Source organism: Papio anubis, chromosome 11 (genome assembly GCF_008728515.1).
Source record: "Papio anubis isolate 15944 chromosome 11, Panubis1.0, whole genome shotgun sequence".
Classification (NCBI taxonomy): domain Eukaryota; kingdom Metazoa; phylum Chordata; class Mammalia; order Primates; family Cercopithecidae; genus Papio; species Papio anubis.
Genome location: NC_044986.1, coordinates 12,230,937 through 12,291,884, shown reverse-complemented (window position 1 = coordinate 12,291,884; position 60,948 = coordinate 12,230,937). Strand labels below are relative to the sequence as shown.

General features: G+C 43.3%; 2 long non-coding RNA genes across 3 annotated transcripts; both read right to left on the bottom strand.

The window, feature by feature from the left end:
• Positions 1-19,025: 19,025 nt before the first annotated feature.
• Positions 19,026-26,508, bottom strand: LOC108580483. 2 transcript variants are annotated; one of them, XR_002524485.1, is made up of 3 exons: positions 26,379-26,508; positions 25,094-25,239; positions 19,026-19,910 (listed from the first exon to the last, which is right to left on the bottom strand). It is a non-coding gene; the product is annotated as an uncharacterized LOC108580483 (long non-coding RNA). The 2 variants fall into 2 exon arrangements; XR_001891596.2 differs by having other exon boundaries at positions 25,094-26,508.
• A 1,532-nt stretch (positions 26,509-28,040) lies between these two features.
• LOC116269407 lies at positions 28,041-30,679 on the bottom strand. Its single transcript, XR_004176870.1, has 2 exons — positions 29,872-30,679; positions 28,041-28,676 (listed from the first exon to the last, which is right to left on the bottom strand). It is a non-coding gene; the product is annotated as an uncharacterized LOC116269407 (long non-coding RNA).
• Between the last annotated feature and the right edge of the window lie 30,269 nt (positions 30,680-60,948).

The following is a 60,948-nucleotide window of genomic DNA, read 5'->3' as shown; positions in this document are numbered from 1 at the left end:
TGCTCCTAGGAGAGCGTTTACAAAATGCTGATGACTGGGCCACACCATAGACACAGTAAATCTGAACCACTGGGGTTGCGGCCCGGTGACTGAACGATTTTTAAAGCTCTCCTGGTGATTTTAATGTGATGTCAGGGTGAAGAATCATCGGCTGAGGCCAAAGGCTCCAGGCTGGAGGAGAGCAGACAGGCCCTTTGTTTCTGCTGCTGGGTGGGTCTTGCCCTCTACCAGGCAGGCATACAGGCCTCAGTGGGTGCAGGAGGGGTGCTTTCTAACATTTAACTCCTTGGGAATTTTACCAAACTATGGATAGGGACAGCGAGTGTGACAAATCTGTCTGCAGGGCTGTGGAGTCAATTCTGCAGCAGCAGCCCCTGTCTCTGCTAGCCTCTGAACACTTGCTACGGACACTTACAATCTCCACTAAGATGTGCTTTTCATTTTTCAGAGAACGTGTACACCAATGATCTTATTTTATCTTGTGTATTAGTTTTCTATTGCTGATGTAACAAGTTACTGCAAAAGTCATGGCTTGAGACAACAGACTTATTGCCTTATAGTTCCGGGGCACTAAAATCAAGGTGTCGGCAGGTTGCATTCCTCCTGGAGCCTCTTGGGGAGAATCGGGTTCCTTCGCTTCTCTGTGTTCTAGAGGCTGTTGTGTTCCTCTGCTGGTGATCGCCTTCCTCAAATCACTCTGACCTCTACTCTGTCTCACATCTCCTTCTCTGACCCTCCTGTCTCTGTCTTCCAAGGACCCTTGTGTTTACATCAGGCCCACCAGGATAATCTTCTCATCTGAGGATCCTTCCCTTAGTCATATCTGCAGAGTCCTTTTGGCCATGGAAGGTCACATTCACATGTTCTGGGGATTAGGATATAAACATCTTTGGGGGAGCCATGACTCCATCTCCATGCCCTGACAACAGCCATGTGAGTCAGCTGTGCGTTATTATACCCATTTGGCAGATGAGAAAACTGACATGTAGCCAGAGACCTAGGTTTTAGAGAGCAAAGGTGAAACTAAATTCTTGTTATCCTCCACCTAGTTGTTGCCCTGCCCTCCTGTGGAGGTGGTTATTCCCACATACTTTTGTTGGACAGGTTCATGGGCACTCAGTTACTGATACAAAATTACTGCCATCAGGTTGGGTGTGCATCGCCACGGGCCCAGGAAGCCAGTTTCTCTTTCTGGGTTGGTGCCCATGGTTCTGGACATCTCTGATCTCCTTGACTAGCTCTCTGCACCTTTACACACAAATGATTACCACACACTTCTCCTCCGTGGCATTTGTCAGGATGCTACCATTGTTTATGTACCTCTGTCATTAATCTCAGCCTTTCTCTTTCAATGGTAAACTCCATGAGGACAGAACACATACTTGCTTTTGCACTCTGGCACCTTGCAGAGTGTATGTGAATGTTTAATAAAAATGTGTTAAACGAATGAATGTTTGCCAGCAGTCAAAGCCTTACAGATAACAAGCAACTGCTCCTTTGCCTTGTAGAAGCTGTGGCTGATTACTTTGGTGTTCCCATCTACTCACTTCCCTGTAGGAAGATTACGCGTCCCTTTCATTGACCTGTGACTGCAGGGGCTGCTTCCTGCTCCACTGCCAGGCTTGACCACGTGACTTGCTTTGGCCAATGGAATGTGAATGTGAATGTAACAGAAGCCATGTCTGCGCAGCTCTTAGAGCAGTTCCATGGCTTTGCTCTGCCTCTTGTTCTTTTCCCTTTCCCAAGAGAATACAATATCCAAACTATAAGATACTTTTTTGGCATGTGTCCCAGAATGAGAAGACATTAAGGAGTGGAGCCATCATGTTCACTTTGCAGCTCTCAATATGCATGGGGTTGAAACTGTTGTTGCTGTAAGCCAATAAGATTTGGAAGTTTTCATTATTGCAGCATAACTTAGCACATTCTGACAAATACAGAAGTCATCACTGGACAGCTCAGGGCATATCCAGGTTTCCTTCCTCCCCAGTGGTGACCCAGGTTACAGCCCTGGCTCTACCACTTGCAACCTGTGTGATTTTGAGAAAGTCACATCACATCTTTGGCTTCAGATTTTTATACCAATAGATAAAAGCTTCTTCTGGCTTCAGAATCAGCATATCTGGAGATGTAGCCTATTATTCGACACTTGACCTCTGTCCTTAATGAATTATCTGCAGATGGTATATGATGCCAGGGAAGTTGCCCCAAATTTTCAGTATGACAGTTATGTATTCTTGGGCAAACTTCTTTATCTCTCTTTTTGTTTCTAAAAGTCTTCTTATTTGTAAAAGGGACATTTATCACACATGTTGAGGTATGTCACCTAGCTCACAGTATGTATTAAATAAATTTAGGTGTCCGCCCCTTTCCCTGAGCTACTTGATCAGATTACATCTTTTCAAGTGTACTTTTTTAGCATCCTGTATGCCCTAAACTTGGGTGCTTTGAGGGAGTGGGTGAAAATCCCTGGAAAAAAATGCACAGAAATGTACACAGATGTTCACAGCAGCATTACTTCTAACAGCCCCAAAGTAAAAACAACAGCAAGGAATATTATTTAGCCATAAAAAGGAATAAAGTACTGATTTATGCCACAACACAGATGAACCTTGAAAAGATTATGCTAGAGGAAAGAAGACAGTCACAAGTGGCCAAACACTATATGATTCTATTTACATTAAATGCCCAGAATAGGTAAGCCCAGGGGGATAGAAAGTAGATCTGTGGTCATCTAATTTACTGGGAGGCTGCAGAGTATGGAGGGGTTAAGTGGGAGTGGGAGGGTTGGTAGCTAATGGGTATGAAGTTTCTTTCGGAGGTGATGAAACTCTTTTGTGGTTAAATAGTAGTGATGATTGCATAGCTTTGTAAATATACTAAAAACCACTGAATTGTACACTTTGCTTTAAATCATGTACTTTAAAAGTATGGAATGTGTGGTGTGTGAATCATATCTTAATATTGAAAAAAACCCAGCAACCTCAGAGGGACGCAGAGTGATGAGTCCCAGGGGCTGCTGGCTCAGCTGGAGGAGCATTGAAATGCCAGCCCTTCTTCTCAGCCTCGTCAGTATTATCTTGCCTTGTTCTCCTCCTAAATCTCTCTTCTACTCTGTTGATGCCGCATGCTCCAGCAAAAGGAAGGGTCTCTTGTTGCTTTGCTCAAAGGAAATGGTTAGGAGTTTTCAAAGATCATTTTATTAAAATTTTTAAAAGAGGCCGGGTATGATGGCTCATGCCTATAATCCTAGCACTTTGGGAAGCCAAGGCAGGTGGATCACCTGAGGTCAGGGTTTCGAGACCAGCCTGGTCAACATGGCAAAACCCCATCTCTACTAAAAATACAAAAATTAGCCGGGGCTGGTGGTGCATGCCTATAATCCCAGCTACTTGGGAGGCTGAGACAGGAGAATCACTTGAACCCAGGAGGTGGAGGTTGCAGTGAGCCAAGATCACACCACTGCATTCCTGGTGTGTCCAGCCTGGACAACAGAGCAAGATCCTATCTCAAAAAAAAATTGAAGATGTAGGGAATAAAAATATAAACACATAAAAAGATGGAAGTGTTCTGGAGATCATCTTCTGTACACTGAAGTAGCCACAAGCACAGGGCAACTCTGGGTCTTGTGTCCTTTCCACCCCCTCAGCCCTGTCTAGGGGAACCGGCCCTAGAGTCCCATGTGGAAGCTCTGGAAAATTTCCTCCATTTTCCCTTCCCTTACATGCTGGGCCTGAGCCCTCGCTGGTCATGGTCTAGTGGGAATGGATGGCAATGGGTTGGTGGTCCTCTCTGTATAGAACACCACTTTCTTCCCCTGCAGACCCAGGGACCAAGGCACTGGTGAGTGGGAGAGGGGGGCATTTATGAAGACTCTTAGTCCTTCCTTCCATTCCCCATTCTTCCCCCCACAAGCATTTCCTTACAACATTTGTCGATGGACCCATTGCAAAGCACCCAGAAAATCATAACTTCTTCTTCCTTCACAGAAGACTCTCAGCCCCTCACTCCCATCTTTAATCTATAGTTTCAAAGATCACCAACTCAGTTGTTAGAGTATCCTAGTGAAATAGAGAGAAATAATTACTCTTCTCTGTTTTTCACTTGGATGATTTTAGATTTTAAGATCAAACAATCTTTGCATGTGTTTTGTATTGGTTGGAGTCCTATTGGCCACTATTACATGACCAACTTGAGCTGATAGGATGAAATCCCCCACATACAAGAGAGTGGATGGGTAGCACCTTGGGACCCCTCCAGGGACCATCATCACCAGTGGGGTTGGGGAGTGTTTGCTTTTCCTCACCAGTCCCCACTTACCTCTGAGGGTTTGGCTGGCGTTATCCAGAGAGACCTTGGGATATGGGAACATGATTTGTCTACTTCTTCAGAGCCTTAGAAGCTTATTTACAAAGCCCTCCAGGTCCAGGGTTGAAAGGGCTCACAGAAAGACATAAGATGTTCTCAAAACAATCCAAGACCCAGTCAATATTTATAACCCAGGGCTTTAACTCAGGTGGCTTCATGAGACTATTTGAGCTCCACTTAACTACTGTACATTGATCATCTATGGGAGCCCTTTTGCCTGCTGGCTCCTTTATCTTTATTATACTGTGCATTTGGGAATACACTTGACTCTCAAAGGCTCAACTTGTACCTTTCAAAGGAAAAATTTCCACCTTATTTTTAAGCCCTATCTTGTTCCCCTGCAGTCTGAATAAACATTACTCAATAGCTGGAGTTACTTAAGCATCAATCATTTCCATTTCAAGGAGAAGGTAAAGGGAACAAAGATGTAACAGCACAAAAAGATTGAAATTTAACCTCCACCGCTGGGTGCTTTCTAAGCTTGTTCAGATTAGTTCATCAAAAAGAAGCCCCAGAGAACTGATGTTACCTCAAGTTCACTGAAATTTTCTTTCTCTCAGGGATTACACTTGACTATGAAGCAAGTCATCCTGGAAACCCCAGGCAGGCGATGAACTCGGCTAGTAAGCAATTTGCTTTCTCTAAGTGACTTCCACAAACCTTTTACCTTCCTCTTATCTTCAATGCACCTTCCCTCAAATGGGTCTCTCGCCTGGCCTCCCCCATACCTCTGTCCAATACAACTCACAGTTCATGGCCTTCCATTCTCTCTCTGTCTGTCTCTCTCTCTGTCTCTCTCTGTCTCTCTCTCTCTCTCTGTCTCTCTCTCTCCCTCTCTCGATTCTTCCTTTCCCTCCATCCTCCTCTGAAAAATAAAATCACCCTGTATAGAAAAATTGGCCTCCAAAATCTCTACTTTCTCCAAGCTCATTGACTTCCCAGATGCCATTTTTGGCTCTGAGATGCAGAAGTCCTCTGCAGAGTGGCGACAGTGTGTGTGCCTGGGTGTGGTCTCAGACCACCTGTTCTCAACTCCCCCGGGGAGCTTGGTAAGCAGCTAAATTCCCCGAACCCTATCCATCTCTACTGAATTAGACTCTGGAAGTAAGCCAGGAAATCTGCATATTAAGCAAGCTCCCCAGGTGATTATTGGCCCAAGGAAGTTGGGGATCTGTTGTACTGAGGGAGGATATTGGCTTTGGAGTCAGAGCCTTGCTGGGTTTTGTGCTTTGCTCTTCGCTAGTGGCATGATTTTTAAAAACAGCTTTATTAAGATAGAATACACACACCATGAAATTCACTCATGCACAAATCAGTGGTTTCTAGTACATTCACAGAGGTGTGCAACCATCACTACAACCATGGTAGAAAAATTTTATCACCCCCAAAAGAAATCCTGCGTCTATTAGCAGTCACTCCCCATGTACCCTTAGGCTCCCAGCCCTAAGCAACCATTAATCTTATTTCTGTCTCTATGGATTTGCCTATCCTAGACATTTCAATATGAATGGAATCCTACAAAATGTGGTTATTTGTATCTGGCTTCTTCCACTTAGCATAATGTTTTCAAAGTTCATCCGTGTTGTACCATGAATCAGTACTTAGTCCTTTTTATGGCTGAGTAATATTCTACTGCATGGATATGCCAACTTTTATGTATCCATTTATCTCCTGATGGGCATTTGAGCTGTTTCCAGTTTGGGGCTATTGGAAATAAGGTTGCTGTGAACATTAGTGTACAAGATTTTGGCATGGAGTCATGCTTTCATTTCTCTTGTGTGAGCTAGGCATGGAATTGCTAGGTCATTTGGTAACTTTTTTTTTTTTTTTTGAGGCGGAGTCTTGCTCTGTCGCCCAGGCTGGAGTGCAGTGGCTGGATCTCAGCTCACTGCAAGCTCCACCTCCCGGGTTTACGCCATTCTCCTGCCTCAGCCTCCCGAGTAGCTGGGACTACAGGCGCCGCCACCACGCCTGGCTAGTTTTTTGTATTTTTTTAGTAGAGACGGGGTTTCACCGGGTTAGCCAGGACATTTGGTAACTTTATAGATAACATTTTGAGGAACTGCCAGGTTGTTTTCCAAAGTGACTGCACAATTTTACGTTGTTACCAGCAGTCTATAAAGTCTGCAATATCTCCATATCATTGTCAACACATTTGTGTTCTACCTTTTTTAAAAAAAATTATAGCCACCCTGGTGAGTGCACAGAGGCATTTCACTGTGACTTTGATTTGCATTTCCCAAATAAATAATCATGTTGAGCATCTCCTATAATGATTGGCCTTTTGTATATCTTCTTTGGAGTACCTAATTTAGGAAGGCATTTAACTCCTCTGAGCTTCAGTTTCCTTGCCTATAAATTGGAGTAATTGGCAAGGTGATTAAACTAAATGAGGCAATGAAGTTGGAGTACTTGACACATAGTAGGCACTTAATGAAGGTTAACCTTCCACACTACTGATTTTTGAAACATGTCATCCTAGACAGGCTGGAGCCATGATAACTAGAATACCCTTTCCTGAAAGGCTCTGGGTTAGGATTGGCCAGAGGAGACATCAGTGGGAACTCTGGAAGACACAGGTGGCTCAGTAGCCACTTCATGCTCTGAAGGTTGGCACGGTGCGCCATGGCAGCTCATGCATGCTGCTGCTGCTCTGCTGTCTCACTTTGTTGCCACGAGGCAGCAGGTGCTCCTGCAGCTCTGTCAGCTCCCACTGGATCTCCTCCTTCAACTTCTGTAAGTCCTGGGCCAGGTGTCTGTGCATTTCTGTGTCAAAGGGCACAGTTTCTTCAGCAGATCATCTGTGTTATTAAAGGTGCATGGGAGACAAACTTGGGTTCCAGTTAGTCCTCACGGATTCCAGCTTATCCATGCTCCCTTCTATTCACATTAGACATTTTTTCCCTCTCTGCTGGGTCTAGCTGATCTATATCAACTTCAGGCTTAACACCAGAGGCAACCACCTTGCATAGATTTTCCCACCAGCTTTTCGTACTTTATATAGCCCAATTCCTATGAGAAATGCCTAATTCTCTATCACTCAGAGTGATTCTGACTCTCTGATTGAGACTGTGAGATGCAAACACCAAGGGCAGCTGTGGCATCTCCCCAGCTAGAGAAACCAGGGGCTGGGATGAAAGTTGGTCTCCCCAGCAAAAGTCAACATGTGGTGACCTGGAGTTCTTCCCATACCAGTAACCTCAGGTCTCCCCAGGCAGAGGTGAACCTCCACTAACCCCTCCTGTGTAAGTTTCTTATGACCTGCTATAACAAATGACCACTAACTTAGGGGCTTAAAACAACACAAATTTATTACCTGTCAGTTCTACAGGTCGTTAATCCAAAATAGGTCTCATGGGCTGAAATCAAGGTGTTGTCAAGGCCACATTCCTTCTGGAGGCTCTAGGGAAGAATTCATTCCCTTGTCTTTTCCAGCATCTAGAGGCTTCCTGCATTCTTTGGTTTGTGGCCTCTTCCTCCATCATCATAACCAGTAGGTAAGCATCTTCAAATCTCTCACTCTCTTAGAATGACCCTCAGGCCCCCTCTATAAGGAGCCTTGTGATTATTCTGGTCTCACTTGGATAATACAGGATAATTTCCCCATCTGCAAAGTCCGTATCTGCAAAGTGCCCTTTTATATAATGTGGCACATTCACAGATTTTGAAGATGAGGACTTGCACATCTTTGGGGCTATTATTGAGCTGATCGCATCTCTAGATCCACTCTGTTTACTTCCTCCCTGCTTTTTGGTGCCCTAAGAGACTGACCTGTATGAACTGCATTTACCAGCTCTCTTGCCCTCTTGCTTCGGGTAGGATTTAGCCAACTTGGGGGCACCAGCGAAGATCAGAGAACAGAGGAGTCCCTGGTTCCCTGCCTGCAGATTGGATGCATCCCTCTATCAAAGGACACACTCCTGGTGGCCAACCCTTTCCACACAACTCCAGCTCCACTTGTTCCATTTTCATCTCTTGCCCCTCAGGACTAGGGATGGCAACAGCTTCCCTGCCTGGCTAGCTCCAGGGTAATGCAGCATTCCTTGTTGGCTTCCTTTAACCCTGTACACATCTCTGTAAAAGTTGTTGTTTGGCATAAATGTAACAGCTGAAACTATAAAACCCTTAGAATACAACATAATGATAAGTATTCATGACCTTGGGTTTAACAACGGATTCTTAGATATGACACAAAAAAACCACACTCAACAAAAGAAAAAATAGATACACTGAATTCCATCAAAATTAAAAACTGTTTCGTAAAAGAACACTAGTAAGAAAGTGAAAAAGATAGCCCACAGAATGACAGATCCTACAAGGTTCTAGTATCTAGAATATAAAAAGAACTCTTACCAATCAACAGAAAAAGACACACAATCCAATTAACAAATGAGCAAAGATGTTGGATAGGCATTTCTCCAAAGAAGACAGACACATGGCCAACAAGCACATGAAAAGATATTCCCCTCATTAGTCTTTAGGGAGATGCAAATCCAAACACAATGAGATACCACGTCACACATTCTAGGATGGCTATAATCAAAACAAAACAACAAGTGGGTTGGTGAGGATGTGGAGAGAGTGGAACCTTCATACACTGAGGATGGGAAGGTTGAATGGTGTGGCTGCTGTGGAAAACAGTTTGGCAGTTCCTCAGTAAAATTAAATGTAGAATTACCATGTGATCCAGCAATTCTGCTCCTAGGTATGTACCCCAAATAATTGAAAACAGGTGTTCAAATAAAAACTTGTACATGAATGTTCCATTCCATCACCCATGGATCCTCCCAGCCAGCTCAACTTATGAGCAGAAAACACTTGCTTTTAGACACTCTCACAGCAGACAATGGGTGTCATTGCAAAAAGCCAATGCATGGAGCCTATGGAGGGGAGGGCTGCCCATTGTCCAGGAGTGCTTTTCACAACGTGACACAAAGTTCAGGGTTTCTGCCAGCTGGGTTATTTCTCAGTATGCTGCAGGGGGCCAGGGGGGTGCCCTTCACATGCCTAGAGAGGCCCCTGATTTATGGGGCTTTAAGAAGAAAACAAGGTGAGAGGAAAATTGGCTGACCCACTGTGAGCCCAAGTAATTTCAACTAAAACAGACAAAGAAGATGGAGATGATAAAAAAGGAAATTTTAGATTTAGTGTCTGATGCTCCACCTCCTAAAAATAGGCAACCTCCCGGGCTCTGACCTTGGCTTTCTCTTCGCCTTGTCTCTTTCGGAACTCACTGTTAGACGTTTCTGTGCTAAATATTTATACCTGCCAGCTACAAACCCTCTGCTGGGAGTCACAGCACACTTCCAAGGCAGCATATTCCAAACTGAACTCCTCTTTCCTTCCTTCATTCACTGTGCTCCTCTTGTCACCATCATCTCCAAACTACTGTGCACCCTAGCCTCCCTATCTGTGATGCCGGCCCTGCCACTTCCCCTCACCCTGGCTCTGAACCTCCTAGTCTCTGGCATCCACATCCCTTCCGTTTCCTGGGACCACAGCCTCACAGCTGCACTGTGCTCAGGATTTAACAGGGACTGTCATAGGCAGCCTTCACATTTCCCAGCAAATGGGAAGGGAGGCATCTGACACCATATACCCAACCCATATTGCCCGCCAACACCAATGAACCTCTGCTTCCTGGCTACCATTGGACCCAATGTCCAAGTTCTCTGAAGCCTGGTTCCAAGCTACTTGTCCCCTGCTACAAGCCTTCAATTCATTGTTATAGAAATGTTGAAAACTCCATTTCCCTCATTCTGCATCAGAAGTTTCTTGCATATCTATTTTGTGCTGGGCATGGTGTTAGGGATTGGTATTATAAGAGTGAGCAAGACTCTCAGGGGGTTTACGATCCAATCGGTAAGGTAAGTATGACCTTGTACAATAGGATGAAAAGGGCTGCAATAGAGAGTGAGGAAGTGATTATACTCTGGTACCACAAATAAGGTACCAACCCCAGACTCAGTAGGTCAGGGAAGGCTCCCAGTACCCTCAAGATCAAGTCTAGATTCCTCAGCAAGTGTGCAAGCATACCCACGCCTGGCCTGGATTCCATTATCTGGCCTCTAGACTCCGCACATGTCCATGAAGCACCCACAAAGAGGTCCTCCTGCCTCTTTCCAAAGGAGCCACCACCCTCCTACTTCTAAACATTTTTATTCATTCTTCTTTCTCTGGGTTATCCTTGCTCCTCACCTTTACATGTCAAACTCCTACTGAGCCTTCAAGAGCCACAGAAATACCAACTCTTCCCTGAAGTCTTCCCTGGTCTCTAGACTCACACATAATTTCTCTGTGCATTGCCCTTATCATTTTCTACATGGTATATTGCACATGTCTTCCTTGTCCTACTGAGCTCAGTTGGGGCAGGCACATGTTGTTCATCTTTGAGGGCTCCCAAAGGACCCACCTACCACAATGCTCTGCACTGAGGTGAAGGGGAAGGTGACTTAAAACGCCCAACAGGGCCAGGCGCGGTGGTTCACGCCTGTAATCCCAGCACTTTGGGAGGCCGAGGTGGGCAGATCACGAGGTCAAGAGATCGAGACCATCCTGGCCAACATGGTGAAACCCTGCCTCTATTAAAAATACAAAAATTAGCTGGGCATGGTGGCGCATGCCTGTAGTCCCAGCTACTCGAGAGGCTGAGGCAGGAGAATGGTGTGAACCCGGGAAGTGGAGCTTGCAGTGAGCAGAGATTGCACCACTGCACTCCAGCCTGGGTGACAGAGAAAGACTCCATCTAAAAAAAAAAAAAGCCCAACAGGATTTGGTTGTTTACATTGAAACACGAATGGAGGCCAGGCACGGTGGCTCAAGCCTGTAATCCCAGCACTTTGGGAGGCCGAGACAGGTGGATCACGAGGTCAGGAGATCGAGACCATCCTGGCTAACACGGTGAAACCCCGTCTCTACTAAAAAAAAATACAAAAACCTAGCCGGGAGAGGTGGCGGGCGCCTATAGTCCCAGCTACTTGGGAGGCTGAGGCAGGAGAATGGCGTGAACCCGGGAGGCAGAGCTTGCAGTGAGCTGATATCCGGCCACTGCACTCCAGCCTGGGCGACAGAGCGAGACTCTGACTCAAAAAAAAAAAAAAAAAAAGGAAACACAAATGGGCCACGCATGGTAGATTTGAACCATTCTGTGTGCACTACATACTTGTACTAAAATCTTCTGTCAACTTATCTGCTTTCTCATTGGTCTGGGAAAAAGTTAAGGTAAGTCGCATTAGTTTATGCATCCTGGGGCCTTGAGCTACACCTTGTGGTCTGCAGTAAACATTTCCTGACCCCAAAACAAGAGCAGAAATGTCAAAGTCTTTCACATTACCCTTGTTGAGACTAAATTAAGACTTTTGCAAATATAATCGCATCTTTGTCTTTCACACATTTGGTGAGGGAGAACTGGCTTTTACTCTGGGATCATTGCTCTCTGCCATCCTTCCCAATCCATGGCTCTCCATTTGTCCACCCACTGCTAAATCTTCACCTCCTAAACCAGTTCTGTTTGGACTGGCCATCAGCCTAATCCATACAGCCTTCCTTCCCTTCCCTCCTCTAGCACTTGGGCCTCACACCTTGGCTTTACTTTGGAGAAAGTTTAAAAGGCTGGTCTCCTCCATCCCCTTTAATCATATTCTATTATCTTGATCAGCATTTGTATTCTACATTGTAAGACATTCTGGCCTGAATTCAGACTTCACGGGGGAGGGGAGGGAGTTGGAAAGAGGATTGTTGATGACGGTGATACTTTATTACGTGTGATGGTCATGGGTTAGACGTTCAGCTCCTCTAGCTGGAGGCTGGGGGTGGGGAAGGGGAGAGGACACCAAATATCATGAAGTCACAGTGCAAAATATTTTTCAAGGAGACATCAAAGCCTTTTTCCATGGTGTCTTGCCTTGACCCCATTTCACACTGGCAAAACACAAACTCAAATTAAAATAAAAATATCAGGCCAGCTCCATTTAGCCAGTTGGGCTGCTGGGCTAAGTGACTGACTTTATTAAAATCGCCAAATGCAAACATTCCAAGATTTATTTTCCTTGCTTATAATTTTTCTGCCTTTCCACTGGTGGGCTGTTTATTTCTAATAATTTGGTAGGAAAAAACATTGGCTCATACCAGTGGAGGTCTCATATGCCAAGCTGCAAACCAGAGCACATTTTACTGAGGAATAAAACCCCTGGAAAACAGGCTCCAGGGGGGCCCGCTGACGGCAAATTTACAAGCATAGTACAATTGACGCCATTATAATTAGTTCCCCCCAAAAGTCTTATTTTTCAGGGCAGAGATCCGACTTTCTCTTTACACATGAATATCTCCGGACTAGAGCAAGAACATTACGGAGGGTGAGTCATAGACCGGCTTTGGGCTTTAAAGACTAACGCAGATCCTATAAATCTAACCCACATTCTTTTACTGGGAATGACTGACTTTTATGAAAACCAAGGATTGTAAATCAGAAACCTAAATAGCTTACTTTGCAGCAGATAAACACAGATTTATGTAGTGACGGAGCCCTAAGTTAACCCTTTCATGGGGCCAGAGCAGACCTGAGGGTATGTGTGCGGTGGGGGTGGGTTCCATCCAGCACTGGTGTTCCTTTCTAAACACTGCAGGGTGGAGGGGAGACATGCCACATGTTTATCTACAGCCGACTGAGGTGGGAGGCAAGAGGAGTGTCTTCTTGAGCCAAGTGAGCTTCCTATTGATCCATCTCAGCTGGGTGCACGTTAAGCAGCCAAGATTTGGCCCCTGATTATTTCAAAGGACAATCTCCAACTTGAAGTCACACACACACACACACACACACCCACCCCAGGTTTAACCTAGAAGGGGCTTCTGCACGTGTGCTTGTATGCGAGCCTATTACAGCCTGGGCTTCTAATAATCAGTTGTGTAATCTCTGACAAAACACCAAAACTCTGCGGACCTCAACCTTCTCATCTGCAAAATGGTGCATCTGGCATGTCATAAAGATTAAATAGGACAATTTTGTAAGGTGCTTAAGACAGTGCTGGACTCACGCTGGGCACTCAATACATATTAGCCAGTATTATTCCCATTGTTACTAGAGCCACTGGTTATATAGGCCGGGCTTCTCAAGCTACTGGGCACACAAGTCGCCTAGGGACCGAATTAATGTGCAGCTCTGATGCAGCCGCCTGAGACCCGCCTTTCCAGCAGCCTGCCAGGAGGTGCTGATGCTGCCGGCGCCTGGACCGCGCGTTAAGCAGTGCAGGTGAGCAGCTCGCCGAATGCACAAGCCACGCCCACACCCTTTCTCGTTCACTTCTGATTGCAACTCCTTCCGCCGCGGGGACGGGTTCAGCACTCTCGGAGTGGATGTCATTATTCGCCATCGACGCGAACCTCGGCAAAGAGACGGTTCCTACCGGTCTCCAAATCCTCTCGGGCCCTAAGCGAGCGGCCCCGCAACCCGGGTGCAGCCGGCGCGGTCCCACGTGTCCCTACCGCGGGCCGCTCCCGGCGACCCTGCAGCCGCCGCGCGCTTATCTCTGCCTGCCCGCCCCGCCCGGCCGTTCCTGCGCAGCCCGGGGTCGGCCTCGCGCTTCTGTGTTTAAACAAGGCTGGCCCTTGTGTTGCCCACTTCAACTTTAAAGGGAAACAGGACCCGCTGATCCCGGGAGGGAGGGAAGGACATCCATCATTTTTATGTGGCATTTCAAAGGAGGAGGCCTAGGCAGTCCAGAGACAAAGGCCTGCTGCGGGGTTAATGGAGAACCCCCATTTAATCATTAACGCTTAATACTAAACCCGCCCAGAGAAGGCCCGCCTGACGGGAGTGCAGAGGGTCCCAGGGAGGCCCTGGCTCAGCCCTTGGGGGCTGAGGGGCCCTATGGGGGTCGGACGGGTTCAGGGCTGTCGTGGGTGGCTATGACATTGGTGTTCCAGGGCCATCATTGCAGAAGGGGGTTTCTGCTGAAGCTCAGGGTGGGAGCCTGAGAAAGGAGGGAGTGGTCACCGAGGAGGCACCGAACTGGGGAGCTGAGTCCCTTCCACCGGTTCCCCTTGCCCTGGGAAGGTGAAAGCATCAGTTTACTTTCTAGGCCAGACCTGAGATCGGAGTGAGTAAACCACGCAAATCCACGCGCACCTGGCCTGTGGTCCCCTGCGAATGTGGGGCCTCCGCAGTGCTTCCTCCTTCTGCCAGGGCTGTGACAGGGGCATCCCCGGGCTCTTTGGAGCGCCCCTCCCCAACCCGCTCAACCTCAGGACTGAGGCATCCCCAGACTCTGACATCTGCTGACGCCCCCCACCCTCAGCCGTCCACCTCCCACCCTTCACTCTGTCCGCCCCAGCTCCCCACCCTTATCGCATTTTAATCATTTACCTGGAGCTGGGAATAAGTTGCCTCCTCATTGTTTTCCCAAGTGCTTGAACAAAGCCTGGCATTGCACAGTGAGAAAGTCATTTCCTTTCCAATGCCCCTCGAAACCTGAGGAGGAGGAGGAGGAGCAGAAAACGTGGCCAGCACAGGCTTTGACCCCTGCTGGGCACTTGTTCAACCTTTTCTTAAAAGAGGGGAGCAGACCTCAGGCCCTAAACTGACCCTGGTTTGTGGCTAGAATTTAATACGCACACTAGTGTGTTAGCTGCCTCCGACTTACTTTTAACATCGGTGATGTTAACTGGATGTAAAACAGAGTGAATCATCACAAACTGAACAACCTGTGAAACCAGCACCCAGATAGAGAAACAGAATTTGCTAATTTTGAATTCACAAAACGTAATTTTTCTGGGCTCCCGGAAGCCCCTCCCCCTGTCCCTTTCCTCTCTCTATCCCTCCTTCCAGAAGGGCAGCCACTCTCCTGACTCCCAACAGAAGATAATTTTGCCTGCGTTTAGTTTTCCATCGGTCATTTAAATGGAATCACCTGGGCTCGGCTTCGCTGCCTCAACCTGTTGTTCGTGATTTTCGTTTGTGTTCAGTGGTATGTAGTTGTAGATTTTTCATTCCCATTGCTGAAGAGTATTCATGGTGTTTATTTTTATGGTGACTTTATATGTGTAATACACAGATGCTGGTTTTCTATTTACTTCCATCTCTACTTGTTCAAATTATAAAACAATAAAACAAATCGAGTTCATTTAAAAAATCAAACCCAGCCCTGATGGAACACAGTTACCGCAGAAGTAGTGAGGACGGTGCATGAGTCGTGAAGATAATGGCGTTTCAACCTAGTAATTTAGAGAGATGGGGCTTCTGATCCCGTGCACATGCCTGGGTTGGGCCACTTTTAAAACTTGTCAAATGGGAGCTTAATAGAGTCTTCTGGGGCTCCCTTGCAGGCCCAGCACTGCGGTGGCATCCCCCACTTGCAACTCCTTGGTATGTCTTAAAAGGACCCAGTGGGCACACAGGTGTGGCCTCCAGTACCTCTCCCAAAGCACTCCTGTGGTAGAAAAGTGGGTGGCCTGCCTTAGGGCTCTCAGGACACACTGCTGACCTTTCCTGCCTCCCTGTGGGAAAATTCCCCAGAAGGAAATAAGATCAGTAGAGTTAGGGCCTTGCAGGGGGCCTCCTGCCCCAGGAGCAGGATAGAAGGAAACAGTTCAGATCTGGCTTAAGCCAAGTGCCTACCCCTATCCACCAACCCCCGCCCCCAGGGCTCTGTCTCCAACTGGAGCTTCTGCAAATCCTGCTCTCCTTTCCCTGCTGAGGGAGAGACCCTCCTGGAAATAGCACCCAGCCAGGATCACCTGGGGGCTGTAAGCGAAGGAAGCCTGAGAGAAACGTGAGCCCCTGCTTTGGGTGCAATTCCATAGGGCTCAATTCGCTCAATTTGGTGTAGATTTCAGTGTCTCCCTCAAGAGAGGAAAAGTAACTCACAGACCCTAAGGAGAGATGATACTGACTTGTTTACCTTCAGATAGTGCTTTGAAAGTCCTGTTGACTCATTCATCTTGGAGATCCGATCACCCTGCCATTGATCTCCCACACTTACTAGGCTGAGAAGAAAGACTTCTCTCCTTACAAACCCAAATTTGAATCCCAGCTCCTTGTCCCTTCATAGCTCCATGACCTTTTGCAAGTCCCCTAACCTCTCCCAACCTTAATTTCCTGGTGTGTGATGTGAAGGTAATAGTACACTCCTTGCAGGGCACTGGTGAGAACTAAATGGACTGGTGCTGTCCCAACATTTGGCAAGAAGCAGCTCACTAAAGCCGTGTTGGGCTCCATATGTGCAAAAAGAGGAACAGGAAAAAAGTCTCACTTTGAACCCAAAAAGTCTAGTTTTTAACCCCAGTTTTGGGTGCTTCTTCATTCAAGTTCAGTTTTTTATTTGAACAGAAGAGAGAAATGAGAGAAAGAGGCAGAGTGCTGCTTGTCATACCCAGGTGATTCTGACTGGCTTAGGGTCTCAGGTTCCACCTGCAGTGTGATCCTCCCGGGGCTTATTTATTTCCAATGCAGCCTTCGAGATGCTTCCAAAGGGCTATCTCAAGACCCTCAGCAAAGGCCCCAAAGCAGGATTCTAGCGAATACCTGCTGCAGGATAGTGCCTCTGCTACTTGGGAAATCTTACTCCCTTCTCCCTAAGGACCACCACATGTTCTATTCTGGCACTCACAAACATTATTAGACATTTCTGATGCTTAAAAGAAAAATCCAAGTTAAATTCCAAAAAATTTATGTGCAACAATTGGGTTTTCCTGTTTTGAACCAAGATTAACCAACTTGACTTCATTTGCCTGGGATTTTCCTGGTTTTAGCACTGAAATTCCCCGTCCCAAAACACCTCCAGTCTTAGATAAACCAGGATAATGCACCACCCTACCCAAATGGCTTCATCACATTCTCCTCTGGTTATCTTCTGCCTCACCCTAATTAATAGCTACGTTTATTAAGCAGAGACTGTGCTAAGCACATTTCCTACATAATTTCACCTGACTTTCCTAATAATCCTATGAGGTAAATATTACTATTATTATTATTATTATTATTGAAACTAGCATGCTTCCCTGTTTCTGTGCTAAACAATACTGGGACTAGGAAAAATAATTTAGCTGCTTGCTTTAGGAAATACTTTCTGCTGGAAAACAAAGCTGCTGCCCTGTTTTCTTATCAAGACCAAAAGCTTGCTAATCAGTACTCACTCTAAGACCCTAGCCTCACTGTGCACACTGATCAAAAGGTCCAGTCTTTCAAGAGCTGCCTTAAAATCACACAGCTCAGAAGAGAAAGCCTGGTCAATACCCTTCTTTCTACTCCTTCCTTCCGAGACTGTGCAGGTAGTGGGCACCCTGCCTTCTAGTATACGTTCCTGAGGTTCTCTTTGAGAAGTCAGCTGTCAGCATTATTTCCCTAGTTTTAGTGATGAGGCATCTGAAGTTCAAAGAGATGAAGCATCTTTTTTGATGAACAATGAGTACTTACTAGTTTTACTGGTTGAGTCCCTCTCAGGGTTAGCCAGTTCCCCCAAACAGCAAACCACTTTCCCACAAGAACTCACACAAGCGAACCAACCGATGCCAACCCCACATCCCCAACCCCCTCCCCTATGGGGCTCTCACACTCTGGGCCACCGTTCTCCTGCCCTAGCTACCTCAGGGCCAGGAACCAGATAACTAGGGACAGCCCTACACCCCCAGAGCCCACTGGAATGATGCACACCAGCCAGCCCTATGCCTGCTGGGCCTGACTTACCCATTTGCTCCCTTGGAAATCACAATAAACGTTCCTGCCCATTTCCCCCTACCCTTCCCCCTCCTGCCAGGCCCTGGTGCTTTCCCCAGTGCCCACCCCCACTCCCCCTACCCCCTGCCCCGTGGTGTGTCCTGCCCCATCTCCTGGGATCTGTGAGTGTAGCACAATTTCTTTTCAGCAGCAGCTATCTCCTGGTCTGTTGGCCTCACCATACCTGATTAATAATAAAACTTTCCTTTTAAAATACTGTGTCTGAGGGACAGAGGGCAGCTCTGGTCACATGGGTCACAGCTAATGAAATCCAACCCTGCTCTGCTGCTCTGTGGCCATGGTGGCACCCTGTATGACATCACCAGACTGGGCCATGCTGGGCTGAGGCTGAGGGCTGCTGACAAGTGTCCTTTGTACAAAACCACCCATTCTTGTGGGCTGCAAGCTCCTTTTCTGCCCAAGTCCATAAGAGTTCAAGCCAATCATCCTGTTCAGCTCTGCACCTGCTGATGACCTCTGATCACCACTGTGTGCCCAGCAGGACTGACACAGCCCCTGCCTCATGGGACCACCAATTGGAGGGTATCCCAGGCAGCAACTCCCCAGCCCCCAGTTTCTATGTTTCTGTATTAGTCTGTTCTCACACTGCTAATAAAGACATACCTGAGACTGGGTAATTTATAAAGGAAAAAGGTTTCATTGACTCAGTTCCACATGGCTTCGGAGGCCTCACAATCATGGTGGAAGGTGAATGAGGAGCAAAGTCATATCTTACATGGTGGCAGGCAAGAAGGCATGTGTGGGGGAACACCCCTTTATAAAACCATCAAATCTCGTGAGACTTACTATCAGGAGAACAGCATGAGAAAAACCCGCCCCCCATGATCTAATCACCTCTCTCGGCCCCTCCTCTAATTCAACATGAGATTTGGGCAGGGATGGACACAAATCCAAACTATACCAAGCTGTCATAAGAAAGTACCACAGGTTAAACAATGGAGATTTATTTTCTCACAGTTATAGAGGCTAGAAGTCCAAAATCAAGGCATCGGCAGGGCTAGTTTCTCTCAAGACTTCTCCCCCTGGCTTGCAGATGGTCACCTTTTCGCAGTGTCTTCACACGGTGTCCCTCTGTCTGTGCATGCTTCTGTTGTCTTTCCATGGGTACAAATTTCCTCTTCTTATAAGCACACCAGTCACATTGGATTAAGGCCCACCCTGAAGACTTGATTTTAGCTTAATTACTCTCAGAAGATTTGTTTTTTCAAACACATTAGGTTCTAAGGTGCTGAGAGTGAGGACTTCAACATCTAAATTTGGAGCAGGGACATACTTCAGCCCATGACAGGTGGTGTATGCACATCTCAGCTCAAGCACACAAGATGGAACACAAGTGAGCAAGTGAGGAAGGTAAAGAAAATTCCTCAAGTCCATAAGGCTCAGGATGGGATCCATCACCTTGGGGCAAAATGTCCAGCTCTAGTCCCAGTCTGCCATGTCCTGGCCATAGAACCTCACGTGGTACACCTCTTCTCAAAGCCATGTTTTCATTGTTTCAGGAGGCAGAATGATCATGGTCTTGGAGGCTGACGGTGAGGAGTTAACAGTATAATTTGTGTGTAGCAGTTCCACCAGCTGACATTTGTGAGAATGACAACTTTGAATGACAACTTCCTTTTTTAATTTTTTTTCTAATTTATTTTTGCTTCCCTTTATTGAGCTGTAGGGAAACTTTTGGCATTTTCCCTGCCTCCTGGGGTTTGTTTTAAAGTCCAAGTGCTTAGTAAATGTCAGCAGTTGGATTTAAAGACTCTTGGTAAAACCAGCTCCCAGAGACGCAAATGTGCTCATAGATTTGTACATGATTAGAAAACTGTCAAGTGCAGTAGAAAGTAGCCATTAGGATTATTTTCCAAAGGTCTTAGATGTTTCCACTCTGCCTCTTTCCATGAGCTACTTAAGGTAACCCTTTGTTATCCACTGAATGAATGTTTGTTCCCCTCAAATTCATGTTGAGATCTTAACCCCTGATGTGATGGTGTTAAGAGGTGAAGTCTTTTTTTTTTTTTTTTTTTTTTTGAGATGGAGTTTCGCTCTTATTGCCTAGGCTGGAGTACGGTGGCATGACCTCGGCTCACTGCAAACTCTGCCTCCTGGTTTCAAGCGACTCTCCTGCCTCAGCTTCCCGAGTAGCATGGCCTGGCTAATTTTTGTATTTTTAGTAGAGACAGGGTTTTGCCACATTGGCCAGGTTGGTCTTGAACTCCTGATATCACAATCCACCCACTTCGGCCCCCCAAATTGCTGGGATTACAGGCATGAGCCACTGCGCCTGGCTGAGGTGAAGTCTTTAGGAGGTGAATTAGGTTGTGAAGGTGAAGCCCTCATGAATGGGATTAGTGCTCTTAGAAGAGATACAAGAAGCTAGGCACAGTGGCTCATGCCTGTATTCCCAGCACTTTGGGAGGCTGAGGCAGGTGGATCACTTGAGGTCAGGAGTTCGAGACCATCCTGGGCAACATGGCAACATGGTGAAACCCCATCTCTAGTAAAAATACAAAAATTAGTTGGATGCAGTGGTGCATGCTTGTAGTCACCGTTACTTGGGAGGCTGAGGCATGAGAATCACTTGAACCCAGGAGGCAGAGGTTGCACGGAGCTGAGATCGCACCACTGCACTCCAGCCTGGGTGACTGAGACTCTGTCTCAAAAAAAAAAAAAAAAAAAAAAAAAGATACAAGAGCTTCCTGTCTCTGCTCTCTCTGATGTGAGAACGCTGCAAGAAGACAGCCATCTACAAACCAGGAAGAGGGCCCTCACCAGAACCTGACCATGCTGGCACCTTGATCACAGACTTCTAGCCTTCAGTATATGATAAATACATTTCTGTTGTTTAAACCACCCAGTCTATCACAATTTGTTACAGCAGCTGGAACAGCCTAAGGCACCCTCTCCACTGGCATTTCTCAAGGAAATATGTAGAAAAGCAAGACCCATCCCTGTCCTGAGGAGTTAGCATGGACTAGGGGAGGCCAGATGGTAAAGCAATCAGCAAACAAAATAGAATGAGGTTTTCTCACCCCAGAAAATGCCACTTGACGCTGTGAGCTATCTTATAGAGGGTAATTTTAGATCTTATTACCCAGCAGGGCTGACTTGAGAGCAGTGATACCCCTTGAGCATCTCTAGACTAGGGAGGATGAAAGGCAATCCAGACAACATGGGAAACACTGGAGAGGTGGTGAAGGAAAGGGAGGACACAGAGAACTGGTGTGAAGACATGTTTACCAATCTTGGCACATGGCAAGAAGGAGAGAGGCGGAGAAGAAGACCAAGAAGGAAGCTGTGGCTTGAATGCCAAGTTGGGGCATCTGGACATACCTTCTTAAGTAATAGAAACTAAAACCAGTATTCAGTAGAAATTGTCCTCACCTAAATTGGGGTTTTGTTTTTTTTTTTTTTTTTGAGACTGAGTCTGGCTCTGTCGCCCAGGCTGGAGTGCAGTGGCCGGATCTCAGCTCACTGCAAGCTCCGCCTCCCGGGTTTACGCCATTCTCCTGCCTCAGCCTCCGGAGTAGCTGGGACCACAGGCGCCCGCCACCTCGCCCGGCTAGTTTTTTGTATTTTTTAGTAGAGACGGGGTTTCACCGTGTTAGCCAGGATGGTCTCGATCTCCTGACCTTGTGATCCGCCCATCTCAGCCTCCCAAAGTGCTGGGATTACAGGCTTGAGCCACCGCGCCCGGCCTAAGTTGGGTTTTTGGAAGATAACTCAAGCGCCTAGCAGAGTGGACTAAAGGGGAACAGTGCTAAGCAGGTGGCCCGGCTGGAGGTGTGCCAGTGGTTCAGAGAAGAGGAAGGGAGGAGCAGTGGGGTCTAGGTAGAAGCAGTGGGGACAGAGACACTGGGGAGGCGGAGCTGGTGGCCAGGGCAGGGTGCGGGTGGAGAGAAGAGTTTCCTGTTGCTGCTGTTACGAATCACTACAAAAATGGTGACTTAAAAACAACACAGGCCAGTCACAGTGGCTCATGCCTGTAATCTCAGCACTTTGGGAGGCCAAGGTAGGCAGATCATTTGGGAGGCCAAGGTGGGCAAATCATTTGAAGTCAGGAGTTCAAGACCAGCCTGGCCAACATGGTGAAACCAGGTATCTATTAAAATTAGCTGGGTATCCAAACAATTAGCTGGGCATCTAAAAAATTAGCTGGGCATGGTGGCACATGCCTGTAATCCCAGCTACTCAGGAGGCTGAGGCAGGAGAATTGCTTGAACCCAGGAAGCAGAGGTTGCAGTGAGCCAAGATCGCACCACTGCACTCCAGCCTGGGTGTCAGAGCGAGACTGTCTCAAAAACAAAACAAAAACAAACAAACAAAAAAACAACCCCACCAACTCCTTGCAGTGCTGTAGGCCAGAGTTTTAACCAGGTCTGACTGGGCTAAAGTCAAAGTGTCACAGGCTGCACCCCTTTCTGAAGGCTCTAGGGAAAAATCCATTTCCTCATGATTTTTTTTTTTCAGCTTCTAGAGGCTGCCCACACTCCATTCCCTGCGGCCCCTTCCTCCGTCTTCAATGCCAGCATCTCTCTGACTTTTTTGTGTGTGTGATCACGTCTCCCTCTGACCAGTTGGGAAAGGTTCTCTGATTTGAACAAATCATGGGATTAGATTGGGCCTATCTGGACACTTTAGGATAATCTCCCTACCTCAGGGTCCTTCATTGAACCACATATGCCAAGTCCCCTTTGCCACATAAGGTTACGTGGTCACAGGTTTGAGGAATTAGCATGCGGCTATCTTTGGGGGCCTTATTTTGTCTACCACATTCATTTAGCCACAAGCTGTAAATCCAGGCAGCAACACCTCTCCCAGGGAGCCCGCTGCCTTCATGCTGGTCCACTGTCCTCTCTAAGTATTTGACTCTGAATTACATGAACAGTCCTCTTTCTTGAAGCGTTCAGCCCAAGGTGTCAGCTCCAAACCTATCTTTTCAGCTCCTCTGTCTTCTAAATAATATGATTATTTTTTGCCTCAGTCCCCTGGGCTCCTGCTGTCATCCTGACCTCCCTGTCTCTGCCCATATTTCCTTCTTCCCAGATCAGCGCTGCTCACAAGGCCCCCACTCTTAGTGACGAACCCCCAGATGTCTGGAATGTAGAAAGAACTTCCTTCAGCAAGCTCTTGGGACAGCCAACATCTCTGCACCCCCTGATGCCAAGGGGAGAGCCTTCTGCAGACATTTCCAGGCCAGCATCTCCTGCCATTGCCTATGTGGAGTCATCACTGTCTCTGCACTCAGGGACCTGCACATACAGAAGGACGGCTCTCTCTCCATCCCCACATGGTTGCTGCTGAGAGCAGCAGAAGGCAGCCAAATGCCTAGGCAGACAGGGGCAGGTCACTGGTGAAACCCCACCTTCAAGCCGAAGACAGTTTAAAGCCTAAAGCTACAAGTCAAATCCTCGGACCAGATTGCAAACTTGTCTTCCCATTTGTTGCACTTTCCTCTGATTGATCCCCACCCTTCACCTATTTTACATAGACCTACGCTTTCCTAATTGGTTTTCTACACTGCCATGCCCACCTTTGAGTGGTGTCTTCACTTTAACCTTTTTTGCCTACTCACAAACCGATCAGCATGCACTCCCCATTCTGAGTCCATAAAAGGCCCCAGACCCAGTCACACAGGGAGCCTTTCCCACCTTTGAGTAGGGGGACCACCCCTGGGTCCACTCTTTGCTGAGAGCTTTCCTTTTGCTTAATCAATTCACTCCACTCACTCTCCAGTATCTGTGCACCTAATTCTTCCTGGTTGTGAGACAAGAACTCGGGCCTAGCTGAGCTGAGGAGCAGAAAGACTGCAACATTTTGGTGGCTCATATGGGGATACCTGGAGGGTGAGTAAATGTGGACCCAAACCCTCTTTCACCTTTGTTTCTGAGCCTTCTCATCCTCAGACTTTTTTCTGAAGGCAGATGAAGCACCAAACCTCTGGTGAGCCAAATAAGAATGAGTGATGCAGTTACAGAGGACAGGATGCAACCCTGCCACCTCTCTGTCTCTTTCATGTCAAAGAGATGTTGGTTTGTTTCCCTTCATGGAGGTCTAGCCATCACATGGGACCAGAATAAGGTCCTGAGGCAACTGAAGGCATCTGGCCAAGGACTTAATTGCCAGAAGGCCCCTAGACTTGGCTCCATCCCTGACTGCCCATTATGGCATCAGCCAAGACCTCCAGACTTTTCTATGGTGTTTTTCTTTTCTTCTTTCACGGTTTGAAATGGCTCCTATCTCTTCTTTTACAATGTTAAGTGTGTTGTTGCAAACTGCAGAAATATTATTAGGTAGAATGAGCATTTGGCCTAGCCATCAGATATGCAATTCAGAACAATGTGATTTTCATCTGTTCTTAGAGGCACATTCCCTACCCCCATCCCAACAGCCACAAGCACACACGGTGGACAAATGGGTGCACAGCAGCTACCCACTCCCTCCTCCCTTCCTAGCTGGGGCATGTGGCTGTGTCCACCGCATGCCTGTGCTGTGTCCAATAGCCACACAGAGCACAAGTGAGCCATGTCTGCTGCCTGGGACCCAGGGAAGTCTCAGGTGCTAGGGACCCTGCACAGCCAGTTGGTCAGCATTTTCTGCCCACCACCCCCTCCCACCACATACCCATTGAGTCTTTCCTCCCATGACTGAGGGGTCCAGCTCAGTCTGAACCAGAAGGAGGGTCCAGCAATTAAGAATCTCTCCCCATTGGAGGAACCCATTTGCATAGAGCAAGAGGTTTTTTTCCCCCCAGGCACCTTCCCTGCCCTCCATTTAAGCTGTTTTTTTTTTTTTTGTTTTTTTTTTTTTTGTTTTTTTTTTTCTGTTCTCCAATATGTCAGTAGTTAACACAGCCCTGTGAATACAGGAAACTTTTCTATGCAAGGTGTTTTTTTTCCTTTTGAAAGGCATTTTACTAGGTCAGGACCCAAAATCACAGAACTCCCTTTTCTCTCCCTTGTTTGAGGATGACTCAGCTCTACAGCTTTACCTTAGCATTTGACTTACGATAAGGGAGCAGCAGAGGAGCGATCCTGTTGGCTGTTGGCTGCTGGCTGCAGTCTGGCAAGGACCACCTGGGACTTAATGAGTCCATGAACCCTCCTGAGGCAGCTTTTTGTCTCAAACTCAATTCCAAGCTTCAGATTGAAGCCCTAGTAAGGAAAACGGGATCTGAGGGATCCAGAGGCAGACAACAATGGAAGTCAAGGGGCACAGCGCAGATGAGCATGACTAATTCCTGTTGATTAGGTCCCCCTTATTTCAAGGATAGAGGTCATGCTAGTATCTATGCCATAAATGAGGTCGGGAGAACCCAAAGGTTACCGACAGCATGGGGGACTGGCAGCATGTGGGTGAATGCAGATAATTCCTATGCCCTAGGCCCCCCCATTAACATAGGTGAAAGCCTCATTGGTACCCATGGGTGGCACCCTGCCAAGGTCATTGGGACTCAGGGATGTAAGGTCCCAAAAAAGAAATGGAGATGCTTCTTCTTTCTCTCCCTCACACACCCTGAGCATTCACTGGGAAGAGAAAGGAACTAGGGACACTTTGTTTCCCTCTTTCAAGATGGGTAACCAATCATCTTCAGTCTGTACTTCTCTCAAATGCCTCCTGAATCACTGTGATGCTTTTGAAAAAAAAAATGCCTTCTTTCTGCTTTTTCCTCCTCTGTCCTCTCTTTGTGGATGGGTAATTGTGTCCCTGTACCTACCATAGGACATTCCCCTTGGATGTGTACCCCAAACTGGGAAGAGTTAATTTCCCCAACCCTTAAACTGCTTGGCTTAAAATTGATCTTGGGTGAAGGGAACTCAGAAGCCTGAAATGTCTGCAAAAGGGTAAAGATTTCTTACCAGTCAGACTTCTGGTCTCCCTCTCCCTGTGCAAACCAGTTGAATGAACGAGAAAATCACTGTTTACATCCTCTGTAAGGTTTTGATGAATGGAAAAAAGGATATGTGAGGCTAATCTTAAGCTGCAGCCAATCTGGTATACTTTGTGTGTCTTTCTGTATGGTTCTGTCATAAGGAGGAATACTGAGGATAGAGCATGGCCTAGTACCCCGTAAGCCTACTGTTCAAGCCAGCCCCGCAAACGTCAGTAACAAACTTTGCTGCAGGTCTCCATCTTGTCTTATGTCCTTGGAAGCTTGACCTTGTAACAACGTGGCAGTTCTTTCTTTTGGTCTCCACCATTTTACAATGGTGGCCAGGGTTCAATCCTGGCTTAGGGAATGAGGACTTTCTGCTTAATATCTGTAACTTTTACCATTTACTGATTCTCTTACCTTACATGAACAACTTCTAGCTTCCTTTCTCAAATCTTCCTTTCTCAGCCAGGAATGGTGACTCATGCCTGTAATCCCAGCACTTTGGGAGGCTGAGGCGGGAAGATCACGAGGTCAGGAGTTCGAGACCAGCCTGACTAAAATACAAAAAATAGCCAGGCATGGTCGTGCATGCCTGTAGTCCCAGCTACTCAGTAGGCTGAGGCAGGAGAATTGCTTGAACCCAGGAGGCAGAGGTTTCTCTGAGCTACTTTAAAGATTCTAGATTTTGTAAAAACTATTTACCACTTTTTAAAAAATACCTTGTACACTCATGGTTAAGTCATAACCTTAGTTGAGGCTTCTTGGTTTCACCTGTGAAGTTACTTTTGGTAAAATTCAAAGGCTGGAAATATTGGCCACTTGGTGTGGCTAAAGTCTGGTAACAAAGAATTTAAAAGGATTTTCTTAAAGAGCACTATGGTTAAAAGTCAGCTTAATTAAAAGTGGTTATCCAAGCCATAGGTATATTTAAAAACCCTTTATGTTTTTCTCTTCGTGCATCTTGTTTTTCTGGAAAAAGATTCTTTTCTCAGTCGACTGAATTATTTTTCTCCATTTCATCTTGCCACTCTCAGTACACACATGAGAGGCCCTAAGATAACTTCTGAGAGCATGGGACTCCTTTGCAAAAACCGAGAAGGTGCCACAGACCCCATTTTGGGGGAAAAAAACCCTCTGTTTTCCTTCTGGAACCCCAGGAATTAAAAGCAGGTAGATCCCTCTTAAAACCTGTTTTGCCTTTCATCTATGCTTGTTATTAGGCCCTAGAAACTGCATGTTTTCCTAGCCCTGTTTCTTGAAGGGCTCCACCCTGAGGCCAGTAATTCAATTAGGAGATTGGCAAATGAAAAATTTTACAACTACTGGATCTTCTTCTGTCTATCTGTGTAACCATGTATGTGTTATGTGTGATTTGGTTGTATTAAAAATAGCTCTCGTAAATTGGCTTAAATAAAATTAAGTGCTTAGATCAAATATTTTTTGAAGGAAAAATAAAAGTTGCAATGCCTTTTAGTTCATGTGACTTTAATCTTTGAGAAATAAAAACAGTTTTAAAGATAATTGGTAAAATACAAATGTCTTCAAAATGTAAATATGTGGCATAAATTATGAGGATCAGATACTAGATTTGCTAAGTATTTTAAGGTTATAACCTGCTTCTTTGGCTTTTGAGAACTGTTTGACTTGCCTGTTTTACAATTTGGTAAGGCCTGGGGACATATGAAATTAACCATGCCCTTAACTATGCTGGAAAGAGTCAGATTTTATGTGCACTGAGTACATAATTAAAATAACTCACCAGGTTTTAAATTAAAATTAAAAATTGCTAAGAGTTGCCATTATAACATGCAATTGAAACTACTGAAAAGAGATTTACATGCAAAATGTGCAAGGAAAGTAAAATGTGTTTTGAGTAAAATATTATAAGAAGACATGGGAGTGTAAAGTTTTGCCTAGTTTAGAGGGTTAAAGGATTGTTTTGAATTAGATAAGATAAGGTTTAAGCAAATGGTGGAAGGTTTGTAAAAATCAGTCTTGCAAAAAGAAACTCTGTGTGTGAAAATACTGACTAACCTCAAAAAGGTATTATATGGATTTTCCATAAATCAAGCATTGAAATAAAAGCACAACAAGGTTTTATTAAGGAACTGACTTGCTGTTTAAGAAAAATAGTAAACAATAATGAAAGGTTTTGTCTTTTAAAAAATTATTGAGTCATCATTTTGACTAAACTGACTTATGGTAATCTGGAATTCTACTTCACAATATCAAGTGCTTTGAACCTCTAACATATTTAACAGTCTTCCCAAAATCAAACTTCAGTTTCAAGGTTGTCTTTCCTGATCCCTAACTTTTGGATGCTACAGAGGGCCTCTGGAGCATCTGAAGGAAAGGTAAACAGGATTATTTGATGTGTTTAGTCACGTGAGATTGCCAGAATAAAAATAATGTTTAACCTTCTTCAGGTTATATTTTAGTGAATAATGTTAATATATGTTCCAAAATTGTAGGGGATTTCTAAAAGTCTAATGTCTGAGTATATGCTATTGATCATAATTAAGGTTATTATGTTAAGCTATTGTAAACCACAGAAATAACCAAATTTCTTTGTCAATCATGTTTTTGACTGTAACTATGCTAGATATTTTGTCATTCACAGACAATTGTTGTCATGCTTTGATCCTTTTCAAAAGCTGTAGGACTTTGACAGGTGCTCTCAAATGCAGATTTCTGATAGCTTTGGAGATCGTGACACTGGAATAGAGGGAAACATACAGGACTCATGAAGAACTGAAATGCTTATGAATATCAAGGAGAATAAGAGTAAACTGAAGAGACTGAAGTATCAGAAAACTGAAGTAATTTTTTAAACTTTTTGCTTAAAACATTGCTGACCTTTATTTTTTCTGAGCCAAGGAAACTTTTTTGAGCTATCTACAGCTTCTAACATGAGTAAGGTATACTCTTGTAAACAAAATTTGGAGCATATTTTTTTCTCTCTGCTTGGTTTCTCTAGATTTGGAAACTGTTTGTGAGTATTCTTAAGTTATGGGAATACAGTTATTTGGATCAATGCAATAAGAATCCATTTTCTTTTGCAACAGGATGCAATTGGAGAAACAGGTTGTTTTGCCAAGGCTTTGACTGAAGTGTGTGCTTCCCTTTAAGGAAAAGAGCTTGACTTGCACAGCCAATAAAATCCCCTTGGGAAAACTGACTTCATACCCTGTCAAAACAGTTCCTGTACAGGGTTCCTAAGCTGTGGTGAGTAAACAATGTCATTTTCTAACAGGCCTAGGAGCCCCATGTTGTCTTGGGACCTGAGGAAGAGAGAAATTTATCCAACTCATAAGTATTTGAGGGTACAAACCCATGGCTAGGCTTGGCTTTAAAAGGTCTTATCTGAGATTCCTTGTGGAATGGAGTTCCATCAAAGCCAATTTAAAAAGCCTGCATGAAGGATAATTATTCTTATTGCACTTTATGCAAATGATCAAGCCAAGGATAAGACTAAAGTTTATTTTGAAAACAACTCAGTCCTACCATGATTTGTTTTGACAAAAATATGGACTGGAGAGACAAAAATTATGTCTCAAAACTTATCATACACTTGTCATTGAATTCTAATCTCAGTTGTTTTAAGTTTTTGCTTACATTTTAGACTAACACTGCTTCTTCCAGTGGTCTCTGGCTGCAGCTTAGAAGAAACAGAAGGGATGGGTAATGTAAAAATCTGGATCAATATTCTAGTTCTGAGCAATTATCCTGCAAATCCTGCCAGGTGATAGGAGTAAATAGGGTGCCCATTACCTGGAGGTTTCTTTGGGAAAATAAGACCAATAGAGCTAACCAAAGCTAAGCCCCATGCATGCAACTCTTAGCAAGCATAACTATAGCCACCAGTTCTCTGGGCATTCCAGCAGCCTCAGGATTTCTAAGCTGTCCTTACCTCTTGTTGCATTTTGATACATGTCTTCTAATAACCTGGTTTGTCTCTTCTTGACTTCAGGCCATCAAACTCCAAAAGGTCATGCAATTGGAGCCTTGGATAATGGCTCCCATTCACTGAGTTCCTTTAGATAAGCCTCTGAGGGAGATCTGACTGCTGTTTTCCCAAAACAGCGCCCCCAGTCAGCAGGAAGCAGTTAAGATTGGTCTTCGTCCCTATTCTAATGGCAGTGAGATGTACCGCTTCAGAGAGGGGACATGAGAATGGCAGGAGGCAGCCAAATGCCTAGGCTGACAGGTGCAGGTCCCCCGTGAATCCTCACCTCTAAGCCAAAGACAGTTTAAAGCCTGAAAGCCAAGCTACAAGTCAACCCCTCAGACCAGATTAGGAACTCGTCTTCCTGTTTTGCATGCTTTCCTTTGATTGATCCACACCCTTCACCTATTTTACATATACCTGCTCTTTCCTAACTGGTTTTCTATGTTGCCATACCCACCTTTGAGTGGTGTCTTCACTTTAACCTTTTTTGCATACTCACAAACCAATCAGCTTGCAGTCTCCATTCTCAGTCCATAAAAGGCCCCAGACCCAGCCACACAGTGGGGACTTTCCCACTTTCAGGTAGGGGAACCACCCGCCCCCAGTCCCTTCTTTGCTCAAAGCTTTCATTTTGCTTAATAAATTCTACTCCACTTACTCTCCGGTGTCCGCACACCTAATTCTTCCTGGTTTTAAGACAAGACCTCGGAACTAGCTGAGCTAAGAAGCTAAGAACCACAACACTGCCAGCTCCCAGGCTTGGAAGATAGCACCAACTCCAGAACTCACCAGCATTGTAAGAGTCCATAACTCTTCTCTAAGCACACTGTGCTGCTTCAAGATAAGACCAGAGCTCCCGTCTTTTCCCCAAGTGAGCCCGCCCAGAGTGTGCTTTGTTTTTCAAAGCCTCAGGAGCAAGAAATGCAGAATTAAAGCCAACAGCTCAGCTCTAACACAAACATGCCCTACCTTTGCATACCCAGTGTCTGCCTGGGCTGTGTTCTGAGCCCTTGCAGTCAGCTCAGTCCGAGGTGGCAAAACAAACACACAGGGCAATTCTGCAGAGAGCTGCCTGGGGGCATTTGGGCCCAGATTTTATTTGAAGAAATGTGGGAGAAGCCACTGCACTCTCCCCAGAGTTCCTGCAAACACAGCATTCATGGCTGTGAGGACTGGGATGGGGACAAGCCACCTCTCCAGAGCCACCTGCCATTTTGCTCCTGTAGGGACCCTCAGCTCCAAGCAAACCTGTTTAAAAGCAAACCTCCAAGCAGACGGGCACCTGTCATCACCCACAGGGCTGGCCTTCTGCCTTGCGTTTGGTGCTGCTGACCCCTTCCTCTCTGTGCTGTTCCACAACCCCTGCCGGCCCCCTGACACTGTGGTCTTCCTGGGGCAGTGCTGGGTAATGCGGACCCTGAGATAGGGAAGATGCAGTGCCAGCATCCCCAGACCTCACATTCCAAGGGAGAAGTCAGAGACTTATACAGACTAATATGATTCAAGGCACTAAGGGCCAAGACAATGGGGCACAGCCTGAAAAATTGCCTGAAGAGTAGGGAGGCAATCAGGGAAGGTTTCCTGAAGGAGGAGAGACCTGAGCAGAGTGGGGAGTTGACCAAGCAGAGGGACTTGAGGGCATTGTCAGCAGAGGGAATGGATGCAGCACCACCTTGAGGAGATCCTTCTTCCCTGCACCTTCTCACCTCCAAACTCAACACAAATTTCTCTGTACCCCCCACTGGTGTGGCCCCTGGTGTATGCTGCTCTGTGTAGCAGTGTGTTCATCTGTCTCCTTGGCATGACCAGACTGTGTGTGTGTGTGTGTGTGTGTGTGTGTGTGTGTAAAGAGACAGGGAGAGATTTATACTCTCCTTCTACCCTCTGTGCTGTCCCCAGAGCACCCTCCATTAAAGTTTGTTGAGCAAATACCAATGACAATGTCTCCAGCACAGCCATTGAAGCCTCACGCTTCATCCAGAGCTTGGGGTCCAGCGCAGGCTCTGCCCCTTCCCAGCTGTGCTTCTTCAACCATGAGATGTAGATAACCATGGCATCAGCCTCCAGGGTGCTCGTGGTGACTGTCAAGTGATGCATACGTGCAGAGTATTCAGCAAGTGCCTGGCACACAGAAAGTATTAAATAAATGGTAGCTATTACTATTCTTGGTGGTATTCTAAAGCTCCCACAGCCACTGTGCCAATGCCCTGGCTGGCATTCTGGAGGCCCCAGGGCACACTGAATAAAAGCTCCCATTTAAAGGCCAGGTCTTGGGGGTGAGTCCTGCCCTGGCTATGCAACCTCAGGTTGGTGCCTAGGAGGACCCAGGTCTCCTGTGAAGTGACTGACTAAGGCTCTTGGAACTTTCCCAGAACAATGATCTAACTCCTCACTGCCCTCCTCTCCCAATGAGTAACCACAGCTCCCAGATCTCCCATCAGCTCCCTGCTTTGGAGTCATGGACACTGGCCCAGGGGAGCTGGCCTCTGGGCCCCAAGAGCCTCCTTGGACCCCTCCACATACCAACTCCCAGCTTGGCAGCAGGCAGCTGTGGGATTTACAGCTGTCTTTCCAGCCTTGGCCTCTGCCCTTGCAGGTGGGGGATGAGCCTGGCCCTGCTGCTGGCCAGCGCTGCTCCATGGGGAGTTCCCGCTGCCTCCCACTTTGATGCTGAGCCACTTCCTAAAACACACAGAGGCTGCCAAGTCCTCCAGGAAAGGCTGCGGCAGGTGGTACCTGGGCTGGCAGGGTGACATGGTGGCTGTACACACGTGCTTTAGAGTCTTGGATCCAAATCTCAGCATTGCCCTTCCAAGTCCTAGAACTTTGGACAAGTCACTCAGCCTCTCAGAGCTGCTGTTTCCTAGCTATAAAAGTGGGAAAATACTAGCGCTGTCCCTTGGGGCTGATGCTTGTGGAATACATGATATTTGCCCTCAGCCCAGTGCCTATGTCAAGGCACAATAAATGTCTTCTTAAAAAAGACTGTGCTATCAAAGCCTAAAGCTGCCACTCAAGTTCCAGAAGCAAAGAATGCACAAAATGGGCCATCTCCTGAATCACAAGTGGCCATCTTTACAGCTTGACTTGGGGACCCAGGAAGGTGAGAGACATTAAACAGACCAGAGGAGATGCTACCTGGGCCTGCAGGAGGAGCAAGGGGTGCAAATGTGGGGTGCAGGTCCTAAAGGACCCAGGGAGGGGAGAAGGGGAAATACCCACTCCTGGGAAGGCCCCGCAGAGGGGGTCTGTGCACTCAGCACAGAGAAAGGGCCTGGTAGTGGGTTTCCCTTGGATGGGGGGATCCCTGATGCTCAGTCCTGCAGCGATGCAGAGCAGAGGGGCACTGGGGGTGGCCAGATGGCGCCTTCTTATCTGAGCGATGTGGCTGGGGGCCCAGCTGGTCTGTGGAGTCCCCAGGAACAACTTGCCAGAAGCCAGATTGGTACTGAATGCACTGTGGCTGGAGCTGCCATTCGGTTGGACTCCAGCGGGTAGAGGGAGGAAACATGACTGAAATGGCGAGGGGAACCCAGGGGCTGTCTTGCTGGGCATGAAGTGTTTTCTGGAGCACTGGAGTGATTAGAACTGCTTCCCTTCATGAGGTAGCTCCTCTGTTTGGGCTTTCACACTGGGAGAGATGCTCTTTTCCTCTTTCCTGTGATTTTTTTTTATGAGTAGACACTAGCCTTCTCAACTGGAACCTGAAGGTGAAGAAAGAACAAGGGTAGATTCCACATCAGGGAGAAGAAAGGAAGCCTCGGTTCTTAGGGACCACACAAGGGTCTTAGCATGAAGCCCCTGGGAGGGACTCCCCTGCACAGCTCCCTCTGGGTCCCATGATTATGGAGCGGGAGAACAGCTGGTTAAGGCCGCAGGGGGTTCACATCCCAGGTCTTGGCCAATTTGCTTCCACCACAGACGTGATTCTGAGTGACAGAAAGTGTGCTGCTGGCACAGGAGACCAACAGGAGGTCTGGGAGTTGTGAGGCTTCAAGGATGAGAGGGCTATGGCCTCCTTACCCTTTGAGTCACTACTGAATGCCGCCTCCTCATAGAAGCCTCCCTGCCCCAGGTTTCCCTACGACCAGCGCTATCTGTTTCTTCCATGGTGCTAATTACTATTTGTAATTACGTACCAATTTGCTTCTTTGTTCTCTAGAATAGAAGCTTCTGGAAGGAAGGGGCCTGGTGTACCTATTCTCTATGGTATACTTGACATGCCACTAGAGGGTAAAGAGGGCCAAAGAGCTTCAGAGAAAGGCCTAGACATGCGTTGCTGAAAGCATTTGACATTTGGGCTGGGGTGGTGGGGGAGAAGGAAACAGCAATTTCTTGGCACGGGCAGAGTTATGTCCTGCAAAGTGTAACCTGGCAGCAGAGCAGGGGAGAGACTGGAGACCAGGAGACAAGTTTGGAGGCCTCTGCTATGGGTTAGCTGAAACAGGGAGGGGCCTTGAAGAGTGGGGCATGGCCCACCAAAGAGGAGATGGGAGACTCTTCCAGACCCTAAAGCCAACACAGAAGAGCCAGTTCATGAGGACAGGGGATACAGCTGGAAGTCACAGCATGTGTCCATTCATTAGCTGGGTAGTGCCATTATACAGGAGGGAGTGGGGCTGAAGGGACAGAGACATGGAGCGGTCATGATAAGGAACGTGTACTTGAAGCTATTGCAATTCTAAAACAAGTCAGAGAAACAGATTTTCACCAGAGTTTCACTCTGCCACCCTGGAGTTCCAACTTGGCCCAGATTCTGATCACCCAAAGCAGAAGCATAAAGGAGAAGGACGCTGGCCAAATGCCCTTGGTGCCTTTGGGGGCCCAGTTAATCTCCCCTCCAGTGACTTTGTGTTCACTGCCAGCAGAGCACACACCTCCCTGCCACCGGAGGCCACAGCAAGTCCCTGCAAGACCCACAGAAAGCTGAACCTTGTTAGCTTTCGGTTCCCGCCAGCACCTCTAGGAAGCCCAGTGGAATGGGGGAGAGCTCCTGTACTCCCCCTGCACTGCCTTCTGCTGCTGTTGGTATCAAATATAATGATCAAGGCAGGGAAAGGGAATGAAAGGGGAGTGAGTTCAGAGATGGGGACAACCAGGAGCGTTGCCCATAGAGCCACTGAATCCACTTAGAGAAGAGCCCACAGCCTTCAGGCTGGCCCCCTTCTGGAATCCGTAATGTGCCCCCACTCTGTGAGCAGCAGCCCCTCCTCTGAGTGTGGAATTACGTGGACTCACATATCACTGCTTAACCCACTAGGGTCCTTCCCATCCACACAACCCTTTTTATAGCTTGCAATGACTGAAGGTTTAGCTTGTTTCAAGAGAAATGCCAAGGAGCTGGTCTTAAACAAGTTCCCCTTGTCCTTCACTGGCAACTTCCACTTCCACTTCTGACTCCCTGCTTGAAGATTTCTGGGCTGGCCTCCTGGCCATCAGCTCTACATCATTCGCCTCCCAAGCTCCCTACTTCCTGTCTCTTCTTCCCATTCCATGGAAAATGCAAACCTTCTGTGTTGAGCAAAGGCCTATCAATCAAAGTGCAATTCACAGACAAAAGAATCACCGCAGTGGGTGGCTTCAGAAGTGTGTGGCTGCCAGAGCTGCCTGAGTCAGTGGAGACTGTGAACTTCCACTCTAGAGAAGAGCAGCCTGCCTCCTGGGCTCCTGTTCTGGGACAATGGGTAGGGAAAAGGGAAGGAGTGTGTATTCTGTGCCTTGTCATTCTGGGCTTTAAACACATCATCTATGTCATTGATCCCTCACCACCATCCTGAAAGGCAGACTCTGTTATTCACACTTTACAGGTGAACAAGCAGATGCTCCAAGAAGTCACATGACTTTCCCAATGCCATCCTCCTTATCAGTGACAGAGGCAGGACTTGAGTGAAATTTTGACCCTAATACCGCGTCTCTTTTCCAAACATTTGACAAGAAGCTCTCTGCAATGCTAGCAGCTATTAATGTCATGAGGACATGCAATCTAGTAAGGGGACAAAATATTTGAAACCAGGACTGACCTGGAGAATTTCAGTGTCAGGAGGCCACCTGCAGGGATTGGTGGAGGTCCTGAACCTCCCTGTGACTCTTGGAGAAGCCAGCGTGTGGAGCTATCTACAGTGTGGGCAGATTTCCCCCTCAGGCTCAGGTGGCATCTCCTAGCTTTTGCCCAGCCAGGACATTGCTAGCTGACATCTCCTTCATTCCCATCTCACCCCCACTCATTCCCGCCAACATCATTCACATATATCCTCCCTCCCCTCTGTTTTCCTCGCAAATTACACACGTTTCCAGATATTCTCTCAATTCTGGTTCTCTTCAAGCCAAATTTAGGTCTCTGGCACCAATCGTTGTTGCCAGGGGGCTTCTCAGAGACCGAAAGCACCAAGTTTGATGTCTTTGCCTCGGGAACATGTCTGCAATCACATCTGCTGAGCTCTACACCCAGAGGTTCTGATTCTTGGGAACTATATTGGGGCCCAGGAATTTGCATCTTAACAGGCTCCCCGGGGAATTCTGATGCTGGTGGTCTGGGCATTGCACTTGGAGAAGCTCTGAATGAAACCAATGCAGAACGAATGCAAACTTTTTAAGTGAAAAAGGAAGTGGAAAATATACTTAGAGATGTGGTGGAGGTGGGCAGGGATGTGGGGGGTGGAAGGGTGCTGGGAATGAACATACATGGAGCTCCAGCTAGGAGCTGGTTACTTTGGATATCTCATCACCTTTGGGCCCTACAATAGCCTTGCAACAGACACCTTATTTGCTCTTTTCACAAAAGAGGGAAGCAAAAGTTCAAAGAGATTAAGAGACATACCCAAGTTTTCATGCACTGTCAGTAAAGACCTGAAATTTGAAGCTACATCTGCCTGATTCCAGAAGTTTTCACAACCTACCTTGCCCCACTGATGACTCAGAAGGTACCAGGTACCAGATGCTTTTATACAGGGCTGGGCACAGAGTCAGTTTTCAAAACATACCTGCCAGATGAATGAAGAACGAGTGAATGAATGAGAAAATGAAATAACAAAACTGCTTTGAGATCACGGAAAGTAGTAGCCCAAGAGGTTCCCTCTGTGACCTCATGCTCAAACTTCCTCTCCCACTGTTTCTTTAATCTGAAAAGTGACTCCACTAAATTTGCCCAGTTGATAAGGCCATGCAGCTCACCTGCACCTGTTAGCAGCAACCTGAATCCAAACAGGAAGCCAAGGCTGAGATAAGATCGAGGAAGGCAATGCCTGGAGTCATTACAAGGCTGAAATTAGTTTGTTGCCATAAGTAATCTGTTGAGCACCTCCTAAGTGCCAAGCTCTGTGCCAGGCCCCGAGGATAAGGCAGGAAACCAGACAGTCCCTGCCCTTGAATGTCTTACAATCTACTGGGGAAGGAAAGTGGGTATTAAAGAAATAATTACAAATGGGATGAGTGATACGGAAAGGAAGAAGCATGAGGCCAAGCAGTCACAGCAAACCTTCCTGAGGACACACCTTGTAGGCTGGGACCTGAGCAATGAGGAGCTAGCCAGGAGTTCTTGAAGCTAGGGGAGCCGCCTTCCTCTCTTCACATCACAACTATTCCAGAGCAAAAAGGTGCTTGTTTTTGTGTTTCTTGCCCCTGCTCAAAATGGCTTTCCACAGGCCATTATCCATGGTCAAGCTTTGCTTTCTCTCTGCTTCTACTCTCCTGAATTACCAGGGTTTTTCCTCCAGCAATAATGGCCAAGCCCTGCACTTTCCACTCAGGCCTCCTGCTGCCTCTCCCAGTTGCCTTTAGCCAGTGTCTGCTGAAGCCTCCTTGTAGTAGCCTCGGCAGTTGATTGCTAAACATTTTTTTCTTTTTTGTGAAAATTATTTTTATCGAGTTTGAAAGTAAAAGTGCAGTTTTGTTACATGGAGATAGTGTGTAGTGAATGAAGTCTGGGCTATTAGTGTAACCATCACCCAAATAGTGTACATTGTAGCTATTAGGTAGTTTCTCATTCCCCACTACCTCCCACCTTTCTGAGTTTCCAACGTCTATTATTCCACTTTCTATGTCCATGTGTACACAGTTTAGCTCCCACTTATAGGTGAGAATATGCAGTATTTTATTTTCTGTTTCTTAGTTATTTCACTTAAGATAATGGACTCCAGTTCCATCCACATTGCTGCAAAAGACATGATTTCATTCTTTTTATAGCTGCATAGTATTTTGTGGTGTGTGTGTGTGTATGATGTTGGCTATGGGTTTGTTGTATATGGCTTTCATTATTTTAAGTTATGTTTCTTTGATGCCTACTTTGTTGAGTTTTTATGATGAAGGGATGCATAATTTCATCAGATGCTTTTTCTGTATCTTTTGAGATGATCATATGGTTTTTCCTCATATTTCGTTTATGTGATGAATCACATTTATTGATTTGTGTATGTTGAACCATCCTTGCATCCCTGAAATAAAACCCACTTGATTGTGGCTTATTATCTCTTTGATGTGCTGTTGGATTCACTTTGTTAGTTTTTTTTGGGTTTTTTTTTTTTTTTTGAGGATTTTTGAGAATCTGTGTTAATCAAGGATATTGGTCTGTAGTTTGCTTTTTCTTGTAGTGTCCTTGCCTCATTTAGGTATCATGGTGATACTGGCTTCACAGAATGAGTTAAAGATAATTCCCTCCTCCTTGATTTTTTTGGGACAGTTTCAGTAGGATTGGTACCAGTTCTTTGTATACATGATAGAATTCAGCTGTGAATCCATCTGACCCTGGGCATTTTTTTTTTTTTGCTTGAGGGATTTTTAAAAATTATTGTTATTACTGATTCAATCTCACTACATGCTATCAGCCTGTTATTTGCTTTCTATTTCTTCCTGATTCATTCTTGTGAGGTTATATGTTTGTAGATATTTATCCATTTCCCCTAGTTTTCCAGTTTGTGAAGATAGAGATGTTCATGACAGTCCCTGATGCTCTTTTGTATTTCTGTGGTATCAGTTGTAATGTATCCTTTTTCATCTCTGATGGTGCTTATTTGAATCTTCTCTCTTCCTGATTAGTCTAGCTAGTGGTCTATCAATTTTGTTTATTTTTTCAAATAACCAACTTTTTGCTTCATTGATCCTTTGTATTTTTTGTCTCAATTTCATTTATTCCTTCTCTTTGTAATTCCTTTCCTTCTGCTAGCACTGTGTTTGGTTTGTTCTGTTTTTTTTTTTTTTTTTGTTGTTCCTTGTGGTGTGACATTAGGTTGTTAATTTGTGATCTTATTTTTGTTCTGTAGACATTTACTGCTATAAACTTTCCCCTAAGCACTGCCTTTGTTGTTTCCCAGAGGTTTTGATATGTCGTGTCTCCATTTCCATTTGTTTCAAAAATTTTTAAATTTTCATCTTAATTTCGTTGTTAACACAAAGATCATTCAGGAGCAGGTTGTTTAATTTCTGTGTATCTGTATTGTTTTCATAGTTTCTCTGGGAATTGATTTCTAGTTTTATTCCACTGTGGTCTGAGAAGATACTTGATATGATTTCAATTTTTTAAAATTTATTGAGACTTGTTTTGTGGCCTGACATATGCTCTATCTATACAGTTCTATGCACTGTATATTCTGCAGTCATTGGATAGAACGTTCTGTAAATGTCTGCTAGGTCTATTTGGTCTAGATGCCTAATTAAGTCTAGTGTTTCTTTGTTGAATTTCTATCTCAATGATCTGTCTAGTGTTGTCAGTGGGGTGTTGAAGTGCCCCACTATTATTGTATTTCCATCTATCTCTTTTCTTGGGTTTAATATTTAATAGTATTTGTTTTATGAATCTGGCTGCATTGGTGTTGGGTGCACATATATCTATGATTGTTATAACTTCCTGGTGAATACAATCTTTTATTATTATATAATGACCATCTTTTTTTTCTCTTACTGTTGTTGATTTAAGGTTTATTTTATCTGATGTAAGTATAGCTACTGATTGATTTTGGTTTCTGTTTGCATGGAATATCTTTTTCTACCCCTTTACTTTGTGTCTATATGCCTTTACCAGTTAGGTGGGTTTCTTGTAAGCAGCATATGTTTAGATCTATTTTTTAATTCCAACAATCTATATATTTTAAGTGCATTTAATCCATTCACAATCAAAGTTAATATCAATGTACGAGGTTTTGCTCTTGTCATAATGTTGTCACTTAACTGCTTTGTAGTCTCATTTGTGTAATTGTTTTATAAGACCTGTGATTTTTATACTTTTGTGTGTTTTTATAATGTTAAGTATCAACCTTTTGTTTACATGTTTAGAACTTCCTCGAGCATTTCTTGAAGGACTGGTCTAATGATAACAAATTCTCTTAGTGTCTCCTTGTCTGGGAGATACTTTATTTCTTCTTCATTTATGAAGCTTAATTTAACAGAATACAAAATTCATGGTTGAGAGTTTTTTCTTTAAGTCTGAAAATTGAACCCCAATTTCTTCTGGTTTGTAAGGTTTCTGCTGAGAAATCTGCTGTTAGTCTCATGGAGTTTCCTTTATAGGTGATTAGAAATTTTTCTTTTGGTGACTTTAGAATTTTTCCCTTACTTTGACTTCAGATAGTGTGATGACTATATGTCTTCATGAAGTATATCTTGCAATGTATTTTCTTGGAGTTTTCTGAGCCTCTTGTATCAGGATACTAAATCTCTAACAAGACTAGGGAAATGTTCCTCAGTTATTTCCTCAAATAGGTTTTTCCAGCGTTTTTTTCTTCTGACTCAGGTATACCTATGACTTGTAGGTTTGGACGTTTTACATAATCCCATACTTCTTGAAGGCTTTGTTCATTTTTTAAAACTTTTGCTTTATTTTTGTCTGACTGGGTTAATTCAAAAGACTTGTTTTCAAGCTTGGAGATTGTTTTTTCTGGTTTGTCTAGTCTATTATTAAAGCTTTCAACTGTATTTTGTAGTTCCTTCAATGAATTTTTCATTTCCATAAGTTCTATTTGTTTTTGTCTTTTAAAATATCTATGACTTTGTTTAATTTTTCATTTATATTCTGAATTGTTTTTCTGATTTCTTTATATTATTTTCAACTTTCTCTTGGATCTCACTGAGCTTCTTTAAAATCAATATTTTAAATTATTTACTTGGTATTTCAAATATTTCATTTTGGTTAGGATCCATTGTTAAAGACATAGTGTGTTCCTTTGTGGGTGTTGTAACAGTTTTTTCATACTTTCACAATTGTTTCTCTGCCCTTCTCATCTGAATAAACTATCTCTTTTTTATTATTTTTTAATTTACTTTCATTTGGATAGGATTCTTCCCCCCTTGATGTTGTGCAGGGTCATTTGGCTTTGGTTCTGAGTGCTTTCAGTGGCCATGACTCTGTACGAGTTCCCTGGTTATAGATAGCCATTGTGTGGTGGCTTTCTCATATTCTGGTTGTAGTAGTAATGTACTGGACATGTGAGCAGGCTCACAGCCTCCTGCAGAGCCAGGGTGGCAGAGGTCTCAGGAAGTATATCTGTTCTCCAGTGCACATGGGTCAGCAGCTTCTGTATGTGGTAAGATTTTGTGGGTAAGAGCTGGCTTCAAGAGAAGCAGGTGTTATATGCTTGATTTTGTTTACTGGGAAAGTCTCTCTGTTGCCTCAGGCAATGGGCTGATCTGTGGAATGTAGAGTGGCCTGAATTCCCTGCTCAGCCCCAGATGCAGGGAGAGGGGAATAAAGCTGAGTGGAGCTGGACTGCGAAGTCTACTACTTGGATACTCCAATGGTGAGCACAAGCACTAGCCCTGATGGGGGTGGTGGGGGAGCTCCTGGTGAAATGCACCAAGGTCTCCATGGTGGGGGTAAGGAGGCTACCCCAGATCCACAGCCTGAGCAAGCAGGAACATGGTCCACTTTCTTGTCACTGATTGCTAAGCTTTCAAGGATTTTGTGAGCTGGCTAAACAAAGCTATATTAAAAATTAAGTTAGACATGCAATTAAATAAATCATACTATATTATATTAAAGTCAAAGGTCATAAATACTCAAAACTCATTACGTCCTAAGTATTTTACTCCTATTATTTATGTTCTGGAGGGAATTTACATCTGTCATATCTGTATAGTATGTAACAATGGTATGTGTACAGTGGTATATGTAACAGTGGTACTGTGCATCTCTTCCCAATTCTGCATTCAGTGACATGAACTTAATAGCTTCAAATGGCCATGATGGGAGTATTTATACCACAGGAATTGGTGTAAGTTGTTTTGTTTATTGTCTCAATTTAACAAAGTGATTGAGAAAAATCTAATAATATAAATTATATAATTAAACTTAAAAGGGTGTCCTATATAGCAGTTTTCTAGCATTAGACAACTATTATCGGATTCAGCAAAGAAGTTGCTCACATAATTGAGTGAAGTTTCAACATATATCTTCACTATTTCATTTTTGTCTCATGAAAATACCAACCAACCAACATTCATTAGTTGTATATTCATTGGAATTTTTCAATGATATGACTGATTTTGCTCATTAAAATAGTCATAAGGCATTTATTCATTGTCTGATTTTGTCACAGTATGGAGTTGCAAATTATAAAAACCATAAATTTTCCATGAAATAGGAAGTCACACTGAAGTTATGACTTTATATAGGTATATAGAATTTTCAATTAAGATTATTGGATATTTTTATTGTTTATAAATTCTGTGCTGCAATTCTTTTTTTTGAGACAGAGTCTGACTCTTTCACCCAGGCTGGAGTCCAGTGGCATGACCTTGGCTCACTGCAACCTCCACTTCCCAGGTTCAAGTGATTCTCCTGCCTCAGCCTCCCAAGTAGCTGAGACTACAGGCGCATGCCACCACGCTCGGCTAATTTTTGTGTTTTTAGTAGAGATGGGGTTTGGCCATGATGGTAAGGTTGGTCTCAAACTACTGGCCTCAAGTGATCCACCCACCTTGGCCTCCCAAAGTGCTGGGATTACAGGTGTGAGCCACGGCACCTGGCCTACAATTCTTTATGTGACTTCAATTTACGATAAACTTATGTTCATATGTAGGTATACTTTCTTTTTTCAAAAACTGGGTTGTCCTTAGCCCTTCTGCCCTGTTTTCTCTGCTGTAGCCTGAGGTGTTTGGAGAATTCTACCCAATTATGTTGCTTGAGGAGCTACTTCTCTGCCCAGGCAGATCTCTATCCATTTCTAACATTTTCCTTCATGGGTTCACAAACCAGTTTTCATTTTAAAGATAAGCCTTCCCTTCCTCCACTCACAACATTTAAATAAAATAAAATATAGGTAAATACTGGAGAAGCCCCATGGCCAACAGCAAATCTGAAGCATCCTGGCTGCAGGCCCTTCATGGCCAGCCTTTGTCCCTGACTCTGAAGTACACTGGCTGGGAATTCTGGAATACTGGCACTGTGGCCCAGACACCATTCCTGGGCCTCTGTGTCTGCCATCTTCTTTCAGACTTTCCACCGGGAAAGCCTGAGGGGCTGTCCCTCTCCTGTATTGTTTGCTTCAAGGTCCAACTCACTTCTTTCAGAAGTTTCAAGACCTTTCTAGAAAAGACTGAGAAGGTTCAAGGTGTACAGGACTAATAATACTATCACGGAGCTGAATCTGAGGTGAGATGTCTGCCACCTACCATTTTTATTATCCTGGGTACCACAGGATTTTCCCATTGTAATGTTTGATTATATAATTGGGTCTCCCTAGACATTGCCAGAAATACCTGAAGTCTTATGTGGGTCAGGAGTCCAGAGTAGACAGAAAGAAGTAAGACATTTGGCTTTTAGTTCAGTGACTCAGGGGAACATGGAACAGATATGAGTTATAGCTACTGGGCACCTGACACTTTGCTCAGACATTTAATGGGTCCCCACTTAATCCTTACTGAAACCCCATGAAGTAGATCCTATGACTATGCTTGTAAAAAGATGAGGACAACAGGGCCAAGAGAGTTAACACAACGTGCTGGAGTCCCACAGGTGATGAGTGGAGACTCAGGTTACAAACTTGTTCTCTCCCCTGGTCCTGTTGACTTGCTGCCCAGTTTGTCACACCCTCTGGCCTATGACCTCTCCCATTGTGGCCACAAGTGCACTTCTGCAGGTATCAGGACCAGATGGGACCAATGACTTGAAAGAAATCACTCTGCCAGATATCAGAAAATCTGATCAAAATGTGAACAAATCAAAGCAAGTTAATCATTTTCTCTGACTTAGTTTTTCTGTTTGTAAAATAGGTGGTCAAGAAGCCTAAATGAGGCCAGGCGTGATGGCTCATGCCTGTAATCCCAGTACTTTGGGAGGCCAAGGTGGGCAGATCACGAGGTCAGGAGAACGAGACCATCCTGGCTAACACAGTGAAACCCCGTATCTACTAAAAATACAAAAAATTAGCCAGGCGTGGTGACGGGTACCTGTAGTCCCAGCTACTCCGGAAGCTGAGGCAGGAGAATGGCATGAACCCGGGAGGCAGAGCTTGCAGTGAGCCGAGATCATGCCACTGCACTCCAGCCTGGGCAACAGAGCGAGACTCCGTCTCAAAAAAATTAAAAATAAATAAATAAATAAATAAATAAATAAAAAAGAAACCTAAATGAGAAAATATGTGGAGTGCCTGACACACAATTCTGTTGGGTCAACTTTAATTAATCCTACATGAGATGGCACTCATAAACCACACAGAAGAGAGACTGGCACATACAGTGTGTTCAAGAAGTACTATTCTTTGTTATTACTAATATTTTCTGACCTTTATTAGAACAATACTGAACCTACTACTTCTAAAATACCCACCTGCTGTAGAAGTTCCGGTAGCTGTCCTGCTTTTCCAGGACACAGTGGGTTACAAATCAGGCATCTATGGACCAGTTTAGGATCCTTCCTACAATCTTTAATATTATTTCTACTGGAGTAGACGTGTGTTCTGAGTTCCAAGTAAGTGACCCATACATTGTTTGAAAACAAAGCCCATTTGTAGCTATGAATACTCCATGGCTTTCAAACCATTGCAGCGGGGTCGGGGGGTGCACAGAATCCTTTGTTCAAATGACATCTTATACATTAACCTAAGATATAAAACAGGTTCTGCAATGAGCAAATACAGTTGAGGAAGAGGTGGTAGAGGTGGCCTAGAGCCTGCACCCTTCACCAGAGTCCAGAGTCCTGCCAAGCATGGTATAAGACTTACCTCATACTATTATCAGCTTGAACTTCTGAAGACAAGCTGGATTATTTGGTTTATTGAGAATGGTTATGTGTCCATCATATGGGGCTACTTAGGACACATGAAATGCCTTTGGTTGGAGGCTCTGTCTTATTTTTAATATGCCTTTGTTAAGCAGAAGTAATCATTTCATGATCATGGCAAGTTAATGGGGTTACTCTGCTGAACCCTGAGATATTACCAATATTACTTCCCATGGATCAAACAAAGTAGATCAAAGTCGAAGTTTTCAAAATCCTCCTGCAAAAGGAAATTTCTCCAGGCAAAACTTTGAGGTTTTCAGTTTTGAAAAGTAGACTTGACTCTCTTCTAGTAACAACAATATAAAAATCCTTTTATTTGTGCCAGGCAGGAATATATTTCTCCTCAGAAACTATTTTATAGATTACATGTCATTTTCTACTTTCTTTTTTATTCTTGTAGTAATCATCTTCCTTTAAGAAAATGTTAGCACAGCATACAGTAGGCATGTTGAGGGAGATAAGCCCCGCGAGCCAACCCAGCTATACAGCAGAGTTGTTTCTGCAAGCCTTCTAAATCCCAGGACCCACATAGTTCAATGTCAGGGCAGCACTGCATTCAAGAAGCCATAGTCTTGTGGCCAAAAAAAAGTAATTAAAAAGGAATTCGAAACCCTACCAGGCCTCCTCAAAACTGGAACAGGGATCCAAATTCAGTCTACAGCAACAATTTCTTCTCTCACCAGTTCCCTGCACCCACTTGCCAGGTTTCTGGAGCATCTCTCTCTCCATAGGTCTTCTGTGCTTTTCTTCACACCAGCCCTGCACTGAGGTGGCAATTATAGGACTATGTTGGGTGGGCAAAGGAATGGTGGTGGGGAGGCAAGTATGAATAGCCTCTCTTCATCTTAATAACTTTGGTCTGAGGTTTGCTGTGTTCTAAATTGTATCCTCATTATTGCCTGATTTTGTGCATAGTACAAATAGATTATACAACCTGATGTTCTTCACTGAACCAGCTAGTTCAGTGAAGCAATATTTAATTCTGTTACTTTACAAGTTCTTAGTAGCCCAAATGGCAAAGAAAATCAGATCCCAGTAACAATAAGAGAAGTATTATGACCACTCTTTCTCATAGGATAAATAAGAGACTCCATGTATTCTTCTATTTGCACATGTTTAATCCATTGTAATTAAGGTTAAATAAAGTAAATAAAGTTATTACTCTGAAAATGCAATGAGAGACTTCTGGTTTCTAGTCTAACATGTAAAGAGATTGGAATAAACCACCCGATACTAACACGTAAAAAAGCTAAACAACTTGAAAACTCAATGAATCTTAGATCTGTCAGAAAAGTAAGTGCACAGGGCAAAAAGCTGTCCCCCAAATTGGAGAGACAGGCAGGTGGATATAGAGAATCACAACTTATCAGAGCAGAAACTCACAAGCAGAAACCTCTCTGTGAACAAGTGCAAGGATAGGAAAACCTAATTGTAATTGAAAGTGTTGAAAGAAAACACTCACCAGAAATAAGGATTTTCTCAGATAAACAAAAATTTAGGGAATTTGTTGCTAGAAGACCTGCCTTGCAGGAAATGTTAAAAGGAATTCTTCAGAGAAAAGGGAAATTATGTAAGTCAGAAAACTTGAACACGGATCTCAATAAAGAAGGGCATCAGAAAATAATTAAGTGAAGGTAAAATGAAAACTTGTTTTTCTAATTCTTTTTTTTTTTTTTTTTGAGATGGAGTTTTGCTCTTGTTGCTCAGGTTGGAGTGTAATGGTGTGATCTCAGCTCACCGCAACCTCTGCCTACCAGGTTCAAGCAATTCTCCTGCCTCAGCCTCCCAAGTAGCTGGGATTACAGGCATGTGCCATCATGCCTTGCTAATTTTGTATTTTTAGTAGAGACGAGTTTCTCCATATTGGTCAGGCTGGTCTCGCACTCCTGACCTCAGGTGATCCGCCCCCCCCTCAGCCTCTAATTCTTAATTGATCTAACGGATAACAGTTTATTCAATATAATATCACCAGTCTACTCAAAAATGTATGCTTACATTATATAATATATATTCCAATGTATGCTTACATTATATTATAATATATATATATTTTCCTATGTATGCTTATGTATAAGTGAGAAGAATGACAGCAATGATACAAGAGATGGAAAGCAAGAATTATGAATTTTTTTTTCTTTTTTGAGACAGAGTCTCACTCTGTCGCCCAGATTGGAGTGCAGTGGTGCAATCTCCGCTCACAGCAAGCTCCGCCTTCTGGGTTCATGCCATTCTCCTGCCTCAGCCTCCTGAGTAGATGGGACTACAGGCGCCTGCCATCACGCCCGGCTAATTTTTTGCATTTTTAGCAGAGACGGGGTTTCACCGTGTTAGCCAGGATGGTCTCGATCTCCTGACCTTGTGATCCGCCCGCCTTGGCCTCCCAAAGTGCTGGGATTACAGGCGTGAGCCACCACGCCCAGCAAGAATTAGGAATATTTTGTTATTATAAGATACTTACACTACTTATGAAGTGTTATAGTGTTATTCGAAAGTCGACCTGGATTAGTTATAAATGGATAGGGCAAACTCTAGGGCAACCACAAAAAAAGAAGTATAATTGATGATATACTAAGAAAAGAAAGAAAATGGGATCATATGGAATGCCCACTTAAAATTACAAAAGGCAGAAAAAGTTTGGAAGACAAAAAAAGGAGTGAAGAACAAGGTCACTAAATAGAAAACAGTAATAAAGATGCTAGATGATAATTCAACTATATCAATAATCATTTCAAATATCAGTGTCTAATACAGCAATTAAAAGACAGAGATTGTCAGAGTGAATCCAAAGCAAAACTCAACTATATGATGTCTACAAGAAACCCACTTTAGCTATGAAGACACACATATATTAAAAGTAAAGGAACGGAAAGAGATATACCATGCTAACACTAATCAAAAGAAAGTAAGAACAGCTTATTAATTTCAGACAGATCCAACTTTAGAACAAGAAAAGTAATCAAGCAGGAAAAAGAGGAGCATTACATAGGGATAAAAGGTCAATATTCCAGGAAGACATAACAATCTTTAATGTGTATGTACCTAACAAAAACAGAGTGTCAAACTCCATGAGGCAAAAAATGACAGAACTATAAAGAGAAATAGAATTCATTACTATAGTTGGATACTTCTACACTCCTCTATCAGAAATGGATAGATCCAGCAGGCAGAAAATCAGTAAGGACATAGCTAAGCATAATACCACCACCAAAACACTGGATATAAAGGAAAGCTATAGACTACTTCATCTAAAACCATCAAATTATATATTTTCTCAAGCTCATATAGGACCTTCACTGAGATAGACCACATTCTGGAGCCATAAAACCCATCTTAACATATATAAAACAGTAAAAATCATACAATCTCTGCTTTCAGTCCACAGTGAAATTAAACTACAAGTCAATAACAGAAAGTTGAAAAAAATCCCAAAATACTTGGAGATGAAGCAAGACTTTCTTTTTTATTCTCTTTTCTTTTCTTTTCTTTTTCTTTTTTTTTTTTTTTGAGATGAAGTCTCACTCTTTTGCCCAGGTTGAGTGCAGTGGCGTTATCTCTGCTCACTGCAAGCTCCGCCTCCCAGGTTCACATCATTCTCCTGCCTCAGCCTCTTGAGTAGCTGGGACTACAGGCGCCCACCACCATGCCCCGCTAATTTTTTATATTTTTAGTAGAGATGGGGTTTCACCATGTTAGCCAGGATGGTCTCAATCTCCTGACCTCATGATCCACCCTCCTCAGTCTCCCAAAGTGCTGGGAGCACAGGCTTGAGCCACTGCACCTGGCCATCAAATAACATATGGATCAAAGAAGAAATTGCATGAGAAATTAAAAAAAACATTTTGAAGCAAAAAGAAAATACAACTTAGCAAAACTTGTGGGATATAGCACAAGCAGCATTCAGAGGAAAATTACATTAAATGTATATATCAGAAAATAAGAAAAATCTGACATTAATAATAATTTAACCTTCCATCTTAGGAAATGAAATAAAGAACAAATTAAATCCAAAGTAAGCAGAAGAAAAGAAATACTAAAAAGTAGAGCAGAAATCAGTGAAATTGAAAACAATACATCAACAGAGAAAGTTAACAAAACCCAAAACTCATTCTTTGAAAAGATCAATAAAATCAATAAATTTCTAGCTAAGCTAACTAAGAATAAAATAAAGAAGACAGAAATTAATCATATTAGAAATTAAGCTGGGCATGTTGGCACATGCCTGTAGTCCCAGCTACTTGGGAGGCTGAGACAGGAGGATCACTTGATCCCAGGAGTTCCAGGTTTCAGTAAACTATGATCATGCCATTGAACTCCAGCCTTGGCAACAGAGTGAGACCCTGTCTCTAAAAAAATAATAATAATAAAAAACTTACCTATGTAACAAACCTGCACATTATTCACATGTATCCTGGAACTTTAAATAAAATGAAAAATTAAAAATAATAATAAAACACAAAAGAAATTAAAGAGGGGACATTACCTTATATCTCATAGATGTTAATAGGATAATTAAGGGATATTATGAATAATTTCATATCCACAAATTTTATAACCTATGTAAAATGAACTAATTCCTTTGTCTCGGTCTATTTGATAACCTATGTAAAATGAACTAATTCCTTTGTCTCAGTCTATTTTGTGTTGCTATAGCAGAATACTAGGGACTGGTAATTTGTTAAAAAAAAAAAAAAGAATTTATTTGGCTCATGATTCTGATGGCTGGAAAGTTCAAGATTGATCATATGAAAAAATCACATGGTGAAAGAGGAAGCAAGAGAGAGGGGAGAGTTGCCAGGCTCTTTTTAACAACCACCTCTCACAGGAAATAATAGAGGGAGAACTCACTCACTCCTGAAGGAAGGCGTTAATCTATTTATGAAGGACCTAACTCCATGATCCAAACACCTCCCATGAGGCCCTACCTCCAATACTGGGGATCAAATTTCAATACAGAGGGACCTTCAATACAGAGGGGACAAAAATCTAAACCACAGCATTCCTTGAAAGATACAATCTGCCAAATTCGCACAAGAAAAATAGACAATCTGATTAGACCTACTGTTACATACGTTAAATCAATAATTAATAACATTTTAAAACATAAAGCACCAGGCCCAGATGGGTTTACTGGTAAATTTTACCAAACACTTAAGAAAGAAATTATACTAATTCTCTACAATATTTTTCAGAGGATGGAAGCAGAGAGAATACTTCCTAACTCATTCTGTGAGCCCAGTGTTACCTTAATACCAAAACCAAAGACATTACAAGAGAACAAAACTGCATACCAGTATCTCTCTAGAACGCAGATGCAAAACCCTTAACAAAATATTAGAAAATCGAATCCAAATATTTATAAGAAGAATTATACACCATGACCAAGTGGGATTTATTCCAGATATGCAAGGCTGGTTCCACATTTGAAAATCAATTAACATAATTCATCACAGAACATCCTGAAGAAGAAAGAAATCACACAATCATATCAACAGATACAGAAAAAGTATTTGACAAAACCTGACACCCATTTATAATAAAAACTCAGCAAAGTAGGAAGAAGGGAACCTTCCTTAAGTTAATAAATTACATTAGGCCGGGCGCGGAGGCTCAAGCCTGTAATCCCAGCACTTTGGGAGGCCGAGATGGGCGGATCACGAGGTCAGGAGATCGAGACCATCCTGGTTAACACAGTGAAACCCCATCTCTACTAAAAAAATACAAAAAACTAGCCGGGCGTGGTGGCAGGCGCCTGTAGTCCCAGCTACTCGGGAGGCTGAGGCAGGAGAATGGCGTAAAATAAATAAATAAATAAATAAATAAATAAATTACATTGACAAGAAACTTCTCTCTAAGATCAGAAACAAGAAAAGGATATTACCTCTCCCTTGCTTTTCAACATCATACTGGAAATTCTAGCTAGTGCAATAAAATAAGAAAGGAAATAGGTATGATTAGGAAAGAAGAAAGAAAACTATTTTTGTTTGCAGATGACATGATCATCTATGCAGAAAATTTAAAAGAATGGATAAAAACTCCTGGAACTAAAAAGTAGTTATAGCAAGTTTGCAGGGTACAAAGATAATGTACAAAAGTCAATTACTTTTCTATATAGCAGCAATGAACAAGTAGAAGTTGAAATTAAAAATACATTACTGTTTACATTAGCAATCACCCAGAGTACTTAGGTATAAATATAACAAAATAAAAGATCTACATTAAGAAAACCACAAAACTGATGAAAGATACCAAAGAACTAAATAAATGGGAGATGTTCAGTTCATGAAAAGGAAGTCTCAATATTTTCTATATGTTGGTTCTTCCCAGTTTGATCTGTGGATTCACCACAATACTAATTGAAATTGCAGCTAGTTATTTTGTGGATATTGACAAACTGGTTCTAAAGTTTATATGAAGAGGCAAAAAACCCAGAATAGCCAACTTAATATTGAAAGAGAACAAAGATGGCTTTGACACTACATGGCTTCAAGACCTTTTGTAAAGCTGTAGGAATCAAGGCAGGGTGTTATTGGTGAAAGAATAGGTAAACCAATCAATGAAACAGAAAAAAAGGATCCAGAAATAGACCCACATAAATACAGTCAAACCAATCAATGAAACAGAAAAAGAAATGATCCAGAAATAGGCCCATATAAATACAGTTGGCCAACAGCAAAGGAAAATCAATGGATCAAAGATAGAATTTTCAACAAATTATGATAGAACAATTGGATATCCACTTGTAAAAATAATGAATCTAGACACAGACCTAACCATCATGCACCAACAGAAGGGGGAGCAAAGCACTTCCAACTACATTGTCTTTAATGAGAATAGTAGCTCATTGCCACAGCAATTAAGACAGCGTGGTATTAGTTAGACACACTGACAAATGAAAAAGATAATACAGAAATTGAGCCACACATACACGGTCAATTAATTTTTGACAAAATGCCAAGGTAATTCAAAGGGGGAAAGTGTAGTCTATGCAAAAAAAAGATGCTGGAATAACTAAATATCCATACAGAAAAACAAAATGAACCTCAGCCCTTACTTGCCCACATAAAACTAACTTTAAGTGGATCATCGATGTAATCATAAAATCTAAAATTATATAATAAAACTGCTATAATCATAGAAGGAAACCTTTTTGATCTTGGAAAAACTTCTTAAATAGGACACCAAAAGCATGAATCATAAAAAGTTAATAAATCAATTTCCTCAAAATAAAATAAAAAATAACTTCAGCTCTTTTAAAAACACCATTAATAAGTAAAATGTAAATACACACTAGAAGAAAATATTCACAACAAATATATCTGACAAAGGATTTAGACACAGAATACATAAAGAATTCTTACAAGTCAGTAATAAAAAGACAAATAATCTAATTTAAAAATGGAGTAATGTGTTCTTGCCGCTGCTTCTGCTTTTTTCATAACATTTTCTGGGATGTCCAGAAACCCAGTAGCATGGAAATTGAGCAACTTTATTTATTTTATATACTCCACCATTACTCAATGACATTCTACTTGAGATATAGATGCTTAATGAAGAGAAATGTAAGTAATTAAAAAAAAAAATTGAGCAAAGGCCTGAACAGACTCTGCACAAAATAAGATATATAAAGAGCCCATAAACTCAGTAGAAGGCCCTGGAAGGCCCTGAGATCATTAGTCACTGGAGAGAAGCAACTGAAAACCACAGTCACACACACACAGTACCATTTGAACAGTGGCTTTGGTCTAATTGTGCGCCTTAAGATTTTGGTTTTGATCATTTTAAGAAGACATTTATAGTGCCTTGACATAGGCCAGTCACTGGGCTGCAGACAAACATCATTCCACAATCATCAGTCCAGGGAGCCAGTGCTGGTATTTTCCCAGTTTTACAGCTGGGAAACAGAGTCTCTGAGATGCCGAGTGACTTGTCCAAGGTCCTGGGACTTGGAAGGGCAATGCACTTGGAAGGGCAATGCTGAGATTTAGATCCAGGACTCCAAAAGCACGTGTGTACAGCCACCATGTCACCCAGCCCAGGTACCACCTGCCGCAGCCTTTCCTGGAGGACTTGACAGCTCCTCAGCCTCTGTGTGTTTTAGGAAGTGGCTCAGCATCAAAGTGGGAGGCAGCGGGAACCCCCCATGGAGCAGCGCTGGCCAGCAGCAGGGCCAGGCTCATCCCCCACCTTCAAGGGCAGAGGCCAAGGCTGGAAAGACAGCTGTAAATCCCACAGCTGCCTGCTGCCAAGCTGGGATTGGGTGTGTGGAGGGGAGCAGGGAGGCTCTCGGGGCCGAGAAGCCAGCTCCCCTGGGCCAGTGTCCCTGACTCCAAAGGAGGGAGCTGATGGGATATCCGGGAGCTGTGGGGGAGGAAGGGAGTGGAGAGATAGAGCACTGTTCTGGGAATAGGAAAAAGATGTTGATTGGAAGCTCTGAGGCTGGGAATGAGGTTTGAAAGTGACAGGTTTCTTGCAAGGTGCTCAGGTCTTTTCTCTTGGGACACTCACACTCTCTAGAGAAGGATCTTCCATCTTCTGCCTGGAGGTAATCGTTCTGCCCACCAGAGTTCTAGAGACTGATTCCAATTTTTCATTCATTTAGGTAAATGTTTATTTAACTTCCCTGAATGCCACTCCAGCCCTCAACTCTCTCTGGTGTTCCCCCACTTTCCATCCTAGCTAGAGCTCAAGATTTCTGCTATGGCGGTAGCGATGGTGGCAATGGCTCTAGGACACTAATCGCTTCTTAAATACTCAGTGTTTTGTGCTGCCTTCATCCCTCCTTCCAGAGGTACCTGATACTGCCAAGTTTGGCACATTTTTCCCTGTAAGTCAGGGTGTTTCCTGCCTTTTCCCATTTCATCTTTAGGAGTCAGTTTTCTTGGGTCAGTTGCCACTGGTCCATCTGTTTCCAGAATCCAGAATTTTGTTACAGTTGCCCTTTCCCCAGTCTGTTTGTCCCTGTGGGTTTATGTGTTAAGAAAAATTAAATCTCTTTACAGTTCATTTAGAGGGGTTTTGGAGGGAGAGTAATATTTGAAATATACACTGTGTTAACTTGTATAGCTTTATAATAGGTTTTATTATTTCACAGGTTAAGTTCTTCTTGATAAGTCTTTTTAAATTATTTCTTGGTATAATTTTTTCTATCAAATAAAAATTTGAAGTTTGGCCAAATCAAAAATTCTCACTTGAATTTGGGTATGCCTGCATTATTTTCCGATTCATTTAGGGAGCATTAGCATTTTAATGCATTAAAAGCCATAGTTCAACTCCTGGGATGGATCTAAGTTATCCGGTCCGCTGAAGTAATCATTTACTTTAAGATGTAATAAAATTGTCTCAACATCCCAAGTCACACGTGATAGAAGTCTCAGCACGATTTCCAGGCTCTCTGGGGTATCGTGGCAGTCAAGAGGGTTGGTGTTTATTTTTCCCGGAGTCAGTTCCATATTCCTGCTTCCATGGAATTCTTCATCTCCAGTCTGGCTCTGACCCCTGCACATCTGTCCTTTCTCCAGTCCACAACACTCCACTGGAAACCATCTGATCTTTTCACTGGCACTAACTCGAGGCCATGTGCATGGTAGATAGACAACATCAGGGTAGTGTTACAAATCTGAGGCCCTGGAGTCAGAATGTCTGGGTCAACAGCTCGACTTCACACTTGGAAGCTATGCACTTGATCAAGTTACTTACTGTCTCTCTGCCTTAATTCCTCATCTATAAGGTAGGAAAATAGGATTTTTGTGATGATTAAATGTAGAAAGTTAAAGTGTTAAAGAGTTAAAGTGCTCAGTGCAGTGTCTGGCAAGTAGGTGCTCAATAAACACGAGCTGTTATCATTATCATCGAAGGTTTGGAGGCTATGGAAATGGGTTACGTAATAACACAGCACAACAAATGACTATAAACTGAATATTGGAAGTGTACTCTTAAAACTCCTTCTACTTGTCTATTACAAAAGGAAGGTCCCTTCTCTCTCTTTAAGCCCAGCTGGGCCCCTAACTTTGATCTCGTCCCTTCTCCTCCCTGTTTTTCAACTCTAGTCAAATCTCACTATCTTAATTAGTCCATTATAGTTTCCAATGCATGAGGACTTATCTTTCCAATACTTAACCAGCTCATCATTTGTTTGGCTAAACAAAACCATTTTAGGCTCCTAAAAAGAGCTTATCTTCTCTTTAGACTATAGAAGAATATAAAAGAACTGTAGTTCAAAAACTAACAATAATTTTCTCCCACTTCATAAAGTTAAGAGAGCATATCTAAAAGGTACAGCTCTCCATTTTCTCAAATCTCTTTTTCTGCCCATGAATAGAATTTTGTTGTTTTCTCTATATAGCACATGTCTTTTGGTTATTATATATAAACTGTTATTATGAGTAGAATTTTTATTCATTATATTTTCTTACTGGTTATTGTTAGTATGAAACAAAGTTATTGCTTCTTTGTACATTTATTTTGGAACTAGAGACATATTACCACTGTTTCATATAGTTTCTAATAGTTTTCTCAGTTTATTGTCTTGGATTTTCTCTGGCATATAATCATTTTATCTGCAAATAATGACAGTTTTGCTTGCTCATTTCCAATATTTACACCACTTAGTTTGGTTTATTGTGCTGTCTTGGACAGACGTTATGTATCAGTGATGATAATGATCCACTAGTAGTGCTGGGTTCTATTTACCAATATTTTGTTTAGGGTTTATAAATGAAATGAGGGCTGTAGTTTTCTTTTCAGTATAATTTTGATAGATTTTGTTGTAATGCTTCGCTGGCTTTATAAAAACAAAAAAAAGCATAAATGAGTAGCTCTTTTTTCTCCGAGTTCTGAAATAATGTAAATAATTCAATGTTATCTATTCATTGATGGTTTGATCTGTGTAGACTATATGGGCCTGGTCGCTTTTAGGATAAGGTTCTTCACAATCATCTTATAGCCTATTTTAGGTTTCCTATTTCTACTTCATATAGAGAACTTATTTTTCTAAAATAATCATCTATATCACCCACGTTTTAAAATTTATTTGCACAGTTTTACAAAGTTGTCTTTAATACTTTAAAAACTTTCCCCTGCGTCTGTGGTTGTCTATCTTTTGACTACTTCTGGGCATTTGTATTTTCCCACCTTTTCCCCTTTTTTGACTAACGTAGGGTATGATTTGTTTTCTTATTTTATTATTTTTTTAAATCTCTTGAATTAATTAAACAATTCTATTGCTTCTGGGTTTTCCAGTTTAAACTCAATTTCACATTTCGTATTTATTCTTTCCTTCTGCTTTAGGTTGGATAAACTTTTCCTACATTCTGGAGTGTTGTGTTTATTCTATTTCACTCTTTGTTAAGTAATGACAGAACTTACAGATGTAAGTTTTTGCCTAAGGACAAGTTTAGTTTCAACACATACATATTAGTGTACAGTAGTCTTATTGTTTTGGCAAAACGGGTATTTTAAAGAGACTGGTATATTTCCCAAATGGTTGGGAAGTTAATGTTTGCTTGTTTCTACTTATTTATTTCTAGCTTTATTGCATTTTGGTCAGAAAAGGTGATCTTTCCTCTTCCTACATTTTAAGCTATGTTGAGGTTGCCTTTATGGAATGATATGGATTTTATGCTGAGTACACAGTTAAGATCTGTAATTGTTTCATAAGTACTTGAAAAGAGCATACATTCTCTAACGTGATAATGTAACATATGTAATATGCATATATGGCATCTGTCAAGGACTGAGAGAGGTTAGAGCTTGATTCTTTTTCTCACTTGCCCCTTTCATTGATCTAGTTTATTGTACAAGGGAATGGTTCTCAAAGTGTGGTCCCTGGACCAGCAAGCATCAGCATCACCTCCTTAGAAATGCAAAATTTTGGGCCCTACCCTAGTCCTGTGAATTAGAAACTGGGGCCGGCACTAGCAGTCTGTGTTTTCAGAAGCTCTCCGGGTGATTAGGATGCACACTCACATTCGAGTACACTAGGAGAAGGCATGGGATGTGGATCTCATTTTGTCTTCCTTTGTCCCAAAAAATTACTCTCCCCAGTCCCACTTGTTTGTGATGTTCCCCTCTTCAATAACTTAATTATCTTTATAAACTATTCATTCTACACCATTAACCTGTATCACACTGTTTTAATTTTTATTTTATTTTTAAAATTATTTTATTTATTTTATTTTAATTATTTTATTATTTTATTAATAAAATATTTATTTTATTAAATTTTATTTAATAATCAAAGACAGGCAAATTGGAATTAGGTATTGTTTTTCCTATTGAATTTACAAAAATGTAAAAACTCAATAATTTTCAGTGTTGGCAAAAATACAACAAGCAAGACACTCTCATACAGTAGTGGTGAGAATGTAAAGTGTTACATTTTTGCCTGAAAAGAACTTATGGCAATACGTCTAAAATATCTTTACCTCTGCTTCGATAATTCCACCTCTAGACATTCATTCTAAGGAAATAATCAGAATTGGTTTAAAAATTATATTTACGTTGTTTTTTTTGTTTACTCTGTTGTTTTGATGAATAGACATTTTTGCAAAAGCTTTAGGCATATGGAAAAATTTAGCAGAAAATAAAGTGTTCCCATATGCTCCTCCCTTCCCAACATTTGCCTTATTACTAACATCTTGTATTAGTGTGGTATATTTGTTACAATTGATGACCCAATCTTAATACATTATTAGTAACTAAAGTCCATAGTTTACATTAGGACCCACTCTTTATGTTGTACATTCTATGAGTTTTCCCAAATCTGTGACATGTACAGACCATGACAGCATCGTTCAGAACAGTGTCCTAAAAATTCCTTGTGCTCCATTTGTCTTTTTAAATAGAAAAAATAGAAAGTTCCAACACTATGAGCATGTTTACATAAATTATGATATATTTAATTCAACTAAAATAGTATGCAACCATTAAAAATCATGTTCCCGCAAAATATTTAATTGACTTGGGGGAACTGTCAATGATATATTACTAAGTTTTAAAAAAGAATACAAACTGTATTTGTAATATCATCTGAGCTTTATTATATTTATTTTATTTTATTTTATTTATTTATTTTTGAGATGGAGTCTCGCTCTGTCGCCCAGACTGGAGTGCAATGGCACGATCTCGGCTCACCGCAAGCTCCGCCTCCTGGGTTCGCGCCATTCTCCTGCCTCAGCCTTCCTGGTAGCTGGGACTATGGGCGCCCGCCACCACGCCCGGCTAATTTTTTGTATTTTTAGTAGAGAGGGGGTTTCACCGTGTTAGCCAGGATGGTCTCGATCTCCGGACCTCGTGATCCGCCCGCCTAGGTCTCCCAAAGTGTTGGGATTACAGGCATGAGCCACCATGCCCCGCCTATTATTTTTAAAATAATAATATATGTTCATAAAAAATACTCAAAGGGGCCGGGAGCGTGCCTCACGCCTGTAATCCCAACACTTTGGGAGACTGAGGCGGGCAGGAGTTGGAGACCAGCCTGGCCAACGTGGTGAAACCCCATCTCTACTAAAAGTAAGCACGACTCCATCTAGAAAACAAAATAAAAACAAAACAAACAAAAACAAACAAAACAAATAAAAAAATACCACGGTGGGGGCGGGGGTGGGGAGAAGACTGAAAGCTTTACATCAGAATGCTGCAAAGGTCTGTGAGAAGCTAAAAGTAGCTGGTAGGATCAGGAACTCTGCCTCCTCTGGCATCAGCCACCTGAGAGCTGCTCGATCTTGGGGAAATCACATTGTTTTCTTTTTTGTCTTTACGATTTTTTCTAAAATAAGTAGGGATTGTTTTTAGAAGGAGAAAAAAACAAATCAGAAAACTACAAATAGTAAAAGAGGAAGTGACAGAGAAGCAAAAGAAGACACAAGGGGGGCAATAAAGGAGTTTAAATGGCAACATTTCCTACCGAAAGTCACTGGAACAGAAAAGAGAAGTCATTGACTTGCACAGCCAAAAGCGCTAGAGGGCTGGCCGAGGCTTGGCTTGGGGCAGGGCTCCAGCGGTGACCTCTCGCCCCATTCCCTCTGTCTCTCAGCTCACTACCTGGCTTTCCCCCTGCAGTAGCCCAGACCTCACTCACCTCCTTCCCGCTTCAGAGGCTGTGAGAGTTTGTCAGAATTCACCCCCCACCCGAGAAAATTTCATTTCATCTCATCTCATTGGTTCTGTTTGAGTCACATGCTCATGTCTCAACCAATCAAAGTGGCCACAGAAAATGCACCGTGTTGATTGTTTTAAGCCTGGATCCCTCAACCTTCAGAATCAAGGATGAAATCAGCTTTCCCCAGAACCACGTGGACTGACGTTAAGTAAAGGAGTGATTCCCTAATGGGAACTCCTGGGTGGCAGTAAACAAAAGATGCTCTTTGTCCCTGAAGCGAGGTGGCTCCACAACTCTGCCAGCCGTTTTGGGTGAATCTCTGTAGCATCCATGTCACTCCTGAAGTAGTTTTAGGAGTCTCTGTTTTCATGCCCACAGTAGAGGTGGCTGTATTGGTTTGTGCTGAACCAAGACTGGACCAGGCAGCAAATGACTGGTCCTCAGGACATTGGGGCCACAGGCTTATTGTTAACATCTTTCAGTTTGTGCTTGCAGCATTTCACATCAAAAGGATTTTATAAAATGCCCTTTTTAAACTTTCTGAGACTATTAGTCTGAGTATTGAGAGGCACAGAGAAGGCATCCCTGAGGCAAGAGTCAGGGGATGGGAGATCTTCATTTCTGTGTAACTGAAGTGCAGTGATGTCTTTTATGACCTCCCCAAAGACAAAAGATGGGTATAACAATACTCTTGCCAATTTGTGGGAAAGTTTATCGTTTTTAGTTTCACAGCTGGAGATCCTCAGCCCATTTCATTATCCTTGGGCTAAACAGAGTCCTCATTTTATGGCTGTTGTGAAACTGTATTCTTGGAACAATGACAACCTCTGACTCCTCTAAAGTCATGGCCAGTTGAACTCACTTGTGTCACTGGGATTGGCAATAAAAACAGGTTGGATACTAAGCAGATACACCTGCCTTTCAGGCATCTCTCAGGTGCCAAAAGATAGACTGATTGTGTGGACCAAGCTCCATGCTCTGGGAGGAAGGGAATGGAATGGAATTCCCTTGGGAAGTTGAAGCTTCAGGGAGTATAGATCAAATAAACCTCCCTTCTGAGTAGGCTGTCCTTCCATCTGACAGTGAAATGATCCAGTTTTCTTGGGCTACGAATATGGACAGACCTTTAGCCCCACCTTAGCCAACACATGAAAAAGTATATCATCCTGGCAGGAACCCATATAGAAGAAGGCACTAGACCAGGCCATCTGCACCTTGTCATTTCTTTAATAAAATGGGATTTCATTACCTTGGCCCTGTCAGTATTTTTCTCTTGCCTCCACCTCTTTTCTCTCTTTCCTATACTTGGAGTGGGTTGCTGGGTTACCTGAAAAGAGACTGTTTTTCAAAGCAAAATACTGCATTACTAATATCACTATTTGTGCCCCATCCTTGCTGTGCATTGTGGATATTATCTTGACTCCTCACAATAACTCTCCAAGGTAGGTCTCATAGTCACCATTTTAAATGGGAGGAAACTAAGGCTCTGTCTTGTTAGATAATTTACCCAGTTCATACAGTTCTACATGATAGAACTGGAGTTTGGAAACTAAGCCCGACAATGCCAAATACTTTGTTTCTTCTCCTCATTATCAATAGCTGACTAAAATGTATTTTTGTCAACCTGATCTTGAAAAAAATTAGCCTGATTTTATCTTTACCTGTTATTCCTAAATTAAGCAGCCTCAGCCTCATTACAAGCCTAATCCTTGAGGTGACTGGTCATCAGAAGGAA